Source organism: Callithrix jacchus, chromosome 16, assembly GCF_049354715.1.
Source record: "Callithrix jacchus isolate 240 chromosome 16, calJac240_pri, whole genome shotgun sequence".
Taxonomy (NCBI): domain Eukaryota; kingdom Metazoa; phylum Chordata; class Mammalia; order Primates; family Cebidae; genus Callithrix; species Callithrix jacchus.
The window spans coordinates 5384324-5456412 of NC_133517.1; the positions used below are offsets into that span (position 1 = coordinate 5384324).

At 38.6% G+C, this 72089-nt stretch overlaps 1 protein-coding gene and 1 long non-coding RNA gene across 3 annotated transcripts; one reads left to right on the forward strand and one right to left on the reverse strand.

Moving 5' to 3' along the window:
- Window positions 1–550: 550 nt before the first annotated feature.
- Window positions 551–9016, forward strand: LOC144579816 (uncharacterized). The gene is made up of 3 exons (XR_013528229.1): window positions 551–1548; window positions 1737–2524; window positions 7454–9016. It is a non-coding gene; the product is annotated as an uncharacterized LOC144579816 (long non-coding RNA).
- LOC128929851 (uncharacterized) lies at window positions 629–33537 on the reverse strand. Of its 2 annotated transcripts, XM_078353528.1 has the most exons (6): window positions 33429–33537; window positions 28786–29096; window positions 21425–21513; window positions 15149–15218; window positions 2246–2401; window positions 629–819 (listed from the first exon to the last, which is right to left on the reverse strand). In XM_078353528.1, exons 4-6 carry the CDS (start codon window positions 15195–15197, stop codon window positions 629–631), a joined length of 396 nt encoding a protein of 131 aa, XP_078209654.1. In that variant the 5' UTR covers window positions 15198–15218; window positions 21425–21513; window positions 28786–29096; window positions 33429–33537. The 2 variants fall into 2 exon arrangements, with proteins under 2 accessions (XP_078209654.1, XP_078209655.1); XM_078353529.1 differs by lacking the exons at window positions 21425–21513; window positions 28786–29096; window positions 33429–33537 and adding an exon at window positions 17090–17889.
- Window positions 33538–72089: the final 38552 nt, after the last annotated feature.

Consider the following 72089-nt stretch of genomic DNA (forward strand, 5'->3'; position numbering starts at 1 on the left):
GACACCAGCCAGGAAGCCAGAGGAAGCCTGCAGCGGAGGAATGTTGCCGGGTAGCTCAGAAGTGGTCCTTCAACGTTGGAGAGAAAACAATCACCAATCCATCGTTGCATTACTTCTTAAATCTTTGTTTTCTTTTCTTTCTGCCTTGAAGCAAGGAAGGTAAAATGGTGAAACAAGAATGGCAAACATCCCTCCTTCCACAAAACTGGTCACTTGCTTCGAGTAGTAATTCTGAAGGACTGGGAAAATACGGAGCCAAAAAAAAAAAGTGCCAGGATTCTGATACGGCTTGGGGAAGCTGATGTGGCCTGCCCGGCCAGGGACGTGATGCGTGAGGATGCGTGAGGTTGCGTGATGCATGAGAATGCGTGAGGATGCGTGAGGATGCGTGAGGTTGCGTGAGGATGCGTAAGGTTGCGTGAGGTTGTGTGAGGATGCGTGAGGTTGAGTGAGGATGCGTGAGGATGCGTGAGGATGCGTGAGGTTGCGTGAGGATGCGTGAGGTTGCGTGAGGATGCATGAGGTTGCGTGAGGTTGCGTGAGGGTGCGTGAGGTTGCGTGAGGTTGCGTGAGGATGCCTGAGGATGCCTGAGGATGCCTGAGGATGGATGCACTCCAGGTGAGGTGATCAACGCAGATAATATCCAAAGCCTTCCAAAAAGCCCGTCACTGGGGGGCTTTCTTTTAGGATCCCAGACCAGCAAAAGGGGCTCATGACCTGGCTAGGAGCCTGACACCTCCCACTGCTGCAGCTTCCCAGACCACTCTTGTTACAGCAGGCACAGGGGTGAGATGGCTGAAGACCACCATCAAGGACCACTACGAGGAAGAGAAGAGAGACACAGAAAAAATGGTCAGAAAGGGGAAAAGTGGGAAGAGAAATAGTATTATTTTTTAGTATGTGGAAAATTATTTTGTTTCTCTCTCACATCTTTATTGACTAAAATCGGGGGAGATAGAAAAGATGGTTGTTACAGTGCAAAGAGTGAATCTCTGTGTGTAAACATGAAAGAGAAAAAGACAACCGTGAATGGGAGCTCTCCACCTTGGGCAGCCCCAACCAGCTCCCCAGGTTCTCTCTGAGGCCTTTGGGTGTGGACTGGAACCATGCTGCTGGCTTTCATGGGCCTTCAGCTTGCAGACAGCAAACCGTAAGACCCCAGCGACCAAAATCGTGTGAGCCAGACAGTCCTTTACATCTCATTCTATATGTATATATCTGTATCTGTGTCCACTGATTCTACTTCTCTGGTGAACTGTCTAGTACAGTAATATCCACCAAATCAATTTAAATTCTCATCCATTCATGCATCTTTTTTTTTATTTTTAGCGATGACATTAACTTTCCTGCTTCTCATAAAGGGTTATTTTTGGCTGTCAGGGGCCAAATAAATGAATGGACAGATCCACAGCCTGTCTGAAGGCTAAGAGTGTGAGGGAGCAAAGATGAGACACTTCCTCGAGAGCCCTGGCATTCCTTTCTCAGCCCTGCCTCTACCTCAACTTCTGCCTCTAAGACAAATGCAAATGGCCCATGGACTTCTAGAGGTAAGGAAGGACATAAGCTATGTTTTCTATTTTAGACATGCTCATTTTGAAACAATCAAATAGATGTAGAAAAATCTCCACATTTTTTTCCTCCCAAATAGCAATTCTGTCTTTCATATTTATAAAAGAGAAAATCACAGTAGATATAATACTAGTATGTTATGCATTTCTGATACAATTTTTCATAGCCTTTCACAGAATATTGATCACCACTCATAAAGGGCGATGCCAGGTAAGCATCAATTTTCTTTCAGTCTTTATGCATTTTAACTATGTTTTCTGGGAACTTCTTCAAGTCTTCAGGGAACACAGGTGATAAATAAATAGATATATTAATTTTAAAAATTAATCTTCTGGAACAGGATTTTGCTCCAAGCTGCTTGCCTTCAAAAATAGCCTTCCCTATAAATTATAGAGTGTTAATCTACTTTTCAACCCTTATAACTCATCTGCTTTTCTTCTTACATAACTATGTTCTGCATGGCAACCAATCAGTTTTCATCTGGATGTAAAATTTCTTCCCTGTAACATGACTTTCAAAAAGCAACTAAAATTCACATTTTGTTAGCTTTGGCTATAAATATAATTATATTTCCATTATCAAAGTGAAAATATATTTTTCAAAGGGTCAGTATTTCAACACTGACTCACGATTATAATTTACTGATTTAGTACACATATTGTATCCCTAACTTACTGTATATTTGTAGTATGCAGAATCTGCGGTGTGGTAAAGTAGGAAGCTCTGGGAATCTGTCTCCCCACAAGACAGCAACTGCATTGGCAGAATCTGTCAGACGTAACTTTTGGAATTCTTGAGTCTCTGGACAGCTTGCAAATTCCAGCGGAAGGCCTGGGCAGTAAAGCACAGTTAACTGCGGTTGATTTCAGCTCTTAGCACAGGAGCAGCCTCACAGCCTCTACCCATCCCCATGGTTGGAAGCTGGCACATATTCCTGGAGCACCCTGCACACAGGTACGGGAACGCAGGTGGGATAAAGGACCGCGTTCTCCATGGATTGTGAGAATACCAAGGATTATTTTTCTCTAATCACTGATTGGTGCTTCCGATTACAGTGGTGCAGACAAAGAGGATGAGCTCTTGTGCACTTCCCCTCATTGCTGCAAGCCCCTCCTTTCCAGTGGAAGTGACTGCCTGGGTATTTAAAGGGTCAGCACTTTTCTTCCTCCTTTGACATTCTTAGTTTCTCCCTTTTGGGAGTCAGACATGAAACACAAAAACATTCAAAAAGCAACTATATTTATAGGAGAAATTAGAAAGTCATTGTGCATGCTGGGCAAGGTGGCTGACTTCTGTAATCCCAGCACTTTGGAAGGCAGAGGCAGGCAGATCACTTGAGGCCAGGGGTTCGAGACCACCCTGGCTTATCATGGTGAGACCCTATCTCTACCAAAATAAATACAAAAATTAGCCAAGCATGGTGGCACATGCCTGTGGTCCTAGCTACTCAAGAGGTTGAGGAGAGAGGATTGCTTGAGCCTGGGAAGTGGAGGCTGCAGTGAGCCGAGATCCCACCACTGTACTCGAGCCTGGGTGACAGGACGAGACTCAACTTCAAAAAAAAAAAAAGTCAGTCTGCAAGGTATTGGCTCAGAACCAAGCTGAGAAGGCCTGAAGTTCACTGTTCAGGCTGATCCCGGCACAGAGACAACCCACAGCAACTCACAACATTAAGAAAAATAGCAAGATTGTTTTTAAAAGGCGAAAGAGGATAATTTGACTTCCAGAGTTGGCCCATTATTATATTCAAATGTCCAGTTTTCAACCAAAAAAATCACAAGATATTTTTTTAAATGTGAAAGTATAACCTATTAACAAAAGCAACAGAAACTGACATTGACTAGGACCAAGTGGTGAACATGCTTACAAGACTTTGAAAATCTATTTTCAAAGTGAGGCATGGAGAATGTCAAGGAAATGACACACGAATAAAATAGTAATAACAAAAATTAATAGAAAAAAACTAAGAATAAACCAAAATAAATTCTAAAACTAAAAAGTATTAAAATGAAAATTTGCAAAGATTCAAAGATAGATTTGAGCAGGCAGAAGGATTGGCAAACTTTAAAGACATGGCAGGGAAACTGTTGAGGCCAAGGAACAGAAAGAAAATGGATTAAAGAAAAGCAAACCGAGCCTTAGGAGCCTGTGGGACGCCTCACGCAGGCAACACACTAGTTGTGTAAGTTCCAGAAGGAGAAGAGAGGAAGAAGGGGGTAGAGAGATAATTATGGTCTTCCTGCTTCATACACAAAATACAGTGATTTCATTTTTTTTCATTCTTGAAACTGCTAACAAAATATGATATTTTAATTTTTTCCTGATTTCCCTTTAGTTGCCAACAGCCTTAACATACTGCAAATGTTTGACGCAATTGTATATTTCACAAAGAGTAATCAAGGCTTCTATAATCTCTTCCCCAACTCCCGACCCCAACATTATTGCGTTGGGCATAAGGAAACATAAATTATTTCCATGTGACAATGTTTTAAACTGACCAATAATTGCCCGTCATGTAGAGCAGACATTTTGATACATATGGTCATCACTAAGTTATACAAGATAAAGCTGAGGTTTCCTTCCAAAGCTACTGGGGGGTCCTGCCCATATGTTTTGCAAGTTGAGTGACTCTGTGTTCAATGCTCAGTATTATAATATGGTCCCACAGCCTTTAATATATTATTTATAGTAAAATCCTTTTTACATTGATCATTTTAAGTAGCGGTGTGTGAATTTAAATTCTCATTACTTATGTTTAAGAAATAATTTATTAAGGTCACCAAATGTGTAATGATATACATGAGGCGATTTTATCCATACTATGCTTTGAAGATTTATGATCATAGTTTATTTTACAGGAACATTGGTAACTGCAACAATTAATTTTTTGATACTTATTTTGTGATACATCACTTTCATTCATAGATAAGATTTACTAATTTATTAGTTATTGCACATAATGCACACACGAATGTTTAAATGTAGGGGAGTTGAACAAATTAATACCTGGTCACTGGTAGTGGCCTTTTTAGTTTTCTCAGATCTTCAGGTCTTTACGTATAAAAATTTGTTTATTTTGGAAAATTCCTTACAGGAGTTTGCTAAAGGTTACTCAGTAGTTTTCTGAAACATTTTTTGAGTTTCCCTCTATGCAGTATCCTTTTCATGACATGTTATATATGGCCTTTATAACAAGAAGTACATAGATTCCCAAAGAATCCTGAAGATATAGAACTAAATCTGAATATGAAAGGAACAAGATGGTTTTCTTTACTGACTTTCTGTTCTTGATATCTCCGACTTACAAACTGACAGAGGGAAAATTGAGAGTGTACTACTATTCTAGATATTTAAATTCAAAGTACATTCTTTAGCCGAGAAAGAAAATCACATGCTCTTTTCAATACCTTACCATAGAGAAATGAATAATGAAATTTGTATTTTGTTACTCATAGTTAATACTTGCCACTATGAATATTTGCTACAGTAAGTATAGCTGCTGTAACCCTGTAGCCTCTTCCCAGTGACAACTGCATATTATAGAGGGTACAATACACATTTCTGTCCACCCCTCTGACCACCAAATGTTTAAATGCATTTTTTTGTACAAGTAAAACTCATGCATTTTTCTCCCCAAGAGACAGTCCAAAGTTAAACTCAGCTCAAAGTGGGTATGACGAAGTTTTCTCCGTCAGCGTTTCATCCTTTTGGCCCACCTGCTTACAAAATTTAAAACAAGCTATCTGCCTCCTCATGTATATACTAGTATACGATGGTGGGGCATGATTAGAATAACCTCAAGAAAAACTGCAGCTGACAAAAGGGAAGCTTGGGATCCACACGGCAGTCACTGATCCATAGCAGTGATGAAATCCTGATGGCCAAGTTGTAGAAGAAGGCACATTTTTTCCAGAAGGGTGTGGAAAGACCCTCAATTAACTCCAGTTCTGCTATCTGGGGAGATTTCCTTGTGTGACATTGTTTGACGCTGGCTGGACCCTCTGTGGGTGCCCTTCCCTTGACATCATCCCCCCAGGGCCACATCTGGGGGGCTTTGGGAATCTTCTAATTTGTTTGTTTCCTGTCAATTTGATGTGCCTGCACTTGGCTAAAGTTGTTTTCTAGGAGTTGTCCTCAAGCCCTTGTTTGCTCTTTATCTCTCCATCCCTATGCATTTTTCTTTCAATTGAATTGTGGCTGCCATCATGCCATTTGAAGCAACAGAACTTAGTTGAGAACAAATCTGCTTACATCTGATCTCTGTTCTAGAATTGTGTCCCCATTTTAACCAATCAATCCCTACAGGGCCTTTTTTGTTCAAGTCTTTTTCAGTGTCACCTCTTACTGTTTGCAGTCCCAAATGTCTGTGTTCTCGTTTATCCTTTGCCTCCAATCCTCAAAGAGACTGCTCTTGCCTGAATAATTAGCTGCCTCTCCTAGACTAAAAAAGAACTTAAAAGCATCAACCTACATTTAAAAATATACTTTTAAGAGGAGTTTTCATTTCCCCAGTGACCAACAGAGTCATTACTTGACATGAAAGTTTTCATTTTATATTTTATGAATCTGAGAATGTTTTATACATCAGTCTAATTAAAGAAGCCTTCCCCTTAGATTTAATCTGAAGGCAAGGAATAATTAAAACATTTTCATTTATATTATAGTATATGTATATGGGGAAAAGTAATAGATATTTATATTTAATGTTCATCTTTATTAAAATTATCCTAATTATGCACATGAATTTGTCTGGGTCAGAGACGGATTTCTTATTAAAACCTCATGGTAAACAATAAGTATGTAGGTCCCCTTACCATAGTCATTTCTCCTGGGGTGTCATAAGACCCAGGGCAATCGTTCTGCCAGGCACTCCTAACAAGTGTAATGGGCTGGAGTCACACTCAAAGAAGTGTAATGGGCTGGAGTCACACTCAAAGAAGTGTAATGGGCTGGAGTCACACTCAAAGAAGTGTAATGGGCTGGAGTCACACTCAAAGAAGTGTAATGGGCTGGAGTCACACTCAAAGAAGTGTAATGGGCTGGAGTCACACTTTTGAATGGAAATAACACCCCCTCTGGAGGAGCCAGATTGTCTCATGTATCGGGCCCTTTAAAACCTAGACCCTGTTTCCAAGTCTCCAAGCCTCCTTCCTCCTTGAACTGTGATTACAGTCATCCCTCAGTATCCATGGGAGTGTCCAGGAACCCCTCAGATATCAAAGTGAGCACTCAAGTTCCTTATAGAAAATGCTGGAGTATTGGCATATAACTTATACACATCCTCCAGTATACGTTAAATCACCCCTCAATTACTTATAATACCTAAAACAATATAAATGCTATTTATACTATATTGTTTAGGGATTAATTACAAGAAAAATAATGTCTATCTGTTCATTACAGGTGTAATTATCTTCTTTTTTCTTTCAAATATTTTCAAGCCCCAGTTGGTTGAGGTCCATGTATGTGGAACCCACAGACATGAAGGTCTGACTGTACCTAAAAGGAGAAGGCCCCCCCACTCCCAGGGACTGGAGGCTTAACCTGAGGGGCTAATCTGGGCTGGAATCTTTGGCCTTCTTAGGGAGATCAGTGACGTTTTATTATGCTCTAGGAAATAAGCAATTGGCAGGACGAATGTCTCTAGACCTGATCCTCTTAATATGTCCAGAGTCCAGAAGGTCAGGTTTATGACAGGAGCACTGAGAAACCCACAAAAGTTTTACTCCTTTATTGTAAGGCCCAATATCTGACGACCAACAGAGAGCTTTCCAGGGAGCCTCATCCTGTAGGGACCTTTTCAGGTATTGCTAGTTTGCCTGGAGACCCTCAACATGAACCTAGACCAATTTTTTTAATAATATATATTTTATTGCATTTTAGGTTTTGGGTTACATGTGAAGAACATGCAAGATTGTTGCACAGGCACATACATGGCAATGTGCTTTGCTGCCTTCCTCCCCATCACCTATATCTGGCATTTCTCCCCAAGTTATCCCTCCCCAAATCCCCACCCCTGCCACTGTCCCTCCCCAGTTTCCCCCTGACCCCAGTGTGTGTTGCTCCCTTCCTTGTGTACATGTGTTCTCATTGTTCAACACCCACCTATGAGTGAGAACATGCGGTGTTTGATTTTCTGTTCTTGCATCAGTCCAATTTTAATTAAAAAATAAAAACTGCTTCCAACCTCTGCTCTCTGTCAATAACCACTGCTCCTTGTCCTTATTTCTCTCTAGATCATAAATGTCCCTAAAGACAAATGTTCCTACAACTCTTTCAGTATACCCGATTGCTTCTGTGGAGAAATACCCAGTTATAGGCCACATGTGAAAAAGCAAGGTGTGGAATGGTGGGCCTGGTATACTACCATATGGGAAGGGTGATAAAAGCAGCATAAGTCATTGCTTGTTATGACGGAATTTTATGTACAGACACATGTACACTCCATGGATGGAAGCTGCATTTCTCTGAATTTTTAATAGTTTTGATTTTAAAATCTCTAAACAATTCACGTAATTTTTAAAAACAATAAAAATGAGAGAGAATCCCTACAAATATACAACAAAATGAAATAGTTAAACCTGATCATATTTCATGTTGGTGGCTAAAACACACAAAGAGACATTCAAAGGATCTTTAAAATGCAATCATAATAATTTGACTATTCATTTGCCAAAAGAAGTCCAAATAAACTGTGAAGTCTATTAAGTAATCATACTCAGTAAGAATATAGTGTAGTTGTTTTGAAATCATAATAAAACCACTACAATTTATTTTAAAGACATCAGAAGCCAGAATTTTTAGCTAAAGAAATAAAAGAGGGGCCAGGCACAGTGGCTCACTCCTGTAATCCCAGCACTTTGAGAGGCCAAGGAGGGTGAATCACAAGGTCAGGAAATCAAGACCAGCCTGGCCAGCATGGGGAAACCCTATCTCTACTAAAAATATGAAAAATTTGCTGGGGCATGGTGGTGGGCACCTGTAATTCCAGCTACTCTGGAGATTGAGGCAGGAGAATTACTTGAACCTGGGAGGCAGAGGTTGCAGTCAGCTTAAATCATGTCACTGCACTCCAGCTTGGGCAACAGAGCGAGGCTCTGTCAAAAAGAAGAAGAAGATGATGAAGAAGGAGGAGGAGGAGGAGGAGAAGGAGGAAAGGAAGGAAGGAGGAAGAAAGAAAAAGAGGAAGAAGAGAAGAAGAAGAAAAGAAGAAGAAGAAGAAGAAAGAAGAAACCTGTGAAAATAAAGTATTAACTGAAAACACTGGTGTCTTAAATCTGAATTGGAAAGATCAGTCTAAACTTGCAATTCATGTCTCTCTTTGCCCGACCTAAGGTTATGACAGGATTCTTCTGTAATTTTCATCTAAAAGGTTTCTAGTTATCCTTCTCATAGGCAGCTTCACAATCAAACTGCAGTTGATTTTGGTGTACGACATAAAGAACAACATTGGTTTTTTCATTTTCTCCCCTGTGTTCTAAAATTAAATTGTTTTCCTAATGCAGTCTATGTTTACATTTTGTTGGATTTTAATTGTTACACTTTTAAGAAATTTTGCATTTCTATTTTTTGTTAAAATATTAAAACATTTATTTGACTTAACTCCTTCCTTAATTTATATAATTATTTTATGTGTTCTAATGTTACACATATGTGTATTATATGTAATGAAGTTACCCTTTCTTTTCCTCTTTCTTTATGCATTTCTGTATTCAAATCTGCAATCGTTTATCTCCCACTTGAAGCCCGGCCTGTAATAACTCTTACAACTATCTTAATGTACCATCCTTTCCATTTATTTTTTGAAAACGTCTTCATTTCTTATTAATATGTTAATTTTCCCATGATTTAAATGTGGACTCTGTCCATCCAGCTCATGAATGATGTCATTTCATCATCGTCTGGCTTTCCATCACTTTCATTGAGAAGTCAGCTTTAGATTTAGTTTTGCTCTTCTGAAGGTGATGTGTCTTCTTTTGTTACCTATTTGTAGGGTCTTCTCTTTGCCTTTCAGCATTTTGTTATAACTATTTCCTTTGTATTTATTCTGCTTGGCAGTAGCAGAACTTCCTGACTCTGTGGGTGAATAATTTTCATCAGTTTGGCAAAATATTTAGCCATTATCTCTGCTCTTTTGCATATATTTTTGGAGTCTCTTTCTGAGACCCAAATTACAGAATATACCAATTTCCCCACATATTCCTTATTCTATTTCTTGTATGATTTTTTGTTCTCTCCATGTTTCTACTTTGAATATTTTCTACATGTCTTCTACTTTGCAAGTGTCATATTCTTGTGTCTAATCTCCTAAATCCACTTTACTGAGTTCATAATTAAATACATCTTTTAATTCTGGAATTTTCATTTAAATTTTTTAAAATTCGAATTCTCTTTTCATATATTTTCTCCATCTTCCTAGTTCTATAGATATTAATGATAGTTATTTAAAGTCCCTGTTGCTAACCCTGCATCTGAATTAACTTCAGATCTATTTCTATTTTCTGCGTTTCTTCTTGAGTTTTAATACAATTAATATTATTTATGTGTCTAGGAATCGATAGGCTGCCAGCTCTATATATAAGCAAGATTCAATATAGTATCTTCTTCCACAAATGTTCAGCCTTTGCTTTGCTAGGGAGACGCAGTGGTGAGGGATCACTTGCTCTGATCCTGGGCTGAGACGAATCAGGCGATTACTAATTTCGGAAGTTTCCATCTACTGTGGTGCTTCCTGTAAACGCCGTGAATCTCTCCTGACTTCCAGATGAGGTTATGGTGCAAGCAGCACTGTCCTTCTCCTAAATAGGTTCTGAAGTGCAGTTCCGGCTTCTTACTAAAAGCCTGCTCACACATTCCTCTGATTTTCACAGCACTAATGCTTCACTTCTTAGTCTGCCTGCTATACAATTCCACTTCAGAATTTGCCAGATTTATTTAGGAGGAAGCTGGCTCCGCTTGCACACTATTTGTTAGCCTTGAGACCCTGTTTTCTGTCCTCTTCGTGCACAGCCTGCATAGTGAAACTTCTTTCTTTCTTTTTATTTTATTATTTTATTAATTTATATTGCATTTTAGGTTTTGGGGTACATGTGAAGAACATGCAAGATAGTTGCATAGGTACACACATGGCAGTGTGATTTGCTGCCTTCCTTCCCCTCATCTATATCTGGCATTTCTCCCCATGCTATCTCTCCCCAACTCCCCATCCCTGTCTTAAGTTGGAAAATGGCTTTAAAGCAAAAGCTGCTGTCGCTGGGGAGCTCCTCTCCTTGGTAGCCCCATTTCACAGCCCTGCTTCCCTGTGCTTGGTCATTTCAAGAGATCTCAGTCTTGGATACATGTAAGCATATTTTTAAAAATCGTCTACATTATTTAAGAGCTCTCAGTTGGACTTTTGATCAATTGCAATCTATCTTGAATCGGATTATGTGATTAATTTATACATTATGCATAAACGATAGCATTTCTGGTGTGAGGTCATGGAAGGAACAAAACACCACCCTATAAAGATTTCCACCAGTCCTCTAGATCTAGCTACTGGCTTGCAGATAGGAGTTAGAAGAACCTGTTAAGACTTCAAAGGAATACATCATCTATACAAAAAATGTGCTAGATTGGTCAGGACAAGAGACCTATAAATGAAAACAAAGAAGGAGGAATTTGGGACTGCATAGTCTAAAAGAGATTTAAGAAATATATAAAACAAAGGTAACATACTGACTTTATTTTTATCCTGTTTCAAACAAACTCTCCATAAAATATATTTGTAATCCAATTGAGAAAATTTGAACATAGACTGAATATTAGATAATATTAGGAATTATTGTTTATTTTTTAGTTACAACTATGGTAATGTTATGTTTTGTGTGTGTGTGTGTGTGTGTGTGTGTGTGTGTGTTTTAGAGTCTTGCTCTGTCACCAGGCGCCAGGCTGGAGTGCAATGGCGTGATCTTGGCTCACCGCAACCTCCGCCTCCTGAGTTCAGGCAATTCTCCTGCCTCAGCCTCCCAAATAGCTGGGATTACAGGCACGTGCCACCATGCCCAGCTAATTTTTTGTATTTTTAGTAGAGACGGGGGTTTCACCATGTTGACCAGAATGGTCTCGATCTCTTGACCTCATGATCCACCCGCCTCGGCCTCCCAAAGTGTTGGGATTACAGGCGTGAGCCACCGTGCCCGGCCGGCATTTTCTTTTGATTTGCATTCAGTCCTATTCAACACAATTATTTCATATGGAGTCTATGTCCTTCTCCTTCCCACCAAACCTCAGTGCCATCCCCAGTGTATTATTCCAGTGGCTCTAGCAATTCAGAGTATGTTTTGGGGTGGACTGAAAGTGAAAAAGGTAGTGATGCTTCTCCCACTAGGAGGAGGAAATTCCGTTTCCTTTCCTTGTTCTCTTTGGTGGGGCAGGGAGGTCAAGTAAGCAATAGATACCTTCTCTCTCAGATGACCAGTAGTTATCAGGCTATTTCATTTTCTGTTGGTTACATTGGAAGCAACAGGTGACAATTACCTTGATTGCAGGTGACAAGATCATGATCTCCCTTTCCTATCTACAGGAAGGGAGGAATGGAAGAACCAAGAATACTGGTAGAAAATACAACTATAAGTGCTAACATATTAATAATTACATTAAATATTAATGAACTAATTTCTAATTAGCAAACAATTATTGTGAAATCTGTACACTTAAAAATACTTATTTCTGAGTCATTCCCTCAGTCCTCTTCCACTAGATCAGGAATTTTGCCCTGATATGTCTACAATGTATCTGTAGCACAAAACACTCACACTTTCAGCATTCTAACAGAAACCTTTTTTATCTCTGACTTATCGAAGACCATTATGAACTTGCTTGTAGAGATTTAAGTGAGAAAGAAGGTAATTTCATTTTGTAGAAAATGTTTACTGTGTTTCTAAATTGAAATTTTTAAAAATCACATGAAGGATATGGACAATGAAGATATTATTTTATGTTTTCCTTCTCCATTAATGGGAAAAATAGAAATGGTTTTGAGTTTTTTTTTTTAACCTTTCTTGTTATAAGTTGCCAGAAAAGCTTAATTTTTCAGAGGGTGAATAGTAGGCATATAATTCTGTTTTTGAAGGTTTAAAAGCTGCCGAATAATGTTCAGCCAGCACTTATTTCTTCATTCAACTCAACTTCAACCTAATGAAATAACACACAGGCAGATAAGTCATAAACTACAAGAATACAAGTACAGGCATACTTTGAAGATATTGAAAGCTTGGTTCCAGATGACTGCAATAAATCAAACATCACAATAAAGGAAGTCACATTTTTGGTTTCCCAGTACGTATAAAAGTTATGTTTATGCTGTGCTGGAATCTACCAAGGGTGCGACAGCATTATGTCTAAAAGAGCAATGTACTTACTTAAAGAATACCTTATTAATTGAAAAAATGCTAAGAATTATCTGAATTTTCACCAAGTAATAATCTTTTTGCTGGTGGAGGGTCTTGTCTTGATGTTGATGGCTGTTGACTAATCAGGGTGGGGTTCCTGAGGGTTGCAGTGGCTGTGGCAATTTCTTAAAGTAAGAAAACCTTAAAATTTGTTACACTGATTGACTCTTTTCATGAAAAACTCCTCTTAGCATGAAGTGGTGTTTGACAGAATTTTACTCAGAGGATTTCTTTCAAAATTGGAGTCAGTTCTCTCAAACTCTGGGGCTGCTTTATCAACTAAGTTTATGGACTGTTCTAAGTCATTTGTTGTCATTTCAACAATGTTCACAACATCTTCATCAGAAGTAGATTTCATCTCAAGAAATCACTTCCTGTGCTCATACATAAAAAGCAACTCCTCACCTTTCAAGTGTTATCCTGAGATTACAGCAATTTACTCATGTTTTCAGGCTTCACTTCTAATTCTGCTTTTCTTTCTATTTCCATCACATTTACACTTACTTCTTCTACTGAAGTCTTGACATCCATGAAGGGTGAATCAACTTCTCTAAACTCCTGTTAATGTTGACTTTTGACCTTCTCTCATCATTATCTGTGGCAGCCATTGCCTTGCAACATGAATTTCTTAAGTAATAAGACTTGAAAGGCAAAAGTAGTCTTTGATTAATGGGCTGTAGAATAGAGGTTGTGTTACCAAGCATGAAAACAATATTAATCTCCTTGTATGTCTCCGTTAGAGTTCTTGAGTGACTAGGTACACAGTCAATGAACAGTAATATTTTAAAAGAGATTGAGAGAAGTTGGTCTCAACAGTGGACTTAAAATATTCAGTGATCCATGCTGTAAACAGATCTGCTGTCATCCAGCTTTGTTGTTCCATTTAGGGAGCACAGGCAGAGTAGATTTAGCATAATTCTCAAGGGTCCTAGTATTTTTAGTATGGTAAATGAGCATTGGAAAGTCACCGTCTGCAACAGTCCTTAGGAAGAGAGTCAGCCTGTCCTTTGAGGTTCTGAAGCCAAGCATGACTTCTTTCTAGCTATAAAAGTCTTAGATAGCATATTCTTCCAGCAGAAGGCTGTTTAACTACACTGAAATGTTGTCGTTTAGTGTAGCCACCTTCATCAATTATCTGCACTAGATCTTCTGGGGAACTTGCTGCAGTTTCTGCATCAGCACTTGCTGCGTCATCTTGCACTTTCAGGTTATGGAAACAGCTTCTTTCCTTAAACCTCATGAACCAGCCTCTGCTAGCTTCAACCTTTCCTTCTGAAGCTTCCTCAACTCTCAGCTTTCATAGATTTGAAGACAGTTAGTGCTTTGTTCTGGATTAGGCTTTGGCTTCAGGGACAGTTGCTGCTGGTTTGATCTTCTTTCTAAACCACAGGAATTTTTTTCCGTTCCAACAATGAGGCTGCTTTGCTTTTTTTATACTTCACGTGCTTGCTGGAGAAACACGTTCAATTTTTTAAAAGATATTTTCCTTTGCATTCAAAACTTGGCTGTTTAGTGGAAGAGGGAGGCCTAGCTTCTGGACTATCTCTGCTTTTAACATGCCTTCCTCATTAAGTTTAACTACTTCTCCCTTTTGATTCAAAGTGAGAGTCTTGCGATTTTCTTCTCACTTGAACACTTGGAGGCCATTGTAGGGTTATTAATGAACCTAATTTTAATACCGTGTGTCTCAGAGAATAGGCAGGACAGAGGAGAAGGAAAGAGACTGAACAGCCGGCCGATGGAACAGTCAGAACACACCCAACATTATCGATCAAGTCTGCCCTCTTATATGGGTACAGTTCGTGGCACCCCAAAACAATCACAACAGTAAAATCCAAGACCACTGGTTACAGATCACTATGCGGATATCATAATAATGAAAATTTCAGAACACTGTGAGAAGTACCAAAGTGTGACACAGATACATCAAGTGCCTGACTGCTACTGGTAAAATGTTGCGGATAGACTTGCCCCATGCAGGGTTACTACAGGCCATTCATTTGTAAAGAAAAAAACCTGTATTCGCAAAGTGCAATAAAGCAAAGTGTCTGTATCTAAACGCTTTAAAGAGCCACCTATTAATATGTAAGTAAAGTATTCTGATTGTTCTTGGCATTATTAGTCAATTCAAGTTTTATATAATTACCTGTTCGCAGATTTTCTTTCAGTGGTGCTAAAATTAACTCATTTATCATGCTTCATTTTATGTTTAGTTCCTATAGAACATACAAAAATAATTTTTTAAATAAGATTTCATTCCAAGCAGCTATTTCCCATTAGACAACTCTATGAGAAGTTTGCACAGGAATACATCTCATATTCACCAGAAAGGACATTTTTTAACTTTGTTGAGACCAAGTAACTGATTTTTCCATTTATCAGTAATATCACTTTCTACCCTGACTTCAGGCTTTTTTCTTGTGTTATTTTTACAAAAATTCTATTTCTAATAACATGTATTAATATGCCTACTAGCTCAGAGGTCTGTTCTATTTCTTCCAATTACTGGTATTGATGGATAAATTATCAACATCAATGTTTTGATAAAAAAGACAAAATAATAAACCACCACCAAAAATCTCACATACATCTGAATATATATTATGGAAAAAAATGCATTTAGGTTTTCAAAAGAGTAAGAATAGTATCAGTGCTTCTTTTTTATCTAAATGTATGTCTGAATGCCCACACATAAAATTCAAAATATTCATTGAAAAGATCAATGAATGCTTTAGAATTGTGGTCAGAGCATTAAAAGCTTTGGAAAAATAAATATGCTTTTATAGGTTTTTTTTAAAAAAAATCAATGTTGTCTGAATTATCAATTGCCTTTGGTATACACCATCCTGCTTAAATAGTTATAAAAGCTATAGTAATTAAAATATATGATTTCTTTTTTTTCACATGAGCATATCAAAAGTTCCAGTAAAGAAAAGAATATAGTACCAGCGTTTTATAGGGGGAATATTGCAAATTCCCTATTTTTGCATTCAGTGATATTTTTATTGAGTCTTTGATAATGTAGATTTTTTTGGAATGACAATAGAAATTTCACTCTGAGTTGCAAGGAATGGGCTGACTGAATAACATTACATGTGTGAGGGGCCATTATAATAGATTATCACATATAGGTTGCCTTGCCTTGGGAAGTGACCCTGAAGTTTATATCAAAAAGTAATTCTAAGAATTATGAAAACAAAGAGCTGTTTAGTGAATTGGAGACTCTATAATGTTTGACAGAAGCCCAATAGGAATATGATAGCAGACACTCAACACAGCATCTATTGGGCAATAATCATGCTGTTCTGTTGGCTTTGTTACAAGAATATTCATACAAGTGAGGAGAAATGCAGAAAGGCGTTACTTTATTCTGGGCAGAATCTACACCTTCATAGGTGGAATAAACCCAAATTGACAAGCTCCTGCTGACTATTAGTATGATAATGTCACAGACCATGAGAGCAAAATGAATGGAAGAAAACAGGCAACCCTGATTTTCACAGAAAAGCATAGAGAGCAGGAGCTCAGCATTGGGAGGGAATGATTGGTAACAGCTCACCTAGTAAGAGTCCCAAGAAAATGTCAAGCCTAAACATAACTGAAAACTCCGTTGTTATTTTCATTTCCATTTTACAAACTAAAATGAAAATCAAAGACCAAAATGATTAAGACATCAATCCAGTGTCTCAGGATAAGTGGGAGGACCGATTTAAAACTTATGTCTGCCTGTTTTCAATTTCCTTGTTCAGTGTGTTTCTTTGTTTTATTTTAAAACTTTCCAGCTTCATAAAGGCTAGGAACGAAAGAGGTGTTCATTATGCAGGATGGTCTAAGGCAGGCTTCGGTCCCAAGCACCTCAGTGCCTGCAGTCTGCATCCGGAGCTCCACCACATGGCCCCAGCCTGGCTCTGCCCCTCTCTCACTAGCGCCAAACTCAGACAATGCAGTAGCCTCTGTCTAGGGCACTGCCAGCTGCCAGCACACAGAATCTTAATTTGTAATGTTGCTGTAACAAATTACCACAAACTTAGTGATCAAAACCAACACAAACCTATGATCTCACAGTTCTTTGGGTCAGAAGTCTTACCTGGGTCTCAGCCAGCTAAGATCAAGGCAAATGGGCCTGCGTTCCTTCCACAGGCCCTGGGGGGACTCTGTTTCCTCACCTTCCCCAGTTTTCTGCTGTCAATCTCTCCAGTAGGCTGAGTGGTGACCCCCAAAAAGATGTGCCTACATCCTGATCTCCAGAACCGGTGAATATTATGAGATATGGTAAAAAATAAAAAGAAAAAGTATATTGGAAAAAATATGTGAGTAAGGATTTGAGAAAAGAGACTTATGCTGAATTATCTGAGTGTGCCCTTAATCCAGTAAGTGCCCCTTATAAGTGTAAGGCAGAAATATACTTAGCAGTCTCACAGAGGAGAAGGTGAAGTAAAGATGGGCCAGAGATGGAAGTGATGGGGCATAAGACAAGGACTGCAGCAATCACCAGGAACTAGAAGAAACAAGGAATACAAATCTCCCTGGAGTCTTCAGAAGGAGAGGTCTTGCTGATATTCGTGGGCATCTATTGTTTGGAACTGTGAAAGAATACATTTCTGTTGTTTTAAGTCACTACCTTGGCCAGGAACTGTGGCTCAGGCCTGTAATCACAGCACTTTGGGAGGCCCAGGTGGGCAGATCATGAGGTCAAGAGATAGAGACCATCCTGGGAATATGGTGAAACCCCATTTCTACTAAAAATACAAAAATTAGCCAGGCATGGTGGTGCACACCTGTAATCTCAGCTACTTGGAAGGCTGAGGCAGGAGAATCACTTGAACCTGGGAGGGATCAGTGAACTAAGATTGTGCTTCTGCACTCCAGCCTGAGCAACAGAGGAGATTCTGTCTCAAAAAAAAAAAATAAATAATAAATATAAATAAAACCACTCTACCTTTGTGGCAATTTATTCTGGCAGCCCTAAGAAACTAACACCCTTACATGTCTTACCTCCCTTATATCCCTCCGCTTCAAAGCCAAAAATGGCAAATGAGTCCTTCTCGCAGTGCTTTCTCCTGCTCTCCTTTTCTTGTCCTTATTTTAAGTTCCGGGATACATGTGCAGGATGTGCATATGGTGCAGGATGTGCACATGGTGCACGTGCCATGGTGTTTTGCTGTACCTGTCAATCCATCACCTAGGCTTTCTTTAATTTAGACCGTAAAATGAGCCTCAATAAATATAAGAAAATTGAAATTATATAAAGCACTCTCTTAGAACACAGTGTAATAAAACTGGAAATCAACGCTAAAAGGAACCTTCAAAACCATGAAAATACATGGAAATTAAATAAATTGTTCCTGAACGAGCATGGGGTCAGAAACAAAATCAAGATGAAAATTTTAAGTCTTCAAATTGTACAACGATAATGGCACAACCTATCGAAACCTCTGGGATTCAGCAAAGGTAGTGCTAAGAGGAAAGTTCATAGCCCTAAACACCTACATTCAAAAGCCTGATGGAGCACCAACTGACATGCTACGGTAATACCTTGGGGAGCTAGAGAAACAAGAACACATCCAACCCATACCCAGCAGAAGAAAGGGAATAACCCAGATCAGAGCAGAACTAAATGAAACAAGCAAACAAAAAAATACAAAAGATCAATTCAACAAAAAGATGGTTCTTTGAAAAGATAAATAAAATTTATAGACCATTAGCAAGATTAACCAAGGAAGGAAGTGAGAAAACCCAAATAACCTCATTAAGAAACAAAACAGAAGATATTACAACTGGCACCACCGAAATACAAAAGATCATTGAAGGTTACTGTGAACACCCTTACCCATGTAAACTAGAAAACATAGAAGAGATGGATAAATTTCTGGAAACATGCAACATCCTAGCACAAATCAGGAAGAATTAGATACCCTGAACAGACCAATAGCAAGTTAATTTAAAAATTACCTGCAAAAAAATCCCCGGACCAGACAGATTCATAGCAGAATTCTACCAGACATTCAAAGAAGAATTGGTACCAATTTTTTGACACCATTCAACAAGATGGAGAAAGAAGGAACATTCCCTAATCCCTAATTCGTTTTATGAAGCCAGCATCACCCTAATACCCAAACAAGGAAAGGACATAACAAAAAGGAAAACTACAGACTGACATTGTTAATGAACATAGATGCTAAAATCCTTTAAAAAATACTAGCTAACCAAATCCAACAATATATCAAAAAAAAAATAATCTACCACGACTGAGTGGGTTTCATACCAGGGATATAGTATCAAAACAAAAGCAAAGTAGGCATACAACTAACCAAAGAGACAAGAGACCTCTACAAGAAAAACTACAAAACACGGCTGAAAGAAATCAGGTTTCTTTCATGACACAAATGGAAACATATCCCATGCTCATGAATGGGTGAATCAATATTGTGAAAATGAGCCGAAGCAATTTACAAAAGCAATGCAATTCCCATCAAAATATCACAATTCTTTACAGAATTAGAAAAAATTCTAAAATTCATATGGAACCAAAAAAGAGCACCCATAGCCAAAGCAAGAGTAAGCAAAAAGAACAAATCTAGAGGCATCATACTACCTGATTTCAAACTATACTATAATGCTATAGTCACCAAAACAGCATGGTATTGGTATAAAACTAGGCCTGTAGACCAATGGAACACAATAGAGAAACCAGAAATAAACCCAAATACTTAGTGCCAACTGATCTTTGACAAAGTAAACGGAGAAACATAAAGTGGGGAAAGGACACCCTTTTCAACAAATAGTGCTGGGCAATTGGCTAGCCACATGTAGGAGAATGAAAGTGGATCCTCATCTCTCACCTTTTACAAAAATCAACTGAAGATGGATTAAGCACTTAAATCTAAAACATGAAACGATAAAAATTCTAGAAGATAACATTGAAAACACCCTTCTAGACATTGGCTTAGGCAAGGATTTCGTGACCAAAAACCCAAAAGCAAATGGAATAAAACCACAGATAAATAGTTGGCACTTAATTAAGCTAAAGAGCTTTTGCATGACAAAAGAAACAGCAGAGCAAACAGACAACCTGCCAAGTGGAAGAAAATCTTCATAATCTGTACATCTGACAAAGGACTAATATCCAGAATCTGCAACAAGCTCAAACAAATTAGCAAGAAAAAACAAAATATCCCATCAAAGAGTAAGCTAAGAACATGAATAGACAATTCCCAAAAGAAGATATACAAATGGCTGACAAACATATGAAAAAATGCTCAACATCACTAATGATCAGGGAAATGCAACTCAAAACTACAGTGCAATACCACTTTACTCCAGCAAGAAAGGTCATAATCAAAAAATCAAAAATAGATGTTGGAGTGGATGTGGTGATCAGGGAACACTTCTACACTGCTGATGGGAATGTAAACTATGGAAAACAGCGTGGAGATTCCTTAAAGAACGAAAAGTAGAACTACCATTTGATCCAGCAATCCTACAACTGGGTATCTACCCAGAGGAAAAGAAGTCATTATGCAAAAGGGATGCACACACATGTTTATAGCAGCACAATTTACAACTGCCAAATCATGGAACAAACCCAAAATGCCCATCAATCAGCAAGTGGATAAGTAAACTGTGATATATCTATATATATGTCTCTATATAGCTCTCTCTCTCTCTCTCTCTCTCCTCTCTCTCTCTTTCTCTCTCTCTCTCTCTATATATATATATAATATATATATCACAGTTTATATACATATATATTTATGTATGTATAAAAGTTTGTATATATATATTTATTATATATATAAATACATGTATATCACAGTATACACACACACACACACACACTGTGATGTATACACACACACACTGTGATGTACACACACACACTGTGATGTATACACACACACACACTGATGTATACACACACACACACTGTGATGTATACACACACACACACACACACACACACACACACACACTGTGATGTATACATATACAATGAAATGCAATTTGGCCATATAAAGGAATGAATTAACAGCATTTGCAGCAACCTGGAGGAGACTCCAGACTATTATTCCAAGTGAAGTAACTCAGGAATGAAAAACCAAACATCACATATTCTCACCGTTATGTGGAAGCTAAGCTTTAAGGACACAAAGACATAAGAATGATAAAATGGATTTGGAAGATTTGGGGGGAAGACTAGGAGGGAGGCAAGAGATACAAGACTACAAATATGGTGCAGTGTACACTGCTTGGGTGATAGTTGCACCAGAATCTCACAAATCACCACTAAAGGACTTACGTGTAACCAAATATTACTTGTACCCCAATAATTTATAGAAAAATTCGTGTTAAAAAACAAGATAAAATAAATCTTTGATAAAATACTGGCAAACCAAATCCAGCAACACATCAAAAAACTTACCCACCACGATCAAGTTGGTGTCATTGCCAGGATGCGAGGCTGGTTCAACATATGCAAATCAATAAACGTAATTCATCACAGGAACAGAACTAAAGACAAAACCACAAGATTATCTCAATACTTGCAGAAAAGGCCTTTGATAAATTTCAACATCCCTTCATGTTAAAAACTCTCAATAAACTAGGTATTGATGGAACATACCTCAAAATAAGAGCCACTTATGACAAACCCACAGCCAATATCATACAGAAAGGGCAAAAGCTGGAAGCATTCCCCTTAAAAACCATCACAAGATAAAATGGCCTCTCTCACCACTCCTATTCGACATAGTATTTTAAGTTCTGGCCAGGGCAACCAGGCAAGAGAAAGAAATAAAGTATATTCAAATAGGAAGAGAGGAAGTCAAACTGTCTCTATTTGTGGATTACATTATCCTGTGTTTAAAAAACACTGTCATCTCAGCCCAAAAGCTTCTTAGGCTGATAGGCAACTCTCCCTCCTTTTTTCTACAGCCAGTTCCCTTGGGCCCTCATCAGCTAATGTCCCCCTGTGTTTAAGAAATAAAGCATATTCAAATAGGAAGAGAGGAAGTCAAACTGTCTCTGTTTGTGGATTACATTTTCCTGTGTTTAAAAAACACTGTCATCTCAGCCCAAAAGCTTCTTAGGCTGAAAAGCAACAATCTCTTCATTTTTCTATAGTCAGTTCCCTTGGGCTATCACCAGTAAATATCACCTACTAAACTCATGTGATTGTGTTCCCGGGATGATCTCCTCATCTCAAGATCATTATGTTAATCCCCACTGCAGAGTCCCTTTTGCCATGTAAAACAGTGTGAACACAGAGTTGGGGATCAAGGTATGAATAGCTTTGGAGGCATTATTCTGTCCTTTGCAGAGAGTAAAAGAACTTAGTGAACCACACTTCAGAGTCCCTTTTGCCATGTAAAACAGTGTGATCACAGATTTGGGGATCCAGGTATGAATACCTTTGGAGGCATTATTCTGTCCTTTGCAGAGAGTAAAAGAACTTAATGAACCACACTAGGTTCTTATAGTGCTTTTTCCTGGAATGACAAACGTCATTTGCACTTACGTTTCATTGGCCAAAGCAAGTCATATGGGCATGTCTGATTCCACAGTGCAGGGGAATATAATCCATATGCAGGAAAGAATATGGAATATGACAATGATCGTACTATTCATACAAGAGAGGCCAATGGCTCTACTGTGACACAAAGATGGGTGGAACTACTCAGGATGTACCACAAAAAAGACCTCAGGGTGCAGCAAATAATAAGATGGGCATCTGCTTGGAAGGAAAATTTTTATATACTGTAGTAATATAAATAGACTACAAGTGCCACAAGAAAGGAGCAGACACGTAGCATAAAGGAATCTCATTGTAAACCATCTGAAAAGATTCATTCATTAATTTGTGGAAACCCACGAAAGGTGTTTATGAGAGCTGGCCACAAAAGATGGAAATTCATAGCCAGATATTTTTCTCTTCATCTTTTAAAATCAGAACTGTGTATCTTCTCCATGTGGAGGAATTCTTGACCATTCAGTCACACTGGGGTAGGTTCAGAACCTCTCCTCGGTTCCCATGATAATGTGATCCACATTTTATAAAACCCCAGAACCTTTTTATGCCATTGTGTATTCTTTGGCAGAAAAGTGTCCTCTTTATGCTGGTATCATATTGTAACATAGTTAGTTGATGTTGCTCAATATACTTTGAATTAATAAAAGGACTTAAAGTCAGTGAAGAACTGATGAATGGAAGTGCTCTAAAAAGATGTGAGACAATAACTTATGTTGGCTAAAATATGAGATGTTAAAATAAGAGTTGAAAAACGTAGTGAAGTTGAATTAATCCACTTACTCAGCTGAACATATACCTACCACCTACTAAGCTCAGGCATGAGGGATGACATGAGGAAGAGTCTGTCCCATTAAGCAGCAATGTAGTAATGTAAAGGGTGTCCACGTTCTCAGCATCTTGAACAAAGAATTATACCAAACATACATACAAAAGAATGAAGCGACAAAAGCTGAGATTTACTGAAAAATGAAAGTACATTCCACAGATTGGGGGTCAGCCCCAGCATGACGATTAAGAACCTGGTTACAGAATTTTGTGGGCTTTAAATACCCTCAACACATTTCCTATTGGTTACTTGGTGTACACCATATGTAAATGAAGTAGTGGCCCACCATCGGTCTGATTGGTTGCAGGAGGGGACCAATCAGAGGCTGAAGTGAAGATACAAAAGTACTTTCAATTTTTCAACTGCCATGCAGAAAAGAAGGGGAGGGTTGTAATGGGAGTATCCTCTGGTCCTTTTGTTACTTGGGGTGGAGAGTTGGGGTTTTCCTTTTGATTTAGTTCTAGGAAGTCCGCATGAATCAACCTAAGGTTCCCTGCCTCCAGACTCTGTTCTGCCTCAGTGGGCCATGTCAGGCCTCAATGCAATGTACCCTATCCAGGAAAAGCATCGATGCCAAGTAAATGTCAGATAAACACAAAAAGATAACATGAACTGTGAAGTTAAGGTTTAAACATACATGTTGATCCACTATTATTAGGGTTAATTTACTCTTCAACAACTGTCCCTATATATGTTAACATTTCTCCTCTCTTTTAGAGTGGAACTCATGGCTGGGCCCGTTAGCTCAAGACTTTAATCCCAGCACTCTGGGAGGCTGAGGCAGGGTGATCATGAAGTCAGGAGATCGAGACCATCCTGGCCAACATGGTGAAATCCCATCTCTACCAAAAATACAAAAATTAGCTGGGCATGATGGTGCACACCTGTAGTCCCAGCTACTCGGGAGGCTGAGGCAGGAGAATTACTTGAACCCGGGAGGTGGAGGTTGCAGTGAGCCGAGATCGCACCATTGCACTCCAGCCTGGCGCCTGGTGACAGAGCAAGACTCTGTCTCAAAAAAAAAAAAGAGTGGAACTCATTTCATTGACACTTAAGAAAATATCAGCCATTTAAATAAACACTTTATTTTAAATATGCCTTTTCAAGATCATAAGAAATATACATTAATCTTATGCAAAAAGACATTATCCACCATTTGAATCTCTATGCCCATGTATTTCCATGTTTAGATTACATTTTTTTACCTTTCACATGAATAGTGTAACTACCAACCATTTACTTATTGCTAAGTACTCACAGACACTGATATTTTAAATATTTAAATAAGTAAAAAAACTTATTCAGAAAGGAAATTTTAAATTCAAACTAGAAGAACTCACCAAGTAGGTTCTGGCCTCTAACCAGTGGAAATCACACTATCGTTTTAATTACTTCCCCGCTATCCAGGTTGCCTTATTTTTCAGCATCTGTCTGTCTTCAGTTTTCCTGGCCACAGCAATTAGGAATGTTATGTGAGGTTTAGCAAAAAGCCTAGAAGTGATTTCTTTGTGGCTAGAGAGGCACAGGAGCAGAATGTGCCTGCTCTTCCAGCATAAATGCATTTCCTCGGCGCTCCTTCCATTCATCCATACTTTGAACTGCCACAGACGGAGGAGTCTAATTCACTGAAGAAATTCACATCATTGTGCTTCTGCGAGCTTCCATAAATTAAACTGGCATTTCCTATTATAAACCCCTGTTTTTAGGATTTTATAATAATTTTGCTAAGAAATATAGTTTGATACAGAACTATACTGAATGGCAGCTAGAGCAAGCAGGACATCCTTAGACGGGATTTAAATTAAAACAGAAATGAAGGCCATTTTAGCAGCTTTAATTTACACAACTGCAAAAATGTGAAAAAAAATGTGCTAGACCCAGAGTTTATTCAAAAATGCTGTCTGTTACCCTGAAGCAGTTTGTACAGCATCAAAGCTCCTGGGAAGCATGAGCACAGCGCTCACAGCCTTCTCCATACCCACGTGATGCCTCTCTCTCACGTGCTTCTGCAGAACAAGCCTTAGCCGACAAAATCGCCTTTGCTACTGTGTCAGTTAGCACTCCTTCAAATAAAACACCCTTTCAACAAAGCAGGCTAATCCCTATGCCCTGAGCACCCCCTGATACAAAGAAGCAGCCTTGGTCTTCCTTTTCAACCCTAGATACTTCCGTTTATTTTGGATAAAAGAAAATTTAGCTTAGAACTCCAGTTATTATCACCACTACGAGCATCATCATTATCACCTCAAGGTATTAAAAATGAAAGAAAATACATCAACAAGGATTCTGCTGCAAACAACTTGGAATGTTTGACCTACTCGAAGCTTAGAGGACTTAAAAAGAATATGGCTGCTCACAAAATTTTGGAAGGGCTGAAGAAGTTGCTCTATGCTTTAATTTTAGAAATTAGACTAGAATGATGCTGCCTGCCAGGGGGCACGTGAAATCTGTGACACTCGTGAACTGAGGAACCAGGAATATGCCTCTGGAACAAAGCTCACCGTGAACTGCCAGCTAGGATCAAGACCCTCACCCCGCCTGTGTTGAAATGCCATCACCATCACGAAACAAACAGAACAAGTCTTCTCAACGCTCTAGATAGTTACGACCCAACACTTCCATAGGAAAACCCAAAACTCACACCTGCCAGAACGAAAGCATGTGCATCTCCAACAGCATCAAAGCATTTGCTTCATTCCTTCATCTGTATCTTACATCAGTGTCTGATGCCTGGAATCCAAATCCCATGTGAAACCCTAACTACTAGGCAGCCTGGTAAATCTTAATGTTTAGCTATCCAGTTTCTGAAGTAAAGGAAAGCATATTAGAAGAGTTTATTTTTAAATTAATATTAGAAAAGCATATTTTTAAAACATATTTGGTTGTTAAAAAAAGAGACAAAAAGAACATACTTTCCATGACAATATAGCACACAGAAATCCACATATGCATATAGACAAAATCCCTTTTGCTGTTGTACTTTCTACTCATTCAACTAAATTCGCCCTTTCAGCAAAGCAGGCAAATCCCTATGCCTTAAGCATTCTCTAATGAATTAAGCATATTTTGTGCATGAAATAAACAGCAGTCTGGTTTTCCTTTTCAACCGTGGACACCTCCATTTATTTTCAATAAAAGAAAGTATAGCTTAGAAACCTAGGCATTACCATAATCGTACAAATGCATATACATACCCAGGTTCTAAAATAGTCCGAACTCTCCCCAGGTGTGAGGCACCCAGATATCTCCTGTCTTACTATTGTGTTCCATTCTAATCTGTATTTTCACATTTGTTACAGGTGAGTGAATAGAATCCTGCTCTGGAGAGAAAGAAGACTATATATAAGGATGGTAAAATAAATATTGAGCATCAACCTACCATATCTACCACAGACTGTTAGGGATAATTTAGTTTATTTTTCTCTTTTTTTCCCTTTACACCTCATTTTGTTTTAAATTTTCACCAATCAGACAGAAAATAACAGATGTTAGCAAGGGCGTATAGAAAAGGAAATGTAATGTACTGTTGGTGGGAATGTAAATTAGTATAACCTCTATGGAAAACAGTGTGCGGATTTCTCAAAGAGCTAAAAATACAACTACCTTTTGATCTGGCAATCTCACTGCTGTGTTTCTCACCCAGAGGAAAATAAATCATCATATCAAAAAGATTTGTGTTTTTACTGCAGCAGTATTCAAAATGGCAAAGTCATGGAATCCATCTAAGTGCATCGATGGATGACTGGATTTTTTTTAAAGTATGTAATGGAATACTACTCAGCCATAAAAAAGAATGAAATCATGTCTTCTCCAGCAAAGCAGATGGAACCAGAGGCCACTATCTTAAGTGAAACAACTAGGACACAGAAAGAGAAATACTGCACATTCTCACTTATAAGTGGTTCAAATACCGTGTGCATGTGGACAGAGTGTGGAGTGATAGACATGGGAAGCATGGAAAATAAGGAGGTTGGAGGTGGGTGGATGGTGAGAAATTACTTAATGGGTGCAATGTACCTTACTCTGTGATCACATAAACAGCCCAGGCTTCACCACTATGCAATATACTCATGTAACAAAATGACACTTGTACCATATACATTTATAAAAATAAAAAAAAATTTAAAGGTTAAAATAGATAATTTAGTTGAATTCACTCATATTTTAGACCAGGAAATGAAATAGTGTTTCTAAAATCACACAATCACTTTAATAGTAGCAAATTTGAAAAGAGAAATTGGATCATTTGGCATTTCATTCTAGAGACCGGACATTCATTCAACAGAAGCTCATTGAGCTCCTATCACGCACTGACAGATTTACAAACACTGTCCCATTTCACCCTCAGAAAACTCTGAGACATGGGTATTATTATATGCCTGTCAAATAAGAGAAAATTGATACTCAGATTAAAAAAAACTCCCCGAAACTTAACTGTTAAGCCTAGGGTTGAAACCCTCAACTGTGAGACCATGGGGGTGTGGATCCTATAATCCCCCCACATTATCATTTAGGGTGTGTGCTTTTCAACAGCAATGATTACTACCAGTATTAGAATTGCAGCTAAAACAACAGAGAACTGATAATGAAAAGAGTAGTTATTATGCATCCATTGTTTATGAGTCATCACGTTGCATGTACGATGAAGTTCATGTCCTGAAAGGAAAGTGGTATTGCTTCTAGTTTAGAGAGAAGGATGCTACGGATAAGTGACATTTACTGCAACCCTCAAGGTCACACCACCAGTCATTAGCAGAGCTCAGATAAACCTGGGTGTATCTGACGCCATGCACAGACCAGGCCTCCTAAATCAGCTAGCCTGACTGGATGCACAGAAACTCAAAACGTAATTTTTCCGCACGTGGAAGTCACTACCTAAGGGCTATAAGAAAGAACAAAACAGAACAAAAATGCTGTGACAGCAAAAATTCATATCACTTCCTGTGTATTTCATATAATTCTTAGGTATTTACCCATTGTCTGTGAGCATATTCAATTTTCAAAATAAAAAACGTATCACAAAATTTCACTGATATAGAGACTTTTCTTAACCCTGTTACATATCTTGCTTATCTGAGGCCAGTGAAGTTATGTAGCCAAGGCTGCATAGCCAGGAAATGGTAGATGTGGATATTGAGACAGGAGTCCAGCCAGAGGCCAAGGTTATAGAAACACAAATAATAGTGAATGTGGACAGTCAATATAGAGAGGTCCTAGCTGTTTGGAGTGCACTGAAGTTTATGGAGGTGACAGCATTGGAGTTGTTAGGTTAAGGGTTAGCAGAAACAAGCTGCGTTATAAAGGAGACAGAAGAATTGTTCCTTATTCACTTCTTAGTAAACGTAAATACATAAGTAATTGTTAAACAATTCACGAAGGCCAGGAAAACACAAGGCTTTTACATGGAAGTCAACTTAATTATACATACCACATATTGCTGGAGAATCATGAGATAAACTTAGAAAGCTGAGCTGCAGCCCGAAGGTGGAAGACTTCAGACGCTGAGCTAAGGAGTTAGCCTTAACTTCATTATGTCCAAGGTGAGCCCGTTGTGGAATCAATTGGGAAATAATGATTAATAACCAAAGCTGACTTAGGACTTTATGACGTTTTCATGCTGTGACTTCCAACAGGAATCCTTTCCTCTCTCCCTTCTTTATGCCACATGTCCTGAACCAGGATGAAGCTTATTCATCTTTAAGGATCTGAGATGAGCTTCACATCCTCTTGAATGCCTTTCTAGAACACAGAAGCTCGGATTAGATGTAGCATTTCCCTTGTATTTTAATACTCATATTAGTAATCTATATTAAAATATTTAGTTCATGTATCTTTCTTTCAAGCTAGACTGTGAGTCCTTTGAATACAGGTGTGAATGTCCAGTGCCAGGCATGTCATCACTTATTAATGGATGGGTAGAATAAATTCCTGAATTTGAATGAATTGTCTCAACCACTAATTTAACACATCCTCTACTTTAAAAATTGGTATTCATACGAATACTCTTATTTTTCTATCACATTGTTTCTCAATGTCTAGAGGCAAACAATGAACCTGTAGACAAAATATCTAGATGCTCACAGTTCATATATTTATAAAGATGCGAAATATGTATAATCACATAATGAATAACATTGAATTATTCATGTTATGAATAATTAAATGAACATTTATTATGTGTTTGTATATATTTTACATCTACACATAACTATATGAATCAATTGTGCTCCTCAAAATTTAAAAGTTGAAGTGTTAACTCCCCAGTACCTCAGAATCTGCTTGCATATTTTGAGATAGGGTCTTTGAATAAGATAATTAAGTTAAAATGATGTCCTTAGAGCAGGCCCTAATCCAACATGACTGGTGTCTTACAAGAGGAGGAGATGAGAACACATACAGCCAAAGGGTAGGCCGTGAAGACACAGGAGCAGAAAACCGTCTGCTAGTCAAGGAGAGCAATCTCAGAGAAGGCAACACCTGCATTTCAGACTTTCAGCCTCCAAAACTAAAGGAAAGCAAATTTGTGTTCTCTAAGCCACCCAGTCTGTAGTTCTTCACTATGGCAGCACTAGCAAACTGGTACCGTAAGCATTAGAAGGCAAATAAATGAGCTTTCTAAGTCAGTAGCCATTGATTCTGATGTTGAGTTATTTGTAGGCACATGGTGCTACCCTTGGGGGAACATGCTTTTGCTGCTCCTTACTATCGGAGCTGAGTGGGGTGGCTCTGGTGCCCCCACAGCAAACAGCACCTGGGTACCAAATGTATATGTAGAATGCAATGATTCAGTTCCACAGTAAGACGCTAAACATGCAGAAGTGGGTACATGGATGTGAGTGTGGGGATGGAGGAGAAAAACCCAGCAAAGGCAGTTTCCTCACTAAAGAGTTATCCGCAGCCCATTACTGGGCGGGGCCGAATAGCTCTACTTATGTCATCCATGTGGAGGAATTTCCAGTGTCTTCCACCTCTCTCTCTACCTCCTCCGAGGCAATTTGTCGACTCTATCATATAGGAATTTCACTTGTACACAGATTATTAGTGCAGGAGCACGGTGCAGATGAAAGAAATAACCATTTCCCCATCTCATATCATTGTTTCCCAAGTCATTCCTTCACTTAGAACACCATTTTTTTCTAAATTATTTCAAGCAACTCACTCGAAATATGTGTTCTGCACTCTAACTATAATAACCACTGATACCGTGGCAAAATCATGCTTCTGGGACACATAGCTTTGAATGGTATACTTCAGGAGTTTGCAACTTGTGTTCGGGATATAAGTCTTGAAACAGCTTATTCAAGGCTTATCGTAGCTGAATCTCAGATCTCACTAGTGTTTACGCCAGGAGAGAGGTGGTGCATGCATCCATTTCAGACTCACCTTTGAGTCAGTTACAGTAAGGACAGAGCCACAAACTTACATAAATTACGTATTCAAGTTTTATCAGGGCTGTACTGAGAGCCTCTCAGCAAAATTAGAGAAAGAGTGTTGAATTGATGAATTAATTGAATTAGTATTGCTTTGTATCTTTCTCAGACACCAACCTATCCTGCTAAGTCCTGCCAGTGCCACTAGCTTGGCTGGCCTCCCCTCAATCCAGCAAAGTCTCTCATCTTTGCCAACCTCTCTTTTTAATTTGCAACACTGAACACAGAGCCCGCGTTTGCCCCCAGGGAGTTGGTGCTGTTTGCTGCTTCCCTATGAAGAGTTTCATTTTCTGGAATTAATTTCAACCATGATTCACTGTGTCACCCATCTTTAAATGTCTCATAAATATTCTTTTGATTTAATCTAGATTTTTCTTACTTTCATGAAAAGGTAAAATGTCTTCTCTTTTTATATCCTAAGTACTGCATAGAAGCTCATTATTTTTTGAACCCATTTCAATTAGGCTCCTGTGAAAGGGGAGCCTCTTCTCCATTGAAAGGGGTCATGTCCAAGTTGTGAATGACCTCACTAGATCAAAACCAATAAATAGCCAATCATAAGGGTTCTATTAATGACCTCTCAGAAGCAGTGAGCACTTGACTATCTCCTTGTCTTCAAATACATTTTACTTATCCTCATGGATACTGCTTCTTACCTCATTGGCTGTTGCTTCCCAGTCTTTGCTGGATGTCCCCTGGTCTGACCTCTAAATGTTGGAATACTCAGTGTCTCAAAGCTAGATATTCAGAACTCTGTTTCTCAATCTACGCTCATTCTTTACAAAGAACTCATTCAGCCCCACAGCTTCAAGGCCGTTGGTACAACAGTACAGGTGTCATGTGATGCACCCACTGAGATTCAAGGACAGTGTACCTGCTTATTTTCTCAGTCAGCATCCCCACTGAGAAACCTAATAAATAACCCCTACCTGACGTGCTTAAACAAACAGGCTTGCTCTCTCGCTCCCTTTTCTTTCTCTTCCCTTATCAACCCCCAAATCACTCTTCTCTTTGTCTTCCTTATCTTGGTAAATGTTATTACTCTTGACTAAGTTCCTCAGACACGAAAGCATGAGGTATTTTGATTGTTTTAATATCTCATTCCTGAAAGACTTCTCCATCAGTCAATTGTACCTTCACAATGTATTCCCCAGCTTTGGCTACTTTGACCCCTGTGCCCTCCACCACAGTCCATGCCCTACTTATCTGTGGCTGTTACCAAAACGGCCTCTACAGTGGTCCTCCACGTCCACCTTACCTACTCTCATGTTCTGCTCTCCACCTTGCAGTGTTTTCTTAATATTCAGAAAGATTTTATTCATAGAAGTAACTGTATTGTCAAAATGGTCTTATAAAATAAGTTAGAAAATCAGTTTCCTTTTTCCAAAATCCTTTAACACTGTCTCACACATTTAATAAAATGTAAACATCTTGTTTTGGCCAATAGGGACCTGCAGGATCCAGCTCTCCCACGTCTGCTTGCCCAGCTTCACTGCAGCCATGTGGGCCTCCTTCCTGCACAAATCATCTAACTCATGTCTGCCTCAGGTCCTTTGCATCTGTGGTTCCCATGAAATACTGTTTTCCCCCGGATAGACACATGGGTTGCTCCTCACATATCCATGTCTTTCCTGGCCTAATCCCTCTTCACAGAGGCCCCCTGGCCTTTCTTACAATACAGCCACCAGCAGCACCACCGCTGTCAACTTCTTGAAGCTTTTATGAAACTCATTATTTTCAAGCGACTCTTCTTTTCATGAAACTACAGTGCATATGATTATTTGTTCTTTTCTGTTGCCTCATCTACCCTCAAAAAATACTTTGCTTGTTAATTGGCTGCCACATTTCAGTATTCAAAAGGTAAAGTTTCTACATTTAGTATCTGATTTGCACTGTGTGTGCATGGGGAAAAGCTGGACTAGAAAGTCTCATATAAATCTGTTTCATATTGCTTCAATGTATTTTAAAGCCTGCTTCACAGGAATGCAGTCTTATAACCAAAATAAGTCTCCAACTAACCACTTTTATAACCTTGCGTGGGAGTGCCTGAACTGTGTCTTCGTATTTGTATACTACACAGTATTCCCAGAACCCAGCTGGCGCTGACAGACAAAAGATGACGGGCATTTGTCAAGCGCTCACTTCAGAAAAACATCCTACAACAATTCCACTAATCAGAGCTCTCTCGGTAATGCACTTTCAATCAGCAACGCGTTTTCAAAATGTATTTATAATTTCCTAACACATGGAATAACGCATAAGTTATTCATGAAAACGCTCATTAGAACTTTCAATGCCAGTTTTTATAAATAGTCTGTAAGTGCGTATGCAGGAGCTGCCCTTGCCTGTCCATACCAGTGGGCAGTCGGTTGAGGAGATCGTGGAGGACTGGAAAGGCACTCCCTGCTTTCTTCCAGTATTGCGGGTGAGAGGGAACTCATCCGCTGTCTTTGGGCCATTGACCATTTAGCCAAAATTAATAAAAGTATAGAATCAGGGATATTTGGGGGGAGGAATTTCATAGGTCAAATATAAATTTACCAGGAGGCTAAATTATGTCCAGCAATTTAGGATTCATAAACGTGACTTTAAACTCAGGGAAGTGTGATTTAAAGATGACTAGCTAAGAAAGCAGACTCACAGAAACCTGCACACAAGCACGTCAACGTGTGTTTGATGCTGTCTGAAGAAGGTGCGTGACAAGCAGCAGGTGTGTGCAGCGCCAGGAAGGAGGATGGACTATGGCTCAGGGACACGTACACATCCTGTGATTCGTTGTTCTGTCACAGAGCCCACCCCATTCTAATTACGAACACATTGCTTTCCTGTGCAGATTTTCCTACACTGAGAACAAGCAGTCCTAACCACAAGGATTTTCTGCTTCTCTTATCTTTCCTTTTTGAAATGCAGTCTTTTATGCCCTGAGTGGTCCTGAATCATTGGCCAAAGTCTGCTCTAGTCTATGACTCACCAAAATTTGTTACTGGATCTTTGGAGCTAAGGAGCAATCCATAGGTCAGGGTAACATTCATACGAATTCCATTTGTTGAATTATTTCCTGAGGGACTAGCTTTCCTTCCAAACCAATATGTCATCCCAAATACCCCTACTTCTAGTGTGGAACTGTGTTATAACCTAAGAATATGAAGGCATCTGATTCATCTGATTGAATAAATTAAATGCCTTTATCATGACGAAGTGATAGTTGAGATTGCAGGATGAAACAGGAAATGACTGAAACAAGAAAAGAATGCAATATATATACACAATGTGAAATACTATTCAGCCTTAAGAAAGGAAAAAGTCTGTCATCTGTGACAACATGGATGAAATTGGATGACTTTATGTTAAGTGAAATAAGCCAAACATGGAAAAAAAATACTGTGTGTTTTCCCCTCCGTGGAATCTAAAACCTGGGAAGTGGAGGGAACGAGGAGATGATAATCGAAGGGTACAAAGCTTCCGTTAGATAGAAGAAATAAGGTTAATTTTTTTTTGTTTTTTAGGTCCATGGCACAGAGTGGTGGCTATAGCTAATACTGTAGTGCTTTACATTGCAACATCACTGAGTAAATCTCAAATATTCTCGCCACATAAAAATCTAATATTAGAGGTTGTAGATTCATTAGCTGAATTTTTTCATTTCACATTTTACTAAAATATTATAACATCACTTTGTACCCCGTAAATGTATACAACTATAATCTGACAAGGTATAATAAAAAATAAATTAAAAGCCTACCATGAGACCACAAAAATAACACTGTAAAATATAAACAAAATAACTTTCCTATAAAATTTTAAACTAAAAGTTTTTATAAAATGACAAAGAAACATATTTATATATATATATATATTATATGTATCTCATATATGCAGACATACACATATATATAGTAAAGGATATATATAATTATATATTTCATTATATACATTACAATTAGTCTGTAATGCATATCAGCACTTTGTGAGTTATGATAAACTTTTCATAGGCATTTATTGAACTGAATTAATGGAACCAAATATTGTAATACGGAGGGTACAAATCACACAAAGAGGAAGTAGGGAGGAATTTTGAAAGTTAAGCTACAGTAGAACTGCACTGAGAAAAAAATTCTAACTGATGAATTCTTGATCTATCAGTGCCTTCACATTGAATAAATACAAGATATTGAGGAAAAAGCCACTTCACAATGTATTTTCAGGATACTCCTTAGCCCAAGATACCCCAAACCTTGTAGATGTTATATATGTGTGTGTGTACATATATATATGTGTGTGTACATATATGTGTATATATATTTAAATGTAAATTTATTTGTAACGTGTATATATATATATATATATATATATATATATATATATAATAAAACCATCTTTCTTTGTCACATCAGTTTTAAGGGAAGAAAATGACTCTCCTCAAGTAATATCACATTTGTTCTAATAATTTCTGCCTTTGTGCTCTCTCCTTTCTCCTCACACCCACCCCTGAACCTGGCACACTGGCACATGGAAGGAAGGTCATTGCTTTTCAGTGCCAAGAGGAAAGGCACTGGTCTGTGGCATGGTGGATTCAGGTCTACGCTTTCTGCCTCTCTCTTTGGACGTGCAGGAGTCCAGGACAGTTAGCAAGCCGGCAACTTCCGGAGAGCCATGTGGTTATATCAGAAAGTACCAGACCACGACTCAGGAGGTGTGGGCCATGGTCTGGCTCTTTCACATTCTGTTGTGTGACACTGTACAAATTGCTTCATCTGTATACACTTTACCATCTTCGTTGCTCAAATAGAGATCATAATAACTGATCTATATCACAAAATTATTGTGAGGAGCAAGTACAGAAAAAAAGGAAGTATAGAAGAATCTACCCATTTGGGTCAAATGCTAAACACACAACCTCCACATGACAGATATGATCAATGAATCCTAGGATCAAAGTCATTTTCAGTTCAACACAGACAAAATTGGAGAGGACATTGGGGATGGAATAAAACATAAGCTGGATTAAATAACAATAAATTCATAAAATTATAATCAACCATTTGACTTAATTAGGTTACCAGAGTAACATGCAACAACCTAAAATATATAATTTCCTCAGCACGCCCATGGGGCAGAAACCATGGGCTCTGCAGTATCAAATTAGGTGAAATAGGTATAGTGATAGTAATAACATTGCTTAAAATCACTGGCCAATGACATTAAAATACCAGGGATTATTCAAAGGATTTAATAGATGAAATTTTGGGAGATATATAGTCCTATGCTTCCTGGAATGGCAAAGATAAATTATGAATCAAATGGGATAATTACTTAACATTTAGGGAAAAGCAATATGAGTTCAAGTAATTCATTTTTTTCTATTCTTATTAAGTTAGAATATATTCTTCTAAAAACAGTTCATGGGATCAGTTTTCTAACATCTAATGTGGAGTTCTCTTAGAGTTTCTAATCAAGCTGGGTAAGAATGGAAATACATGAGCTCAAATCACCACCTGGAGACAAAATATCTGGAAGTGGAGCTCAATATTTGTATTTTATGTGATGCACATAACAGTTTGATTAACACTTAGCATAGGATGAGGAAGTTTCATTGTAGTCCTTCACTTCTTCCTCTGTGCTGTTCCTATGGGCTTCATTTATCAAACAATTGACAATCAGAGTCATTGCAGGAAACAGATCCTACGGGAGTATGTTATCAGAAGGGTATTTAAGGCAGAGGAAAAGTGCTTTCTAAGATCTCCAGAAGGTCTGAAAGAGGGAACTTTACTCAGGACCTCTTGGGAGACCCTCAGAATTTCAGACAACTGACAGTACTGCAACCTGGAGTATAGGGGGTCTCAAGACCTACACAATGCAAATCCGCTGCACAGCCTGTGAGCCAAGAAGCTGTCACAGCTACCAGTGCAAGCATAGCTGCAGGTGACAGGACCCTGACACTCCAAATTTGCCACCCAGGAAACTAGATAAAACACCGTGGGAAAACACTACGACATAACCTTGTTGATAACTAAAAATGGTAAGAACACGTCCAACACAGGGATACCTTGGAGACGTTGTGGGCTTGGTTTTGGACCACCACAATACAGTGAATAATCTGAGTTCTTTGTTTTCACAGAGCATATAAAGTTATGCTTGTGCCATACTATAGTCTGCTGTGTAATAGTAATAGCATTATTCCTAAAAAGACAATGCATAGACCTTACTTTCAAAAACATTTTATTGCTAAGCAATGCTAATACCTTGGGCATGTGTGGTTGGAAAAATGGTGCTGATAGACATGTATGATACTGACTTGCCATAAACTTGTAATGTGTCAAAAAAAAATCTGTGAAACACAATAAAGTGGAGCACAGTAAAGCAACATATGCCTACATAGCACTTGCCTCAATTTCCTCTTCTAAGTCTCAAATGAAATGCAGCTAATTAATGGATCCAGAATATGAGCTGTCAAGGAGTTGTACAACATTTAAGCTTTCATATTCTGCAGCAGAGGATGCACTAGAAGGAAATGATAAGTGCCATTCCACTCTATTCTGAAGTCCACTTTGGCTATTTGGTATTCTAATGAATCTTTCTATTTGTGCTTAAAACCCAAGTAGGGAGTAATGTCAGGGAAGATGGCAGAGGAGGAGACACTATGAATCCATCTTTGTACCTAGGCAACAATTATATTGGATAGAAACTGTCTGAAGTAGCTATTGAACTTCTGGAGTATATTTTAATGCTTTCAGCCTCCAGAGGAAGGCTTGGCTGGGAAATTGTGTTCCATTTTGATCAATTGCAGTCACTACCCATTCTCTACTGCACAGTCCTGTGGCAGGCAGGCAGGTGGTCCCATCTATCTGGTGCAGCTTGCTGGAGCCAGGGTGAGAATTAAGGACCTTGCCTTCTAAACGTTAGAGTTTTATGTTCTGACTGCTGATGGCTACTGCTGCTTGCTAAGGTTAGGGCAGAGAACCTGGCTGTCATTGCATCATCGCCAGCTTCTTGGAGTTTCCAAGGGATTTACATGAACGGCACTTGTTTTATTTCTTTATCTTCTTTTGGTACCCAGGCATTTAAACATTAGGACATTCAACAGCAGTAGTGTATATGATAGTGCATTTGTAAAACCACTTCACACGTCCAGAGGAACATGCAGGCTCAGAAAAGACATGAGAAGACAGTAAGCTTTCACCGCAGGCTGATTTTCAGAACAGACACACATTCAACAACTAAACAAACAAACAAAACATCTTCGGAAAAAGAATAATTTAATTTTTACAGTTATATGAATTAACTGACTGGTCTTCAACAACAACAACAAAAATCAGAAGGCAGCCAAAATTCAAGCAAGTATGGCTCATTTAAGTAATAACATAAATCAAGAGAAACTATCCATGATGAATCCCAGATGTCAGACTTCTTAGATAAGGAGTTCCAAAAAATATCTTAAGGATTCTCAAAGATCTCAAGGAAGACAAAGACATGAAAATGGTATATGAATAAAATGAGAATTACAGTAAAGATAATTTTTGAAAGATAAAATATAAATTTGGAACCCAAATTTACAATAACTGACATAAAAATTGACTTGAAAGCAGAGTTGAGCAGTCAATGGAAAAAATCAACCTTAAGGGAAAGCTATTGAAATTACTAAGTTTGAGAACAGAAAGAAGAAAAGAATAAAATAGTAAACAGAGCATAAAGAACATTTGGGACATTATCAGGAGGATAAACATAATCATGCAGAAGTACCAGAAGGAGAAGACAAATAGAAAGAAGCAGAAAGACTATTTAAACAATGAATGACTAAAAACTTCCTGAATTTGATGAAAGACTGAAAGTACAAATCTAAGCAGCTAAATTATCTCCAGGTTGGACAAACTCAACGAGATCCACACTGAGACATTATAACCAAATTGCCAAAGTCTGAGAAAAAGGAACAACCTCTTCCTAAGTTTGTGTGTGTGTGTGTATGTGTCTGCTACTGTAAGTTGGATTATTTTCTTAGTTTCTTTTTTAGCTAGGTGATTTTGGTATAAAACTTCTACTGACTTTTTCTATGTTAATTTTTATAACTTTCAACTCAGCTGAATTTATTTATTAGTTCTAATAGTTTTTAGATTATTCTCTTTCTTACATCTAGGATTATGTCCTTTGAAAACAGGAATAATTTTACTTCTACCTTTTCTATTTTTCTTTTTTTGTCTGATTGCAATTGCTGGTACTTTTAGTACTATGTTGAATAGAAATGGCCAGAGCGAGCATCCTTCCCTTGTGCAAGATCTTAGTGACAACGCTTTGAGGTTCTTTTTCCATTAATTATAATGTTACCTCTAGGTTTTTTATAAATGGACTTTATTTTTTTTTTTAATTTTTTATTGGATTATAGGTTTTGGGGTACATGAGCAGAGCATGCAAGACAGTTGTGTAGGTACACACATGGCAGTGTGCTTTCTTTTCTTCTCCCCTTCACCCACATTTGGCTTTTCTCCCCAGGCTATCCCTCCCCACCTCCCCCTCCCACTGGCCCTCCCCTTTCCCCCCCAATAGACCCCAGTGTTTAGTACTCCCCTTTCTGTGTCCATGTGTTCTCATTTTTCATCACCCACCTATGAGTGAGAATATGCGTTGTTTCATTTTCTGTTCTTGTGTCAGTTTGCTGAGGATGAGATACCATGATCACGGACTTTATTTTAAAAGCCTCTCAAGGGTATCCAAGACAAAGATTTATCTGTGCCTGCAGATATCTGCGTGAATTTAGAAAATTCCTGCCTTCTTAGGGTCTCAAAATAACTTGACATTTCTAGGCCTGTTACAAAGTGACATTCTTTATTTACCACAGGTCAGAAACTTTGTAGGGAAATTACATAGACAAAGTGCCAGGCCAGTCTCTTCAGTGGGGTTTTTACTGGCTCCATGAACTCAAATTCAATTTCTCAAGGCAGCCTGAACATATCTGAAAATATGCCATTCCAGTCAAAGCAGTGGTAAAATAATCCGTGTGCTCAATCGTACCCTGTTACAAAAGAAAGCAGATTCTTACTGAACTTATGCAAATAACTATATTGCTATAAATTAAGGATATTCATGAATAGTTTCCAAATTCTGGAGAAATCATGTAGAGAGAAAGAAATATGATTCAAATTTAGCTCATAATTGTATATACTCTATCCAATTTATTGTAAGCTACAAACAGCTTTTCTGACTCTGAAAAACAAAGCAAAACAAACCAATAATGTTTTATGCAAAGAAGTCAAAACAATTATTTTAGTTTTCTATTAGTTCAACCCCATGCAACCAACTACTGCTCTGTCCAATATTGGACCCACAATCCTCATGAACACGTTAACGCTCCTATGAGAGTCCTGGAAGTTTTTGTGTAGTCCAGTGGCACAAACTCTCAAGTTATCAGAAACCTGTGTTCAGGAGAATCTGTCAGGGTCCTATCTATGAACTCCACCAAAGAAGTAAGAATTGGACTGTAGCTATCCACAAACTGCTTTTTTTGAGAAGAAACAAATCAAGACAAAAAGTGTCTGTGGTTTAAAAAGTGCCAGAATCATCATGGCCAAAGACAGAATTAACAAGGAAATTTGGCTATTTCTGTGGCACACAGCAACTGCACATAATAACCATTATTGCTGATAGTGTATGCTAAGACATATCAGAATTATGGAACTCTCATACAACTTTGGAACACATTATTAACACATTTATAGAAACATAATCCAAAGAACATTAAATACAATTTGATGTTTGACAATGCTTTCTGTATGATTTTTAACCTATTAAATGAGTCAAATATGTCTGCCTTGGAATTCATAGGCTCTAATATACAAAAAGTTAGTTTGAAGTCAAAAAACTAAACTTAGAATTTGGAAAGTTTGTCAAATATTCAGGGTTTAAAACGCTTCATATTATAGAGTATTACAGAATCACAGTCACTGTAAAATAAGTCACTTATTTAGTGAAAGTGGAAATCCAAAGATTTCAGAAAGATAAAACCTTTACCCTCTGATATCAAGGAGACATTGTCCCAATAGTAAGAGCCAATAAAGACAGCATGAGGCAAAACTGGACTGTCTCTCTCATTTCTCTCTCTCTCTCTCTCTCTCTCTCTCTCTCTCTCTCTCTCTCTCTCTCTCCTCTCTCTCTTTGCTATTTACTCAAAAGGTAAACAAAAATTCTTCACTATCTCCTATTATTCTTTGCAGGGCCTTAAGAAAACGAGTTTTAACTTCTAGTGATTCCAAACCAGAAAATAATGGAAGAAACATTCAAAAAAATTAGTTCAGAGACCTGTAGACAGGAAAGAATTCAGGATCCAATCTAAATTGTAGACAAATAAAAATTCAGTAATGAACAATGCTAGAATCTAGCATTGTTCAAAAGAAAAAATCAAATTTTATCTTTGCACAATATACTAAAAAGAAATCAAATCTTGTTCAAAAGAAAAAATCTTGTTCAAAAGAAAAAATCTTGTTCAAAAGAAAAAATCAAATTTTATCTTTGCACAATATACTAACATTAAATGTAATTTTAATGAAATCTTGTGAGTAAATCCATCTGGTGAGATTTCTGTAAATCTTTTATGAACTTTTATAATTTTCCCATTCTTTTCCCCAACTTTTTATATCTATTTAGTTTGTATCTATCCTTTGTAGCCCTTCCATTTCAAATAATCCTAAACAACCTCCAAACTAGGCAAAATTATTTTCTCTTTTAACAAAAACCACATTTCTATGTCTTCTTCTAAACTTTTTACCAAAGACAAATCCTACTTTTAAAAACAGCCTTTGCATATAGAATTGCTTCTTTCATATCCAAAAGTTTTAATTATGTAATTAACAACTATTCTCTTAGTAACCTTAGTTCCAATAAAAAACCTAGGATTACTTAATTTAATATCATATGACTTTAAGATTTTAATTATTAAGGATCATTTTGAAACTAATTTTATTTATTAGAGATTACTAACATCACATGAACTAAAAGCCATTCTTCATGAAAGCATTCTTGCAAAAGCAACATAAAGGAGCCTATTAGGCCAATAATTATTCATTATGTACTTTATGCAAATAATCGGGCCATGTATAATAAGACTAAAATTGATTTTTCAAATCATTTAGTCCCACTATGATTTTTTTGTTGGTTACGATGGGGGAAGGGAGAGACAAAAGTTATGTTTCAGAAGAAACTATAGTATACCTGCTGTTAGATTCTAGCATTGTTCATGACTGAGTTTTTATTTGTCTATAATTTAGATTGGATCCTGAATTCTTTCCTGTCTACAGGTCTCTGAACTAATTTTTTTGAAGGTTTCTTCCATTATTTCCTGGTTTGGAATCACTAGAAGTTAAAACTCATTTTCTTAAGGCCCTGCAAACTGCAGGTGAAGAAAAACCTCAGGAGAAATAACAAAAACATATATAGAGAAATACACAACCTTCATGTCTGCCTGTTGATATACAGACTTCCCAGAGAGTTCATTTGAGAACCTGATTTGAACTACAATCTAGAAAACTGTCATATTGCCACTGCAAACTGAAGATGCTTCAGAGACTAGAAAAACCAGTCTACAGACTGACTGGCCTAGAAATAAACCTTTGTTTTTCTTGTTTCTCTAGAAACACCTCTTATTAAAGGTATGTTTGTCTGCATCACATCTTTATTTTTATTTTTTATTTATTTATTTTTTTTGACACAGAGTTTCACTGTTGTTACCCAGACTGGAGTGCAATGACGTGATCTGGGCTCACTGCAACCTCCGCCTCCAGGGTTCAAGCAATTCTCCTGGGACTACAGTCATGCGCCACCATGCCCAGATAATTTTTCTATTTTAAATAGAGACAGGGTTTCACCTTGTTGACCAGGATGGTCTCGATCACTTGACCTCGTGATCCACCCACCTCGGCCTCCCAAAGTGCTGGGATTATAGGCATGAGCCACCGTGCCCAGCCTGCCTGCATCACATATAGGGGTCTAACCCACGCAATGGCACCTCCTGGAATGGGACACAGTGGTTTAACTGACCTGGTCTATTCTCAGGACTGACTAGAAGAAGATATAGAACAACATATTTAAATTTATTATTTTCTGTTTATTTCAACTCGTCTTTTCACTCCTTTGCCTACCTCTATCTAGCAAGCTCTAATACAAATCTTTCCAAAGCTATCAGGTGGGCTTTTAATATATGAAATTTTTTTGTAAGTTTCAAAGTGGGGACTGAAGGGAATCAAAATATTTTACCTCAACATATGTTTCTTTGACATATTTTGAAATGGTTACCATGAAGCCAGCAGACAGAAGTGGCCTTACAAGCTCATCTTTGGTGGGGGAAATGTGCATATGCAGAGAATTGCCACTAATGCATCCAGCTCTTTCCTTTCTAGGCCTTTCCTGGATCTCAGAGAAACTGACAGTTTGACACCTTTAAATGTCTGAAAATTAACACTTACCATCAGTTTTCTCTGAGGACTGCTACTTATGAGACTTAATCTGCATAACAAAGCCATCTTTGCTACCAGGCCTCTTCCTTTCTTCCTGTCATAACCTGTCTGGCACTAAACCTGATTTTCCCACATAATCTATGTTTGCTCATGCTTTAAACCTGAATTCGTTCTGCAGCTTTGAGATGATACATAAGCTTCTGTATCTTGCTGAGGACTTGGGTCTTTGTTCAGAAGGCTCCCACACATACACGTTAAATAAATGTATGTCTTTTCTCCCGCTAAAGGAGTCCTTGATTATATTAAAGAAATTTCCTTCTGTATCTAAACTGTTGTGTGTTTTTATCAAGAAAGAATGCTGAATGTTTTTTATCAAGAAAGTACTCTTTGATAAAGAGTACTTTATCAAAGACTTTTTTCACACCAATTAAAATGATCACGTGGTTTTTATCTTTCGTTCAGTTAATGTGATGTATCACATTGATTAATTTGTGTATGTTAAACCTGTCTTTCAGGCCAGAGATAAATTCCACTGAGTCATGGTTTATAATCTTTTAGATTTGTTATTTAATTTGGTTTTCTTATAGTTTATTAAGAGTTTTTGCCTTAATTGTCATCAGAGAAATTTCCCTGTAGTTGTCATCTCTTGAGGTCTTTGTCTAGCTTAGATACGGAGGTGTGATTCTGGCTTTATACAATGTATTCAAAAGGGTTTTTTTCTAGCTGTACATTTTGAAAGAGTTTTAAAATGTTAGTATTAATTTTCCTTTGAATGTTTGGTAGAATTTAGCCATGAAGCCATCTGGTCCTGGGCTTTTTTGTTGTCGTTGGAAGGTTTTTGATAACTTCTTTAATTCCTATGTCTGCTATTCATCTAATCATGTCTTAAATTTCTTTCTGACTCAGTCCTGGAAGGTTGTATTTTTATAGGAATTATTCATTTTCTCTGGGTTATCCAATTTGTGGGCATGTAATTACTTATTATTTTTATAACTTTATTTTGGGGGTATCTGTTATAATTTATTTGATTTGATTTACTCAAATCTTTTTTTGTTAGACTAGATGTAAAGTTCTAAATTTTATTATTTTCAAAAAAACCAACTGTTAATTTTATTGTTTTCCTTTCTATGGTCTTTCTTACCTCCATTTGATTTATTATTGTTCTAAGTTTTATCATTTGCTCGATTAAGCTAATTTGGGGTTTTATTTGTTCTCCTTTTACTTTCTCTAGGCATAATGTTAAACTAATTCCTTGAGATTTTCTTCTCTAATGTAGACATTTATTGCTGTAAACTTTCCTCTTAGAATTGCTTTTGCTGCATCCCATAACTTTTGATATGTTGTGTTTTTATTTCTGTTTGCATTACAATAACTTTTTTATTTCTCTTTTGATTTCTTGTTTGACCCATTGATTATTCAGGTACGTATTTTTAAATTTTCATATATTTGTGGATATTATAATTTTCCTCATCTTATGATTTCAAGTTTCATATTGTTATGACCAGAGAAGATGCTTTATATGATTCTAACCTTCTAAATAAGTTAAAAACTTGTTTTGTGGTCTAACATGTGATCTTTCCTGGAGAATAGTCCATGAGAACTTGAGAGAATGTGTGTTCTGCTGCCCTTTGGTAAAAAATCGAGCTGGTTTTCAATATGCTTGTTAGGTCTATTTGGTTTTTGGTGTTGTTAGCAAAAGCAAAACTAGACAAGTGAGACTGCATTAAACAAAAAAGCTGCACAGCCAGGTAAACACACTGCAGAGTGAAAAGACAACCTATGTGATAGGAAAAAGTATTTTCAAGCCATTTATCTGATGAGGGGTTTATATCCAAATATATAAGAAACTCCTGTGACTCAATAGCCACCAAAAACAACAACAACAAAACAAATAGTCCTATTTAAAAAGGAACAATTGCCTTCAGTAGACATTTTTCTCAATGAAGACATACGAATGGCCACTAGGTATATAAAAACGTGCTCAACGTCACTAATTATCAGAGAAATGCAAAGCAAAACCACAATAAGACGTTATCTCACACTTGTTAACCTGGCTATAAGACAGACAAACAAACAAACAAACAAACAAAGCACTAAAAAATTGCAAGTGCAGGTGAGATTATAAAGCATGTAAAAGTATGCAGCTGCTATTAAAAACAATATAAAAATAAATAAAAATGTATTCTACCATCCAGAAATCCCACTTTGTGCATATATCAAAAAAACTGACATCAGGATGTCAGAGAGCTGTCTGTAATCTCATGTTTATTGCAGCACCATTCATGATATCCAAGATATGGAGTTAATCTAAGTGTCCATCATGGATGAGTGGATAAAGAAAATGAAGGGTGCACATACAATGAAATCTGTCACAATATAAATGAACCAGAAGGATGTTATGCTACGTCAGCTGAGCGAGTCACAGAAAGTCAAATATAGTATAATTCTGGTAATAAGAGATATCTAAAATAATCACATTAACAGAAGCAGAAAAGAGAATGGTGGTTTCCAGGGACTGAGAGGAGGGAGAAATGGAAAGTTCTTGCTCAATGGGTATAAATTTTCTGGTATGCAAAATAAATAAATTATGTACAACATAGTGCCTGTAGTTAACAGTACAGTATTATGCACTTAAAACGTTTAGGGGTCTGGATGTTAATTATTACGCCAAATAAAAGGAAAACAGGGAAATTTTTGGAGATGATAAATATGTTTATTACCTTGTTTGTATTGTTGATATCATGGCTGTATTTATATGTCCAGACTTATCAAATTATATACATTAAATACGGGCAGTGTTTTTGAATAGAATTTTACCTTAATCAAGCTGGTTTTAAAAGACATGCCAATGGCAAAGTAACACTTTTTCAACAAACAGTACTTTGAAAATCGAAGAGTCACAAACAAAAGAACGAAACTGGACCATCACCGTGAGACATAAGCAAATAACAAATCAAAGTGAATCAGAGACCTGACGGAGAAGCTGAAGATACAAATTCTTAGATGCAGATGCAGAGGAATAGCTTCATGATTTCGGAGTTGGCAATGATACCATGGATATGACACCAAAAACACTGTCAACAACAAAAAGTAGATACATAGGACTTCATCAGAATTACGTACTTTGTGTATTGAAGGACACTATTAAGAAAGTGAAAAGCCAATACATGAAATGAGAGAAAATATTTGCAAATCGGTATTTGACAATGGGTTCATATCCAAATAACAAAGAATTTCAAAACTTAACCAGAAAACAAATAGCCCAATAAAAATGAGCAAAGAATCTGAATAGACATTTCTGCATAGAAGATACACAAATGACCAATTATCACATGGAATATACAAATGACAAGCGCATGAGGTCAGGCTCCGCATCACTGATAAGGATGAGAAGCACTGATAAGGATGGGGAGAAATGGGAAGTTTCGTGGATTTCTGCACTATGTAAAATAGTGCAGCATCTGGGGAACACAGTGCAGAAATCCACAAAACTTCCCATTTCTCCCCATCCAGAACGCTAGTATTCTGAGTATGAAACCAACTACAGAATGTATTAATCGCTGCTTCAGAGAAACTGGCGGGGTGGAGCCCTAATTTCAGAAGGCACCACCTCTCACCTGGTGACATAAGTGGTCTTGAATCTTCCGTTGTATTGTTCTGTAAGGTCTCCATACAAAAAAGAGCAATGCATTTGGTGCCACAGCCTCATCTCTGTTAAGACTGGAGAACGGAAGTGGCGATGTGTGGAACGCTGTCGTGATGAACAAGGACGTCCACGATGGTGGTGCTCGAAGCTTGGCGGACACCAAATCTAAACCCATATCCAGAAAAAGTTTCCGCTTCAGGAGAGCAAATTATTTCTCCCTCCAGAATAAAATGGGCCCAAGCAATTCAATTTAAAATGGATGTTAGTTTCACTGCCACACAACTGAGTCTCTTCGTGGAAGAGTTGCAGTTTATATTTGTTGCCCTGGAAGAACTATTAAGGGTTCATCCTGGCCGGGTGCGGGGGCTCACGCCTGTAATCCCAGCACTTTGGGAGGCCGAGGTGGGTGGATCACGAGGTCAAGGGATCGAGACCATCCTGGTCAACAAGGTGAAACCCCATCTCTACTAAAAATACAAAAAATTAGCCTGGCGCGGTGGCTCACGCCTGTAATCCTAGCACTTTGGGAGGCCGAGGTGGGCAGATTGCTTGAGCTCAGGAGTTCGAGACCAGGCTGGGCAGCATGGTGAAACCCCGTCTCTATGAAAATACAAAAAATTAGCCAGGTGTGGTGGGTGTGCCTGTAGTCCCAGCTACTTGGGAGGCTGAGGCAAGAGAATAGCTTGAACCCAGGAGGTGGAGGTTGCAGTGAGGTGAGATCGTGCCATTGCACTCCAGCCTGGGCAACAAGAGCATAACTCTGTCTCAAAAAAAAAAAAAAAAGAAAGAAAGAAAAGAAAAGAGTTCATCCCTGTTCTCTCAAAACTGTCCAGATTAAGAGATAAATTATATTTTTGGCTTCCATGCTGGGGATTCATATTGGTCTCATCTTTTGGCAATTTGAGCTCTAGGAGTTGTACTAGCCAGGTCATCCTTGAGCTTCTACAGAACCTGAGTCTATATAACCATGCTTGATTACTGAGGATATATATATATATATATATCCAGAAATAGATATATATATAATATTTATACATTATATTTATATGCATTTATATTATAAAATATATATAATATATTATATATTTATACAAATTTATAAATACATATATCATATATTTTATATATAACATATACATATTCATTTAATATATATTTATAAAATATATATAAATATTTATAAATATATAATATATATATTTCTTGATATATATTATATATGCATTACATATATAATATATTATGTATTTATACATAATATATTATATATTTTTATATGATATATAATATATTCTATATATTTTATATTTTATATATATATATATATATATATATCCTCAGTTTTCATTTCTATTCTAGTAGCCAATGGCTATCCTAAATCTTTATCTTCAATAGCAGATTCATTTTGGATGAATAATTGCAATAATTGAGTTACCTTTTCCATTGTGTGTAATAGACCATCAGACTCTTATTATTCAACAGTTTATATATCTTCACTTCCGTTATCCCATTTCTATGTGGATGACTACCGCAGAATTTTCTTATGTAAAATATTGGATATTATCTACTCTGGTAGTAATTACTTTATTAATCAAGTTTTTGCACCAGAAACAGAACATACTATGTCATTTAAAGCAGTAAATGATGTAATATATTTGTGCTTACAAAGCCCTTGAAAGAGAAGTGTGACCAGCCTTTATGCTGGGAAGGAAAGGTCCCAAAAACTAATTCATCAGGAGAACTGCAATCTATGACACTGTTGTCAAGTTGAAGCATCTGGAGGCTGCTTTTAGAATAGATGAGTTGAAGATGCAGCACGATTACCAAAATTCAAGGATCTAAAGTCAGAATCAGCCTCGCCATATTGAAAATGCATGTTTCTCTCCACCACTAGTGAAGCTGGTGGCTTCTGTTGGAGATCTGAGTATGGTTCCTTCCTTCTTGACCCCCGGGCATGAGAAACGATGTTGGAATACTCCTTCAGGAAAAAGGGAGCAAAGCAAAATCACACACAAACAGAAAGCATGGTTCCATAACCCTGTCCTGTAGCTGCAGACAGCAAAGGAAGGCAGAATGCAGCCTCCTTTTCACTTTACCTTCCAAATCTTACAGGATGATTCTAATTGTTGAAATGTAATTTTCATCTAGAACTCTTGCTGCCAAGAAATATAGGAGCATGGGATTTTGCTTTTCATGTTCTTCAGTGGAGGAACACACTAAGAGAGATAAGAATAGATGCTAAAGGTCAAGAGATCATCTTCACACACAGCAGATCATCACCACATGAGCTCATATGTCACCCCGTGCTTGTGTTTGTGAACTTCCTAATGGTTGCACCCATGACTCAATATGTCTTCAACTGAATTAGCAGATTAAGTGAAAATATTTACAAGTAGGGAATATATTACATATATATATACATAAATGATGCTTTTACATAAGGAATGTAATCAGTGTGGTGGGGAAGGTTTTCTGCTATATCATTTGTAGGACAAATGAAGAAATCACTAATGTTTTGCCAAGGAGATAGTTCATTCGGTGAAATGATGACATAATAGCTTTTATATGCCTGAACCACTTCCATGTGGAAGAGAGATTTTATATATTTAGCAGAAGTAGTCAAAATTGAAGCATGGTCTTAATGAAAATTTTAGAAAGCAGGATTTTGTCTCAATTTGAAAAACAGATTTCAAACTTCTAGAAAATTGAAGAAACACTGCCCTGTGCTGCCACATGTTTAGGTTTTTGGATGGTGTGGTGCTGGCCAGGAGGAACGCATTCCTGCTCTGTTGTGCTTAAGTAGACTGAACTACAGGAAAAATGTTTCAGCAAAATTGTTTCTTTGCAATGTTTCTAATTGCTGTTAAAAATGTTCCAAGATCAAATACATTTATTCAATCCTGAATGCCTTCGTTAGTGCAGACTCCTCAGAGATTTGAGTACTCTCATGAAAATTATGACTATCCAAATGCATTCATGTTTATTTTTATTGCAGAAAACTTGTACAATAAAAACAAAGCTAAACTAAACACCTTAAGAAAATGAGAAAACACTGAGGAAAATTTCCAGGACATTGGTCTGGGCACAAATTTTCTGAGTAATATCCCACAAGCAAAGACGACCAAAGCAAAAATGGAAAAAATAGGGTAAGATAGGGTTTAAAAAGCTTTTACACAGCAAAGGAAACAACAAAGTGAAGAGACAACCCACAGAATGGAAGAAAACATTTGCAAACTACCCATTTGACAAGTGACTAATACGCAACATATATAAGGAGCACAAACAAGTCCATAGGAAAAAAATCAAACAATCTGATCAAAAAATGGGCAAAACATTTGAATAGACATTTCTCAAAAAAAGACATACAAATGGCAAATAGCCATATGAAAACATCACTGATCATCAAAAAAAATGCAAACAAAACTACCATGAGATATCATCTTAACCCAGTTAAAATGGCTCATATCCAAAAGGCAGACAAAAACAAATGCTGGCAGGATGTGGAGAAAGGAGAACCCACTTATGATGTTGGGGAGAATGTAAATTAGTAAAACCGTTATGGAGAACGGTTTGGAGGTTCCTCAAAAAAACTAAACATAGAGCTACCATATGACCCAGCTATCCCACTGCTGGGTATGTATCCAAAGAAAGGAAATCAGTATTTCAAAGAGCTCTCTGCATTTCCATGTTTGTGGCTGCACGGTTCACAAGAGCTAAAATTTGGAAGCAATCAAAGTGTCTATCAATAGATGAATGGATAAAGAAAATGTGGTACGTATACACAAATGAGTACTATTCAGCCCTAAAAAAATGAGATTTTATTATTGGCAACAACGTGGATGGAGATCATTATGTTAAGTAAAATAAGCCAGGCACAAAACGAAGACAAATGTGGCATGTTCTCACTTATTTGTGATCTGAAAATCAAAACAGGTGAACTCATGGACATAGAGAATAGCAGGATGGTTATGAGAGGCTTCGAAGGGTAGTCGGGGGCTGGAGGGGAAGTGAGGTTGTTCAATGGGTACAAAAAGTAGAATGGGTAAGACTATTTGATATCACAAGAGGGTGAGTAGAGTCAATAATAACTTAATTGTACATTTAAAAATAACCAAAAGAGTGTAAATGGATTGTGTGAAACACAAAGAATGAATACTTGAGGGGTGGCTAGCCCATTGTTCATGACGTGATTATTTCACATTAAATGTCTGTATCAAAATTCCCCACATATCCCATAAATATTTACACCTACTATGGACCCCAAAAATTAAAAATTAAATTTTTTTAAAACAATGAGAAATGCTTTAGGGGACACTGGAAAACATGGTTAGATATCATAGCATATTTAATTTTGTTTCTTCACCTAATACAATGTCTCCACTGTGCTGTACATGACATGTCAGATAAAGAGGCAGTAAATGAGAGAGGGGAAGAAAAACTCGAGGGAGGGATAGGAAAGAAACGGTGAGCAAAAGAAGAAGGAAAAGAAAAACAAGCAGGAAGAAAATGAAACATAAAAGGGAAAAAGAAGGTAGGAATCACGGTTGGGATTTATGCACATAATTGGCTCTAAATTTTATAAAGTCTTTTTTTCTCCAAACCTTTTACCTTTTATTATGGAATACAAAATACATGACAGAAAATTGCCAAAAAAAGGCATTCTAGAAATTTGCAGATTAAAAAAGGTTCAAGTCCCTCTCAGCCTTTTTAAAGCTATCTGCGTTTGTTACAATGTCTTTGAGATGATGAAGGATACTCCTACCCAACCATACTATTTAGGTTCAACATGGAGAGTGAGTCTGGCCGTGACCTTCCTGACCTGTAACAGCCACAGCCTGTGTTCTTAAGAAGCTGTCAAGGTTAAGAGATCGCTGTCCCAAAGGAATGATTTTTTACAATAGTCACAACCTAAAGTTTTGAAAACAAGGCACTGAGGGGGACTCAAGAGAGTGGCACTCTAACAATGCACTTCAGAGCAGGCGGCATTGCAGTATCATACACTTCATGACTACTCAGAAAAGAAAATCAGTCTGGAGGAAAAGCATGCTTGGTTAGGCAGTCATTTTCCCAGCAACCAATGTAATGAACACCACAAAGAATCAGAAGCACTGACACTAAAAATCATTAGGTTTCTACACAGATGACAGATTTGCATAAATCCCATTTGATGCCAAATACACAACCAAGTATCGATGCTGCTCTCTGAGGACAGAGTGATTCAGATACATTATTTTGTGCGTGTAAAACCAGGGGATCATCTTGCAGTTGCTAAATACAGCTTTGAAAAACCATCAGATACAACAGTCATGAGCTAACAAAACTACCTGTTTACGTAACCCGTCCTTCATTGGCAAATGAGTAAAATCAGGAGTCGTTCAGATGGAACACAGCCTTGGGTTTATGCACACGCTGCCTTGGGGAGTTGTGCAAATACATTATTTCGAAGGTGAAGGTTCAATTATAAGCTGATTTTCTAATTGATGTCACTTTACTCAGCAGGGAAAGAAGATCGTTAAGTGAAGTGTTTCACAGCCTGGCAGGAAATGTAGATATAAAAAATGCTCATGCCTGTGTCTTCCTCTTTCCAGATACCTCAAGTCATCTAACGGCACCAGCTCCTCATACATTATTGCTTTAATATCTTCAGCTTTCTTAGTGAACCACAGGTAAACATCTGCAATGTTTCTTATTGAACCACAGGTAAACATCTGCAATGTTTCTTATTGAACCACAGGTAAACATCTGCAATGTTTCTTATTGAACCACAGGTAAACATCTGCAATGTTTCTTATTGAACCACAGGTAAACATCTGCAATGTTTGCATACTAACTGTCTCTGTGATGCAATTACTGCGCTGCCAGTACCACAGGTCACAAGATGGAAGTGTCTCAAGGAGCAAGAAGGAAGAAACGTAGAAATGTTTTCCACACGACAATTTCACACTGAAGCTCCATCAGTGTGTCTGGTGTTTTGGGATGCCAGTGAACTGTTGCCAAAGCAGGGCACCTCCATATTTGATATTGGTCAAGCATTACCAATTATTTCTTTTCTTTTCTTTTCTTTTTTTTTTTTTTTTTTTTTTTTTTTGAGACAGAGTTTCGCTCTTGTTACCCAGGCTGGAGTGCAATGGCGCGATCTCGGCTCACCGCAACCTCCGCCTCCTGGGTTCAGGCGATTCTCCTGCCTCAGCCTCCCGAGTAGCTGGGATTACAGGCACGCGCCACCATGCCCAGCTAATTTGTTTTTTGTATTTTTAGTAGAGACGGGGTTTCACCATGTTGACCAGGATGGTCTCGATCTTTTGACCTTGTGATCCACCCGTCTCAGCCTCCCAAAGTGCTGGGATCAGACATGAGCCCTAAAATTCCATCCTTTAACTGCAGCATTTTCTGATTTCTTTCTTTCCCTCCATTAAAAGATAAGGAAACTGAAACTTCGAGAGCTAAACTGTGTTTCCCAAGGCCGCTTAGACAGATAATCAAAGTATCTGTCTTGCATTCCACATTTTGTTACTGAAAGAGGTGTGGGTGAAAGAGAGACTTTTTTAAGTGTCAGGAAAAGTAAATACTGTAATGTGAAGACTAGATGGGAGTGAAGAAAGCTAGAGTACAACAGAAAGGTACAGACTGGAAAAAAGCAAGTTTCCAGAAAAACTTAAGAAAATACTGCACAGGACATGGGCACTGATGAGAGGTGCAGCCAGTGAGGGTCACACATTTCAAAGTCATCTCACTTCTCAGCCTGAACATGATTGCCTGGGTTCTCGCTGAATTATCATTGGTCATCTGGCTATTTCAAGATGGAATATATTTTAGGCCTGATTTGCCTCCACTTCAAACTATCAGCTGGAAGACTGGCTTCCCTTGCTTTTGCATTAAATCTGTCCATTGTGATCTATATTTTGGTATAAATTGTAATTCTTAACTTTCACAATGCAAGACTAAAGCTCTGACTCCCCCTCTTGAGACAAAACTTCATAAGGAGTATTCAGTACAAACTTTAAAGCATTCTTTATCTTCAAAAGCCTGATTACTGGTTAAAAAGAAAGCTATGAAGACCTCTCTTTTACCCATTGCCTGACTCCTCCATCTGTCAAACAAGCTTTTCTCGACTCAGTATCTATGAAACTACTGTAGACCTTAAACTCCACGGGAAATCATTTCTTGTTATAAGAGCTCAGTTTTCTGCCTACATAGTGAAAGTGGACAGAGAAAAGCGAGTAATACCAACAATAGACCTACTTACAGCATTTCTAGGAAAACAGAACGTAGCTGCAAGACTGAGCTAAAGGATGCTAAATTTCCTCAAAATAAAGTCGTTTCAGAGGCTGCAGATTTAAGCGACACTTTGATTACTTTAAAGACAAACACAACCCTGGGTTTCTGGTATTGTTACTTATTTTAACAGAATAAACATTTGGCTAATAAAAATACATAGAATAGGTAGATAGACAGGAAAATATCACCTAAACAGTGTGACAACAGGGGGTTTGCCGCTAGAAGGCAGGAACTTCAAATCTGACTTCACCACTCAGGAGCTGAAGTCTCTTCATATCTTCGAATCTCGATTCCCAATTCTGGAACATGTTAGTAACAATAATAATATTATTTGAGTGTGCTCAGACCAAAGGTTTTCTTTGAATTACTGATTGAAATATGTATGCAAAATCAATTTATAAACTGCTAGTTTACTATAAATACGTGTTAATTTTTAAAGTACTGCAAGGTGCCTAAACAAGGTTTGAAAAACTAACTTAAAGGAATGTACTTTTCTGATTATAGTTAGCTAAAAACCTAAAATCAGATTTTCCAGTAAGGCTGTATAACTAGAATCACTGATGCTTTGCTTTGCCTCAGAAAGCAATTTAAGGCTGCCAATATGCAGTGTTGTTTCTTATGACTTGTACGCAGTTACTCAATATAATACCTGTCACCAATTCCCGTCCACTTTCTTTTTTTTTTTTTGAGATGGAATCTCTCTCTGTCTCCAGGCTGGAGTGTAGTGGTGCGATCTTGGCTCACTGCAACCTCTGCCTCCCAGGTTCAAGTGATTCTCCTGCCTCAGCCTCCCAAGTAACTGGAACTACAGGGGCATGCCACCATGCCCAGGTAATTTTTGTGATTTTAGTAGAGGCTGTGTTTCACCCTGTTGGCCAAGTCCCATTCACTTTCTTACCTCAATGCTACTGTGTCCCCTTCTTCAATCCCCTTCACAGAAGAGCTACAAATCAAAGAATAAATTCTCCCAAGTAGCAGCAGCAATTACAGCACAAAAGAGAATGCACCTGGACCTTAAGGGAGCAAACGGGTACACTGAAGAAGTGAAGGACCTACCATCCAAAAATGTATGTCATTGGCACATTGATTATTTCAAATTGAAAAATTAGAGAAATTGTAGTTTCAGACAGGGTGAGCTCACTGTTCTTCCCACATGCAGGAAGCCATAAAGAGTCCTCTGGAAGTGGTGCCCTCCCCATATTAGGACAAAAAAAACAGCCCTTAGCACCAGAGACTGACAACTGGGGGCTGCAATGGATCTGAATAAATATACTTACGCAGTAACTCTTATCTTCACTAGTTGTACACCCCAGTCCCGTATATCTCCTAGTTGACTCCCCTAGAAATTCACTGCCCCCTCCAGATTCTCTTTGACCTATCGTTTCTTCCCAAATGTATTGTTCTTTGTCTAAAAGCTACACAAGCACCTTGCTTTGGTCACTTCTTCAGACTTCACTCTCTTGTGAAGAGCCTAATGTACACATAAAACTAATGAAATCCAGGTATGCTTTTGTCTTGTTAACCTGCCTGGTGTCGATTTGGTTTCTGGATCCAGCCCAAGAGCCAAGTGGGAGTTGCAGGTGACATCTGGCTCCCTTGCCACACCCTCGGGAAAGAGAATTGCCACTCAGCTTGTCACCTGCAGGAGTCCTCAGAGCCCCAAGTTACCCAGTCTGTGTCTGAGCTCATCAGCAAAGCCTGATCGTCTCCTGCCTTAAACCCCCTTGAGCTGCATCATTCTCCTCGGTCTCCTTGCTGACATTCAGGCCTCATCACTTCACTCCTGGATCACTCTTTAGTGCTCCTGCCGCCAACCTGGCTGCTTATCAAAGCCTCCTTCTCCACGCTGAGTCTGCCGTAACACATCAAGCTGCTTAAGTCACTCCCTTTTAAAAATATGTCTGAATTTTACCCTATCCTTCTCAGAATAAACTCTAAACTTCTTACCACAGATGTGAGGCCTCTGGGGACCCATGGCCACTTGGCCACCTCCCCACACTCCCTACCCTGCACCTGGATTGCTCCACCCATGCCAAGGCTCTCTTCTTCTTTGTGGTGTTCTCTGTATTTCCTGGAATTGAATGTTGGCCTGCCTTGCTAGGTTGGGGATAATATCCTGAAGAGCATTTTCCAGCTTGGATTCATTCTCTCCGTCACATTCAGGTACACCTATCAAACATAGATTAGATCTTTTCACATAATCCCATATTTCTTGGAGGCTTTGCTCATTTCTTTTTACTCTTTCTTATCTAACCTTGCCTTCTCCTTTTATTTCATTGAGTTGATCTTCAATCTCTGATATCCTTTCTTCTGCTTGGTTGATTTGGCTATTGAAACTTATGCATGCTTCATGAAGTTCTCATGTTGTGTTTTTCAGCTCCATCAATTCATTTACATTCTTCTCTAAGGTGTCTATTCTCGTTACCATTTACTCAAACCTTTTTTCAAGGTTCTTAGTTTCTTTGCATTGGGTTAGAACATGTTCTTTTAGCTCAGAGAATTTTGTTATTACCCACCTTCTGAAGCCTGTTTCTGTCAATTCATCAGACTCATTCACCATCCAGCCTTGTTCCCTTGCTGGTGATGAGTTGTGGTTCCTTGGAGGAGGAGAGGCATTCTGGGTTTTGGTGATTTCATCCTTTTTGCACTGGTTTCTTCCCATCTTTGTGGATTTATCTACCAATGGTCTTTGTAGTTGGTGACTTTCAGATGTGCTCTCTGAGGGGATGTCCTTTTTGTTGATGATGAAGTTATTTCTTTCTGTTTTTTAGCTTTCCTTCCAACAGTCAGGCCCCTCTGCTCTAGGACTGCTGAAGGTACACTCCAGACCCTGCTTATCTTGGGATCACCTGTGGTGGCTGCAGAAGAGTAAGGGTTGCTGCCAGCTTCTTCTTCTGTTATCTTTGTCCCAGAAGGATACCTGCCAGATGTCAGCCTGAGCTCTCCTTTATGAGGTGTCTCTTTGGATATATGGGGGTTGGGGAGCTGCTTGAGGAGACAGTCTGTCCCTTATAGGAGCTCAAGTGCTGAGCTGTGAGCTCCATTGTTCCATTCAGAGCTACTGGGAAGGTACGTTTAAGTCTGTTGCAGTGGAACTCATAACCGCCTTTTTTCCCCTAGGTGCTCTGTCCTGGGAAGGTGGGGCTTTATTTATAAGTTCCTGATGTGCTGCTGCCTTTTTTCAGAGATGCCCTGCCCAGGGCAGAGGTAGCCTAATCTCAGTCTGCCAGCAGAGGCATTGCTGAGCTGCCATGGGCTCTGCCCAGCTGCTGTATGACCTTCCTTGTGGTTTTGTTTGTAGAGGTATAGTTAGGACTGCCTCAGTAATGGCTTCCTGTGTCAGTAATGGTGTACTGTCTATGTAATGGCAGACTACCTCAGTAACGGCTTGGTAATGGTGGACTGCCTCAGTAATGGTGGACTGTCTCGGTAATGGGGGACTGCCTTGGTAATGGCGGATGCCCTTCCTCCCATAGAGCTGAACCATCCCAGGTCCATCTGTGCTTGCTGTGAAACTCTCAATCCAGAGCATTTCAGATTGCTGGTCTTTGTAGGGGTGGGACCCACCGAGCCAGATCACCTGGCTCCCTGTTTCTGCCCCCTTTTTTTCAGTTGAATGAGTGACTCTGTCTCCCAGATGTTCCAGGCACCAGTTGAAATGGCTGCCCAGATTTGTATGACTTTTTGTGCAGAGACCCACTGCACCAGCTGAAACAGCCATGCTGGAAACTCATGGCACTTTTCCACCCAGTAATCTCCTGGTCTGTGGGCAGTAAAAACTCGTTTGGAAATGCGGTGATCACTCACCCTCTGTGTTCTCAGTCAAACTGCACTCCAGAGCTGTTCCTATTCGGTCATCTTGGATCATCCTCATAGCCACTTTCTGTTAATATGGAGGTAAGCTCATGTGTTGTATCTGCGTGAAACACCTTGTGATGTTAATCATCTCTGTGTGAGCGGTTCGTTTTTTTCTGGGATATTGCACATCACAATAAAAAGTGATCTATCCTGGTTGTTCAGTATTTTTCATCATGTTTAGTCCAAAGCATAAACCCTATATGACACCATGGGACCCATACAAAGTGCCACTAGTGATACTGGAAGTGCTTCCAAGAAGCAGAGAAAAGTCATGGTATTAGAATAAAATGTCAAACTGTTGGATATGTATGATTGATCTCATCTGTAACAACCTGCCATTTCAGAATATTTTTCTTGTAAACAGACTACGTAAACTTACATTATTGATAAATACAGTACAATACTGTAAGTGTGTTCTCTCTTCCTTGACTTCTTAATGATGTCTTCCTTTCACTTACTTCACTGTAAGAAATACAGTATTTAACATATATAACATACAAACTATGTGTTAATTGACTGTTATTTGTAAGCTTCTGGTTAACAGTAGGCTGCTAGTAGCTAAGCTTTGGAGGAGTCAAATGTCATATGTGAATTTTCAGCTACATGATGAGTCAGCACCCCTAGCCCTTACATTATTCAAGAGTCAATTGTATTTCATTATGGGCTTTTGCATCCATATTTATAAAAGATATATGTATATATATACACATATATCTTTATATATATATATATATCTTTGTGTGTGTGTGTATATATATATATATATATATATATATATATATATATATACTCTATAGTGTTTGTTTCCTTATGAGAATTTTTATCTTGTGGTAGTATTGGCCTCATAGAATGAGTTCAGAAGTGTTCTGTTCCTCTTTTGTTTTCAGTAGAAGCATTTGGTGGATTGGTGTTACTTCTTGCTTCATGGTTTAGCACAGAGTTCACTGGTGAAGTTGTTCAGAACTGGACTTTCCTACAAAAAGCCTATATGGGTAGTTTCTTTTTTTCTAATTCAATCTCTTTATTTGTTAAACATCTATTCACATTGTCTAGCTCTTCGTGACTCATACAATTATTCATAGTATTCCTTTATAATTTTTTTTTGTTTATGTGAGGTTAGCAGTAACGTATTCTCTTTTATTTCTGATTCTAGTAATTTTAAACTTCCTTTTGTTTTTGGAGGGAAAACAAAGTTTACAAAAAGTATATAAATTTCATTGACCTTTTCAAAAAGCCTACTTTGTTTTCACTGATTTTTCTCAGATGTTTATTCTGTTCTCCATTTCATTAATTTCCGTTTTAATCTTAATACTTCTTCTTCTTAATTTTTTTTGAGATGGAGTCTTGCTCTGTCACCAGGCTGGGGTGCAGTGGTACCATCTTAGCTCACTGCAACCTCTGCCTCCCAGGTTCAAGCAATTCTCCTGCCTCAGCCTCCCAAGTAACTGGGACTACAGGCGCATGGCACCACATCCAGCTAAATTTTTTTTGTATTTTTAGTAGAGATGGGGTTTTACCATGTTGGCCAGGATAGTCTCGATCTCTTGACCTAGTGATCTGCCTGCCTTGGCCTGAGATTATAGACATGAGCCACCACGCCTGGCCACTTCTTCTGTTGATTTGGTTTTAGATTTAGTTTTCTCTTATTTGCTCAGGGTCTTAGCTAAAACATGAGGTTATTGATTTAAGTTTTTCTCCTTTCTTAATTAGGCATTTAGGTATTACTTTTTTTCACTAAGCACTGCCTTAGCAGGGCCACATAAGTTTTGGTATGTTTTGAAATGTGTGTCTTCATTTTTACTTATCTCAAAGTATTTTCTAATTTCCTTTTGATTTCTTCTCGGAACCATTGGTTGCTTAGAGTAACTTAATTTCTGCATTTGTGTTTCCCATTTTTTGCTGTTATTATTTCCTATTATATTTCTTTGTAGTTGGAGAAGACACTTAACATTATTTTAACATTATTTTTATCAAGTTTACTGAGATTTATTTTATATCCCAGATATAATATGGCCTAGCCTAGAGAACGTTCCATGCACACTTGATAAGAATGCATATTCTGGGATTATTTGGTGGAGTGTACTCTAGATGTCTATTAAGTTTAGTTGGTTTATAATATTGTTTAAATATTTAATTTCTCTGTTATTTTCCTAGTAATCTGATTCATTGTTTAAAGTGGGATACTGAACTCTCCAACTATTCATGGTTTAATTCTTTGTTTCTCCCTTCACTTTTGTCAAATTTTGCTTCACACATTTTGGGTTTCTGTCATCAGGTGCATCTATGATGATAACTGTTATCTTTGTCTGCAAATTGTCACTTCCTTGGCTGACGCACTACAGGGTATGTAAAATCAGTACAGCCATGCAGTACAGAGTTGGCTCAATCAAAGTGAGGTACGCACATCGTGTTCACGGTGCTCTGTGGACACCTCCAGCACACACCCCTTTATTTATAGCTATTTGTATGCTTTTCATGCCACTAGAATATGCACCCTTTGAAACAAGGATGCGTGATTCATTATAAGTCTAGTGACTGCCATAGTTCCTGGCGTTTTAGATGAAAATAGTATTCAATGAATGAATGAATGGATGTTGAAGATGCTAATTGTGATGTAAAGAGTGAATGCATGGCACATAGGAGCAACTATAATTCCAAGTTTCCACTTATGTCTTTGACTTAGGAGAAAAGTCAGAGATTGCAAGCATACAGGTGTTCAACTACCTCTCTAGCAGTGTTCACTTGAGGAAAACACTGAACCTCACAGAACCTCAGTTCTTTTATTAGTCAATGCACTTCCTGTCTCTCAAAACACTTTATGAAAGGAAAAGAGACCAAGAATGTAAAAATGTTGTCAAATGTTAAGATGCGAAATGCGGTGTCTATTGAAGGGGAGACTGAGATAAATCTTTGGTTTTGCAACTTACAATCTTCAAAGCCTTGCATATGTTAATTCTGAGGTTTGTTTCTCTGTCTGTAAAATAGGACAAGAGTGAACTTTAAAGTTTGTTTTATATAGCATATCTAGGGTGCTCTGTGCAGTACCTGACTCATTGAAGACAGCACTTGCATGTGAAGTATCATTATTACTGAAACTGCTATAAATACATGATATTTCTTAGATGTCATGGAATCCTAAAGCAGTGGAGCACATTATTGTTAGGAAGAGAAAACTTCAGAAAAGACTTCAGAAAAAAAAAAGACATTAAAATGCTATTTTTACTAAAAGCAAAAGGACAGAACTGGCAATCGTGTCTGTTTCCTAAATAAAAATGTTAAGTGCGTGAATAGAGAAAGTATTACAATAAAAAGTTTAAAATAATTTTTAAAAATGGAATAGAGAAAATTATGTTTAAAAAGCATGTATTTTCAAAAACATTATCAGCGATTATGATATCTCTTATTAAACGTAAAGGAGTTCTTCCACCAAGTAAGCATAGAAAAAACTTCACCAAATGTGCATGATTTCTTTGGATAATCCAGGTAAAGTGCTATGAAGAAACTTGCTGTGAGATAATTTAGTATCTTAAAAATATTAACACTATTTATACCTTGTCTCATTTGAAGATGACTATGGAAACCGTTAGTGTTGCTTGCTACCATAGCAGCCTTTTTTGAAGACGTGAGTTGACAATATACACGATTAGTTTTATCAGAAAATCATTTCATGCACCTTAGTGTCCATAAAATGAGTATTATTTTTTCACTCCTACCTTATCCTGCCCCTGAAGCTTCTATACAAATGTTTTCCAGCATTTTCCACTCCCTCCACCACCACTCCCAAAACTCTGTAGGAGAGACAGGACTGATTTATGCACCAAAAATGAAATGAAATGTGATGATTTGTCCTCTGAAACTGTACAGTACATAGGCATATTTGGCATGACCCAAATACAGGCAGAAAAAAAAATTGTTAAATCTCTCTCATCCTCAAATACTTCCCAAGAAGGAATTACGTGACTGGCTTATAAGAACCAATGCATAAGAAATTACCTTAAATTGGACTTCACGTCTTAAGGAGAGTAGATGACATTTCAAAGTCCAGTGTCTTTAGGGAGGTCCTTTTTAGCTGCCATCCACAGGAGGCACTGAGTGTGGAGTGGGGCTGCCTGGGTGTGAATTCCAGATTGCTGCTTACTGGCATGAGAATTTAGACAAAGAATTTAGAGTTTCTGTTCCTCAGTTTCTTCTGTCATATAAGTTAATAAAAACACCTACATTCTACTGCTTGGTTATCATAAGAATTAAACCAGTTAATACATGTGAGAAGCTTAGAATATTACAATGCACATCATAAGTGATATACGATTAATTGTTTGTTCAATAAAATCAGTGGACATACAGATAGTTTTGAATAAATATTATTATTTTAAAAATATACCAGACACGACTATTAGTTAAATAACCATTTCTGAACAAATCATTAACTCAACTATTTATTGAATATCATTAATCATGTCAGCAATTTGTTATATTAATCATAAACATATTTGTTTATTATCACTTTTTAAAAGGAGACACAGATTCTACCCTTGGGAAATTTTTTTTTTTATTGCATTTTACGTTTTGGGGTACATGTGCAGAGGTACATGTATGCAATACAGTTGCATAGGTACACACAGGGCAGTGTGTTTTGTTGGCTTTCTCCCCTTCACCCACATTTGGTATTTCTCCCCTGGCAATCCCTCCCCACCTCCCCCTCCCACAGGCCCTCCCCTTTTCCCCCTATAGACCCCAGTGTTTAGTACTCCCCTCTCTGTGTCCATGTGTTCTCATTTTTCATCACCCGCCTATGAGTGAGAATATGCGGTGTTTCATTTTCTGTTCTTGTGTCAGTTTGCTGAGAATGATGTTCTCCAGATTCATCCATGTCCCTACAAACGACACGAACTCATCATTTCTGATTGCTGCATAATATTCCATGGTGTATATGTGCCACATTTTCCCAATCCAGTCTATCATTGATGGGCATTTGGGTTGATTCCAGGTCTTTGCTATTGTAAACAGTGCTGCAATGAACATTCGTGTGCATGTGTCCTTGTAGTAGAACGATTTATAGTCCTTTGGATAAATACCCAGTAATGGGATTCCTGGGTCAAATGGGATTTCTATTTCTAAGGCATTGAGGAATCGCCACACCGTCTTCCACAATGGTTGGACTAATTTACACTCCCACCAACAGTGTAAAAGTGTTCCTTTTTCTCCACATCCTCTCCAGCATCTGTTGTCTCCAGATTTTTTAATGATCGCCATTCTAACTGGGGTGAGATGGTATCTCAATGTGGTTTTGATTTGCATCTCTCTGATGACCAGTGACGATGAGCATTTTTTCATATGATTGTTGGCCTCATATATGTCTTCTTTCGTAAAGTGTCTGTTCATATCCTTTGCCCACTTTTGAATGGGCTTGTTTGTTTTTTTCCTGTAAATCTCTTTGAGTTCTTTGTATATTCTGGATATCAGCCCTTTGTCAGATGGGTAAACTGCAAAAACTTTTTCCCATTCTGTTGGTTGTCGATTCACACTAGAGACTGTTTCTTTTGCTGTGCAGAAGCTGTGGAGTTTCATTAGGTCCCATTTGTCTATTTTGGCTTTTGTTGCCAATGCTTTTGGTGTTTTGTTCATGAAGTCCTTGCCTACTCCTATGTCCTGAATAGTTTTGCCTGGATTTTCTTCTAGGGTTTTTATGGTGCCGGGTCTTATGTTTAAGTCTTTAATCCATCTGGAGTTAATTTTGGTGTAAGGTGTCAGGAAGGGGTCCAGTTTCTGCTTTCTGCACATGGCTAGCCAGTTTTCCCAACACCATTTGTTGAACAGGGAGTCCTTTCCCCATTGCTTGTTTTTGTCAGGTTTATCAAAGATTGTATGGTTGTAGCTATGTTGTGTTGCCTCTGATGCCTCTGTTCTGTTCCATTGATCTATATCTCTGTTTTGGTACCAGTACCATGCTGTTTTGATTACTGTAGCCTTATAGTATAGTTTGAAATCCGGTAGTGTGATGCCCCCCGCTGTGTTCTTTTTGCTTAGAATTGACTTGGCTATGCGGGCTCTCTTTTGGTTCCATATGAAGTTCAAGGTGGTTTTTTCCAGTTCTGTGAAGAAAGTCGATGTTCGCTTGATGGGGATAGCGTTGATTCTGTTAATTACTTTGGGAAGTATAGCCATTTTCACGATATTAATTCTTCCAAACAATGAACATGGAATGTTTCTCCATCTGTTTGTGTCCTATCTGATTTCGTTGAGCAGTGGCTTGTAGTTCTCCTTGAAGAGGTCCCTTACGTTCCTTGTGAGTTGTATTCCAAGGTATTTTATTCTTTTTGTAGCAATTGTGAATGGTAGTTCATTCTTGATTTGGCTGTCTTTAAGTCTGTTATTGGTGTAGAGGAAGGCTTGTGATTTTTGCACATTGATTTTATATCCTGAGACTTTGCTGAAGTTGCTTATCAGTTTCAGGAGTTTTTGGGCTGAGGCGATGGGGTCTTCTAGGTATATTATCATGTCGTCTGCAAATAGAGACAATTTGGCTTCCACCTTTCCTATTTGAATACCCTTTATTTCTTTTTCTTGCCTGATTGCTCTGGCTAGAACTTCCAGTACTATATTGAATAGGAGTGGTGAGAGAGGGTATCCTTGTCTAGTGCCGGATTTCAAAGGGAATGCTTCCAGTTTTTGCCCATTCAGTATGATATTGGCTGTTGGTTTGTCATAAATAGCTTTTATTACTTTGAGATACATTCCATTGATACCGAGTTTATTGAGGGTTTTTAGCATAAAGGGATGTTGAATTTTGTCAAATGCCTTCTCTGCATCAATTGAGATAATCATGTGGTTTTTGTTTTTGGTTCTGTTTATGTGGTGAATTACATTGATAGACTTGCGTATGTTGAACCAGCCTTGCATCCCTGGGATGAATCCTACTTGATCATGATGAATAAGTTTTTTGATTTGCTGTTGCAATCAGCTTGCCAATATTTTATTGAAGATTTTCGCATCTATGTTCATCATGGATATTGGCCTGAAGTTTTCTTTTCTTGTTGGGTCTCTGCCGGGTTTTGGTATCAGGATGATAATGGTCTCATAGAATGATTTGGGTAGGATTCCTTCTTTTTGGATTATTTGGAATAGTTTCAGAAGAAATAATACCAGCTCCTCTTTGTGTGTCTGGTAGAATTCGGCTGTGAACCCGTCTGGACCTGGGCTTTGTTTGTGTGGTAGGCTCTTAATTGCTGCCTCGACTTCTACCCTTGTTATTGGTCTATTCATAGTTTCAGCTTCCTCCTGGTTTAGGCTTGGGAGGACACAGGAGTCCAGGAATTTATCCATTTCTTCCAGGTTTACTAGTTTATGTGCATAGAGTTGTTTGTAATATTCTCTGATGATGGTTTAAATTTCTGTGGAATCTGTGGTGATTTCCCCTTTATCATTTTTTATTGCATCTATTTGGTTGTTCTCTCTTTTATTTTTAATCAATCTGGCTAGTGGTCTGTCTATTTTGTTGATCTTTTCAAAAAACCAGGTCTTGGATTTATTGATTTTTTGGAGGGTTTTTCGTGTCTCAATCTCCTTCAGTTCAGCTCTGATCTTAGTTATTTCTTGTCTTCTGCTGGGTTTTGAGTTTTTTTGATCTTGCTCCTCTAGCTCTTTCAATTTTGACGATAGGGTGTCAATTTTGGATCTCTCCATTCTTCTCATATGAGCACTTATTGCTATATACTTTCCTCTAGAAACTGCTTTAAATGTGTACCAGAGATTCTGGCATGTTGTGTCTTTGTTCTCATTGGTTTCGAAGAACTTCTTTATTTCTGCCTTCATTTCGTTGTTTATCCAGTCAACATTCAGGAGCCAGTTGTTCAGTTTCCATGAAGCTGTGCGATTCTGGGTTGGTTTCTGAATTCTGAGTTCTAACTTGATTGCACTATGGTCTGAGAGGCTGTTTCTTATGATTTCAGTTGTTTTGCATTTGCTGAGCAGTGCTTTACTTCCAATTATGTGGTCAATTTTAGAGTAGGTATGATGTGGTGCTGAGAAGAATGTATATTCTGTGGATTTGGGGTGGAGAGTTCTGTAAATGTCTATTAGGTTTGCTTGCTCCAGGTCTGAGTTCAAGCCCTGGATATCCTTGTTGATTTTCTGTCTGGTTGATTTGTCTAATATTGACAGTGGAGTGTTAAAGTCTCCCACTATTATTGTGTGGGAGTCTAAGTCTCTTTGTAAGTAGTTAAGAACTTGCCTTATGTATCTGGGTGCTCCTGCATTGGGTCCATATATGTTTAGGATCGTTAGCTCTTCTTGTTGTATCGATCCTTTTACCATTATGTAATGGCCTTCTTTGTCTCTTTTGATCTTTGTTGCTTTAAAGTCTATTTTATCAGAGATGAGGATTGCAACTCCTGCTTTCTTTTGCTCTCCATTTGCTTGGTAAATCTTCCTCCATCCCTTTATTTTGAGCCTTTGTGTATCCTTGCATGTGAGATGGGTTTCCTGGATACAGCACACTGCTGGGTTTTGGCTTTTTATCCAATTTGCCAGTCTGTGTCTTTTGATTGGTGTATTTAGTCCATTTACATTTAGGGTTAATATTGTTATGTGTGAGTTTGACAGTGCCATTTTATGCTAGCTGGCTGTTTTGCCCGTTAGTTGTTGTAGATTCTTCATTATGTTGATGCTCTTTAGCATTTGGTGTTTTTGGAATAGCTGGTACTCGTTGTTCCTTTCTATGTGTAGTGCCTCTTTCAGGAGCTCTTGTAAAGCAGGGCTGGTGGTGACAAAATCTCTGAGTGCTTGCTTGTTTGCAAAGGATTTTATTTTTCCTTCACTTCTGAAGCTCAGTTTGGCTGGATATGAAATTCTGGGTTGAAAGTTCTTTTCTTTAAGGATGTTGAATATTGGCCCCCACTCTCTTCTGGCTTGTAGAGTTTCTACCGAGAGATCTGCTGTGAGTCTGATGGGCTTCCCTTTGTGGGTGACCCGACCTTTCTCTCTGGCTGACCTTAGTATTTTCTCCTTTATTTCAATCTTGTTGAATCTGACGATTATGTGCCTTGGGGTTGCTCTTCTTGCGGAATATCTCTGTGGTGTTCTCTGTATTTCCTGAATTTGAGTGTTGGCCTGTCTTGCTAGGTGGGGGAAATTTTCCTGGATGATGTCCTGCAGAGTATTTTCCAGCTTGGATTCATTCTCTTCGTCCCCTTCTGGTACACCTATCAAACGTAGGTTAGGTCTCTTCACATAGTCCCACATTTCTTGGAGACTTTGTTCATTCCTTTTTGTGCTTTTTTCTCTGATCTTGATTTCTCATTTTATTTCATTAAGTTGATCTTCGACTTCTGATATTCTTTCTTCCGCTTGGTCAATTCGGCTATTGAAACTTGTGCATGCTTCGCAAAGTTCTCGTATTGTGTTTTTCAGCTCCTTTAATTCATTCATATTCCTCTCTAAGGTATCCGTTCTTGTTATCATTTCCTCAAATCTTTTTTCAAATCTTTTTTCAATGTTCTTAGTTTCTTTACATTGATTTAAAACATGTTCTTTTAGCTCACAAAAGTTTCTCATTATCCATCTTCTGAAGTCTAATTCTGTCATTTCGTCACAGTCATTCTCCGTCCAGCTTTGTTCCCTTGCTGGTGAGGAGTTTTGGTCCTTTCTAGGTGGCGAGGTGTTCTGGTTTCAGGTGTTTTCGTCCTTTTTGCGCTGGTTTCTTCCGATCTCTGTGTATTTATCCACCTGTCGTCTGTGTAGTTACTGACTTTTTGATTGGGTCTCTGAGTGGACACCCAGATAGTTGATGATGGAGTATTTCCGTTACTTGGTTTTCCTTCTACCAGTCTAGCCCCTTCACTGTATGACCGCTGAGGTCCACACCAGGCCCTGCTTGTCTGGGGTGCACCTGTAGCGGCTGCGGAACAGCAAGGGATGCTACCAGTTTCTTTTTCTGCTATCTTTGTCCTAGGATGATGTCTGCCGAATGTCAGTCTTATGGATATAGAGGGGTCAGGGAGTTGCTTGAGGAGACAGTCTGTAGGAGCTCAAGTGCTGAGCTGTGAGCTCTGTTGTTCATTCAGGGCTGCTAGGCTGCTATGTGTAGTTCTGCTGCAACCTAACTCGTAAGAAAACCCCTTTTTTTTCCTCAGATGCTCTGTCGGGGGGGGGTTGGGGCTTTCCTTGTGAGTGTCCGCCTCACTGTCCTGCCCAGCTAGGAGGTAGTCTAGTCACTTTTTGCCTGCTGAGGCTCCGCCCTGCTGGTGTGAGGTTCGCCCTTTTCCTGCAGGCTCCACCCTTCTGCTGTGGTCTCCCCCCTGTTGCCTCGGGCTACGCCCTGCGCTGGAGTCTCTCTGTTGTACCGGGTTGCCTCGGCAGTGGCAGGCTTCGTCAGCAATGGGCGTGTACCTCAGTAGGGGCTGATTGCCTCGGTAATGGCTGACGCCCCTCCCCCACGGAGCTGCACTTTAAAAAAAAACCCATTCACCGGGAGCGTTTGGAATCGCCATTTTGTTTGTTGCACTGCGCTCCCCCAAACGCTGAGTCCCTGGGATTTCCTGGGCTGGGTCACAGTTCAAGACCCGTTCAGTCTCAAGTTCAGCCCTCTCGGGTCTTAGTTTGCCGGTTCAACAGGGCACCCGTAACAGTGCGCTTTTGTATGGAGCGCTGTGGAGCGCCTCTGCGCTCCGGCGCGGGCCAGAGCCACATCGGCTGCCGGCTACGCCATCGGAGACCTCTGCCTGGCGTCCCGCGTCTCTTTTATACCTGGGAATTTCCCCGTTCTGTGGCCAACTAAGATCCATCTGGAAATGCTTCCCCGACTCACCCTCTCCATGCGTCCAGCCAGAGCTTCAATCCTGGGTTGTTCTCACAGGGCCATCTTGAGTCCTCCCCCCACCCTTAGGAAATTTACAGACAAAAGTTGAAGGAGCCTTTATGAGAGCTTCAAGTTTAAAAGTGCAAGATCGTATGTAACTGATTTGCTCAGGCCAATTCGTAAAGATCATTTTGCGGTGATCCTACAATCAAAGAGGTGAAAGAATGTATGTCCTTGTGAATTTTACTATGAGAGCACATATTTTCATTTAAATAGAAATGTACTTTTCAGAATACACCTTGGTACTCCACCTGCTGTCCTTCACCTACGAATATATTTCTTTATTCTATATGACTATTTTTTCTGCCTATATAAAAAACACCATATGTGTTATATCATATATCATATACTATGTATGATATAAAACATATAATTTATATATGATATATTAATGTGTCATGTTTTCATATGCCAGCGTGAAAAATCTGAGCTCTATAAGTGATTTTCTGCCTAAGGAATATGTATTACACACGGCATAAACCTCAGGTACAGCCCGCTGACTGTGGACATTTCTGGCTACTTTCTTGTGTCGTTGAAGAGACAGTCTGTCTTTGCTCCCTGGGAGAAGCCTACTGCAGTCCAGAAAGTGCACTGTGAAGGGGGCTTCCATGCACATAATGAGTGTTGTGTCGTGTAGGGTTGTGTAGTGCACAAATCCAGGGAGTCCCACACACATAAATAGCAGCCCTCTTTTCCACAGCAGCAAAACCCATCCGTGGAAGAGTCGAGACAAATGCCAAAATGGGCGTGGGTGCCTGAATAGGACCCTAGAGTTAGTTGTCAGCACAGGTCATTATTTCTCTTGAACACGTAGCTGGCATGAACACACAAGCAGAACTTAAACCACACGCACATGTGCGCACACACACACACACACGAGCAAATTATTACTGATTCCACAAGTTTCGAAGCAACAGGGATTCCAGTAACAATCGATATTAGCTATTGAGCAGCTACAAGAATCAGATACCAAACTAAGTGCTTCGATGTCATTCGCTAATGTAACTGTATTAACATCTACATTACATATAAGGACACAAAGAGTCAGAAAGTAAAGACTCTCCAGAGCTCATGCATAAGCAGTAGGCTTAGGTGATAAGCTCTGGGCCTGCTGAAGCCAGTGCCTACACTCCAAAATGCTGCGCTGCCCTTCAGCAAAAGGGGAGTATCAGTCTCCACTAGACAGGCACTCCCCTCCCTGTTCCTGAGTTTTGCCTGTGCTTCATGAACCTCAGCCTGCATTTTGGGTGCCTTAAGTGGCAATTGTGAGCCGTATTTTCTTCATGCTGTTTCAAAATACAGCACAATGTTCAGTGTATGTATTAATACTCAGACATACACATCCAATTGCCAAGTGTAGGGATGTTAGGGATAAAGCCTAGAAGACTCAGACATAAAGAAAGTGAGAAGTAGGAATGAAAGGAAGGTATAATGGTGGTAAACAAGAGAGAAGCTGTATTCATGACGAAAGACAACACACCAAAGGATTGTTTTTAACTATACTCACACATAGCATTTTTGCAAGGAATAAATCACTAGGAAATGCTCTAAGAGAAGTATTTTGAGCTGACATTTAACTGCCCGATAGCTAGCCAAGCCTGACAGCATCTATGACATTCCATTTGCAGGGTTCTGAGACGTCACCTTCCTCTGGTAAAGTGACGGGAAACGGGAAGACACGAAAGCATTGTTTTCTCATTTTTTCCCATTCGGAATGCTCTTTGAGTGGAACTGCAAGTTCAGATTTCTGTGTTTTGTATCTAACTCTTTTTTAACCCCTTGGTCAGTGCCTTTTTTTTTTTTGAGACGGAGTTTCGCTCTTGTTACCCAGGCTGGAGTACAATGGTGCGATCTCGGCTCACCCAACCTCCGCCTCCTGGGTTCAGGCAATTCTCCTGCCTCAGCCTCCTGAGTAGCTGGGATTACAGGCACGCACCACCATGCCCAGCTAATTTTTTGTATTTTTAGTAGAGATGGGGTTTCACCATGTTGACCAGGATGGTCTCGATCTCTTGACCTCGTGATCCACCCGCCTGGGCCTCCCAAAGTGCTGGGATTATAGGCATGAGCCACCGCGCCCGCCTGACGGTGCCTTTTACTGAACATCAACCTTTCCTGAAATGTCTGCTGTAGATTATAAAATCCCTCACTGTTTATCACGTAAGTGAAGCCTATGGAAGCAACTGTGAAGACTCAGCAAACATGCTGTCTGCTGCCAATTTGCAAGGCTGTCATTAGAAAGATTAGGTAACCTGCCTGAGCTCACGCACTCGGTAAAGCACAGTGCTGGCAGGGCGCTCCGACACCGGCATTTGTGCTCCTGGTTGTGAGACACTAGGCAGTGTCTCTGGTGATCCATCTCCATATTTTAAATATGCTGGAAAAAATATTGCTCATTTAAAAATATATCTTGTGCCAAGTTCCCACCTACTAATCTGACTTTGGAAGTATGTCTTGGTTTCCCTTGATTCCAGTGAAAAGGTAAGTCTAGTGTAAAGTGGAACCGTATTGACCATTGCACCTACTGTGCTGATTAGACAATGAAGTATTCATATATTTTGGCACACAATCCAGGGAAGAATAATGCTTCTCTCTCTCTCTCTCTCTCTCTCTCTCTCTCTCTCTCTATATATATATATATATATATATATATATATATATATATATAAATATATATATATATATATTTGCATTTTAGGTTCTGGGGTACACGTGAAGAACATGCAGGATTGTTGCACAGGTACATACATGGCAATGTGGTTTGCTGCCTTCCTCCTCATCACCCATATCTGGCATTCCTCCCCATGCTATTCTTCCCCAACTCCCCACTGCTCGCTGTCCCTCCCCTAGTTCCCCGCTACAGACCCCAGTGTGTGATGCTCCCCTCCCTGTGTCCGTGTGTTCTCATTGTTCTACACACACCTATGAGCAAGAACACGCGGTGTTTGATTTTCTGTTCTTGTGTCAGTTTGCTGAGAAGGATGGTTTCCAGATTTATGCATGTCCCTACAAAGGACACGAACTCATCATTTTTTATGGCTGCATAGTATTCCATGGTGTATATGTGCCACATTTTCCTTCTGTCTACCTATTTTTGAGTTCCATTTGGTGTCCTTTCCCTGTCTTGCCAATTGTGGCTACTAAGAAAGATTGTCATGGCAGCAAGTCACCACAACTGCTGTACCTCAAGCCAGCTGACCAATATGACATTCATTCATTCATTCAACA

Bases quoted from the DNA above. Each gene is read 5' to 3' on its own strand.
- LOC128929851 (XM_078353528.1), bottom strand. From the start codon at position 15,197: ATGATAAATGAGTTAATTTTAGCACCACTGAAAGAAAATCTGCGAACA. The intron at 2,402-15,148 runs GTAATTATATAA...TTTACTGCCCAG, and splicing joins GAAAGAAAATCTGCGAACAG to GCCTTCCGCTGGAATTTGCA. The intron at 820-2,245 runs GTAAGTTAGGGA...TCTTCCTCGTAG, and splicing joins CTGCATACTACAAATATACA to TGGTCCTTGATGGTGGTCTT.